Source organism: Schistocerca americana, chromosome X, assembly GCF_021461395.2.
Source record: "Schistocerca americana isolate TAMUIC-IGC-003095 chromosome X, iqSchAmer2.1, whole genome shotgun sequence".
In the NCBI taxonomy this organism is placed as follows: domain Eukaryota; kingdom Metazoa; phylum Arthropoda; class Insecta; order Orthoptera; family Acrididae; genus Schistocerca; species Schistocerca americana.
In genome coordinates, this window is record NC_060130.1 from 804011587 (window position 1) to 804083675 (window position 72089).

Here is a 72089-nt window from a genome sequence, read left to right on the forward strand (position 1 = left end):
GACTTCATTTTTATGAATGACAATGTGCGATCGCATCGAACGACGCATGTGGATGAGTGCTTGAAACGAGACGATATTCGGTGAATGGGCTGCCCACCCCGTTACCCCAATGTAAATCCTGTTGAGCACTTGTGGGGTGCGTTGGGGAGCCGTATTGTAGCAAGTCCACATGAATCAATAACAATCCACCAGCTGTCGATCGCGCAGGTGGAGGGATGGAACGCCCTACCGCAAGAACTCCTTACCAAATTGTGGCCATCATTGGAGCACATTGCGAGTGGAACAGGAAAGGAAATGATTAGTAGTAACACAGGGTACCCTCTGTGGAGGGCTTGCGGAGTACGTATGTAGATGTAGATATAGATATGTATGGTGCAAGTTTCATTGAGCTATCTTAGTCGGCAGTTACACATCATAAGGAAATTACTTTCGTCCTTAAGTTTTGCACAGCGATGTATATAAACTGACGAATTAAGGTGTTAGCAATTCATTTCTGAAGATATTAATGTGCAGTGTGGGCTTTTACGGATGTGAAACATGTGTGATAAAAAGTTCAGACAAGAACAGAATAGAAGCTTTTGGAATTTGGTGCTGCAGAAGAATGCTGAAGATTAGATGGGTCGATCGGACAACAGTTGAGGAAGTACTGAACATAACCAACACGGGTTCAGAAAATAACGTTCTTGTGCAACACAGCTACCTCTTTATTCCCATAAAACAATGAGTGCTGTCGACAAGGGATCTCAGATCGATTCCATATTTCTAGATTTCCAGAAGGCTTTTGATACCGATCCTCAAAAGCGACTATTAATCAAATTGCTTGCGTATGGAGCATCGTCTCAGTTGTGTGACTGGATTCGTGATTTACTCCAAGAGAGGTCACACTTCGTAGTGATAGACGGTAAATCATCGAGTAGAACAGAAGTGATATCTGGCGTTCCGCAAGGTAGCGTCATAGGCCCTCTGCTGTTCCTGATTTACATAAATGATCTAGGTGATAATCTGAGCAGCCCCCTTAGATTGTTTGCAGATGATGCTGTAATTTACCGTCTAGTAAAATCATCAGACGATCAATTCCAATTACAAAATGATCCAGAGAGAATTTCTGTATGGTGCGAGAAGTGGCAATTGGCACTAAACAAAGAAAAGTGCGAGGTCATCCTCATGGGTACTAAAAGAAATCCGATAAATTTTGGGTATACAATAAATCGCACAAATCTAAGGGCTGTCAATTTGACTAAATATCTAGGAATTACAATTACGAGCAACTTAAATTGGAAAGACCACATAGATAATATTGTGGGGAAGGGGAAACAAAGACTGTGCTTTGTTGGCAGAACACTTAAGAAGATGCGACAAAGCCACTAAAGAGACAGCCTACATTACACTTGTCCGTCCTCTGCTGGAATATTGCTGCGCGGTATGGGATCCTTACCAGGTAGGATTGACAGAGGACATCGAAAAAGTGCAAAGAAGGGCAGCCCGTTTCGTGTTATTGATCAGTAGGGGTGAGAATGGCACTGATATGATACGCGAGTTGGGGTGGCAGCCACTGAAACAAAGGCGGTTTACTTTGCGGCGAGAACTATTTACGAAATTTCAATCACCAACTTTCTCTTCCGAATGCCTAAATATTTTGTTGAGACCCACCTAAGTAGGGAGAAATGGTCATCATAATAAAATAAGAGAAATCAGAGCTCGAACGGAAAGATTTAGGTGTTCTTTTTTCCCATGCGCCATTAGAGAGTGAAATGGTAGAAAAGTAGTATGAAAATGTTTCGATGAACCCTCTGCCAGGCACTTAAGTTTGAATTGCAAACTAACCATGTAGATGTAAATGTAGATGTAGAAATGAAGTTCATGGCACAACTTGGCACAACTTGGATCTGATGACAGCATACATCGTGAGGCACCCAGGAATGGTCAGTTGGGTGATGGATTAAGGATGGAGGAGAGAGAGGGATAAAATTATAGACCAAGCAGTTTCAAATGTTTATAGGTTGCAATTGTAACGCAAAGGTGAATAGCCCAGCACAGGATTGTCTAACGTAGTAAAACCAGTTTTCCAGTTGAAGGCCACTACCAGAATAACACCGACAACATTAAATTAAAACTTGAGTCGCGTTATCGCACTACTTGTTCAAAGATAAAAAGTTAAAATTTCGTTGATACGAACTTCGTTTCTGTGCGAAGCCGACCCATTTCCCCATTTGATCTAATAATACCTTGTAGTATGAAATTCACTGACGGAAAAAAATCCCAACACCGAAGAATAATTAATGGAGAATACTGAAATTTCGGGAATACATTTGGCTAGGTAACATATTCAAGCGATTATATTGCAAGATCACAGATTAATGAAACTTCCTGGAAGATTAAAAGTGTGTGCCGGACCGAGACTCGAACTCGAGACCTTTGTCTTTCGCGGGCAAGTGCTCTACCAACTGAGCTACCCAAGCTTGTGCTGTAGAGTGAAAATTTCATTCTAGTGACAGGTTAACGTAAGTGAGAGATAAGCCATTGCATATGTGAAATGCTGACACATTAATAACCGGTGTAATCGCCCGATTGTTGAATGAAAACATGAAAACGTGCCAGCATTGTCCTGTCCAGGTGCCGGATGTTAGTTTGTGGACTGAAATTTCATGCCTGTTGCAATTTGTCGGTCAATATAAGGACGGTTAATGCTGTTTATGGATGACGCTGGAGTTATCGTCCGATGTTGTCCAATATGTGCTCCATTGAAGACTGGTCTGGTGACCGATCAGGCCAAGGCAATATGTCGACACTCTGGACAACATCTTGGGCTACAACAGCGGTATGTGGGCGAGCGTTATCCTATTGGAAAACATCCCCTAGAATGCTGTTCATGAATGGCACCACAACAAATCGAATCACCAGATTTACGTACAAATTTGCAGTCAGGGTGCCTGGGATAACCACGAGAGTGCTCCTGCTGTCATACAAAATCCCACCCCAGACTCCAGGTGTAGGTCCAGTGTGTCTATCACGCAGATAGGTTGATTGCAGGGTCTCTTCTGGGTTCCTCCTAACCAACACACAACCATCACTGGCATAAAGACAGAACGTGCTTTCATCAGAAAAGACACCAGATCTCCACTCTGTCCCCTGCACTCCAATGAGCTCTCACTTGGCACCACTGAAGTCGCAAATGACGGTGGTTTGGCGTCAGTGGAACGCACGCTACAGGGTGTCTGGCTCTGAGCTGTGCTTGAAGTAACCGATTTGTAACAGTTCGCTGTGTCAATTTCGTACCAACTGCTTCTCACGTTGCTGCATTAGATGCAGTACGGTGCACCAGAGCCATACGCCGAATACGATGATCTTCCCTCTCGGTAGTGCCGCGTGGCAGTCTGGAGCCCGGTCTCCTTGGGACCGTAAATTCGCGTCATCACCGCTGCCAGCATTCATGTACAGTGGCTAAATTCTTACCAAATCTTTCTGCAGTATCGCTGAAGAATTGTCCAGCATCTTGTGGCCCTATACACGACCTCGCTCAAACTCACTGAAGTGCTGATAATGACATCTTTGTCGCCTAAAAGGTATTCTTGTCTAATATCAATTCACCACGTCCAATCTCAAAGACAACCAATTCTCACGACCGTTACAGCATGTACTTATAGCAAACCTGATTTGCTTCCTCCGGTTCCACTCTTACGCGACTAAAATGGTTCAAATGGCTCTAAGCACTATGGGACTTAACATGTGAGGTCATCAATCCCCTAGACATAGAACTACTTAAGGGGGGGGGGGGGAGGGGGTAGGACGTCAAACGGGCCAACTTGCAGCAGGAGAGGCACTACAGGACATTTCAATTTCCACTGTCTATACTTTTACAAATAAATTCATAAAACTTTGTCAGCATGACCAGGAAGGATTCAGAATTTACACTCATAGCAGTGGGAGATCTAAAACATAACGAAGTAATTTTTTTTGCGTGTGAAAATTCATCATTTTTTTTCACTTACTAATAGCAGCATTTGTTGCTATAGGTACACATTTCTTGATAAGTAAGAGAGATCCTTCGATGAATTTTACACAGCATACAAACCATACTGAAAGGTGTATTAAACTCTATAATTTTCCAAATCTATTAAAAACTGTGGTAAAAATTGAGGTAATTAACTATAAAATTTGTGTTTTTTTCTAAATATGAAGTTCAAAATATAACAGTTCATTAATTTTTTCATAAATTAAATAAATTCTAGAGTTTCATACACCTGTGAGTATGGTATGTATGCTGTGCAAAATTCATCGAAGAATCTCTCTAACTTATGAAGAAAAGTGTACCTATAGCAACAAATGCAGCCATTAGTAAGTGAAAAAATGATTAAATTTCGCACGTAAAAAAAATTATTTTGTTATGTTTTCGAACTTCCACTCCAATGAGTGTGAATCCTGAATCCTTCACGGTGATGGTGACAATGTTTTATGAATTTATTTGTAAAAGTATAGACACTGGAAATTAAAATGTCCTGAGATGCCTCTCCTGCTCCAAGTCGGCCCGTTTGACGTCCTGCCCCCTTAAACCTAACTAACCTAAGGACATCACACCATGCTCGAGGCAGGATTCGAACCTGCGACCGCACCAGCAGCGCGTTTCCAGACTGAAACGCCTAGAACCGCTCGGCCACAACGACCGGCTTTACGCGACTAGAGAGAAATTTGAATAGACATCACGTTTCAGATGTAGAAACACGCCTACCAACTTCAGTTCATGTCACACAAATCTTTCTTGGTGTTACGATCTTTTTTCCGTCAGTGTATTTATTTCTATTGTACAACGCATAAGTAGTTGCAGATTTTTAAGTGTTTGTGTAGCTTATTATTTTCATTTTAGGATTTATGTCCAGCGTCCAGGACCAATGATTCGGCCCGGATCTACGCTTCCGGAACTACCGTCTGCGACACGTTTGGCTCTAAGCTGTTGACTAGAAACGGAGACGCAGCATGCGTAGGCGAGCTGTCCCGAAAAACCTGTGTGACACTACGCCCCAACGGCCTCGTTTGTAAATAAACAGCGCCCTTGATCGACGGGTTCAACTGGGTGGCATGCGGGAGATGTTTGCGGCGATAAGCGGTGACTACGTGCGTCCGGCCTCGGCGACGGCGCCTCACCGTCTCGATTCCGGCGCCTACGAGCAGAGACGCACATGTGATTTTGCAGTTGCACAATAGTTATCGGAGAATAAAGCACAGGCTTTATCTCTGTGGGGCTCAGTAGACGCGCCTCCAGAGAGCCGACAACATGGATGTTGCCCGCTGCCTGCTGTGGCTCCTCGCCGCCTTGCCGCGTGAGTTCCCGCGGTCGCGCCGCTAGCTGCTAACTTCCAATCGCTTCACCGTGCCTATATCGCACAGCTCGCCCGTCAGCAGCTGACTGTCGGCTATTTGCCGTCATTTCCGAGAGCCTTCGTTATTCAGTATTAAAGACTGCCTCACACGTTAACCGCACTGGGAGGTATATTGTCAAGAAATAAGCAATGACTTAGTGTAAAAACTCATCTCGGTCCGCAACCTGCACCGACAGTAGATGCTATAGGGGCATTGTAGCAAAACTGGTTTCTTTTCTATATTCGGAAACATAAGAAAACAGAACAGATTAACTGAAAAGGTTATCCTTCTCGCTGTAGATGATTCACACAAAATGTAGAATCATACAAATTGTCTCATGATCAGGTATGTGTATTTCATGGGCTAAGACGACGACATCAAAGTAAATTGATTCCAGGTTTGAATCGAAGGAATTTCCTCCCGCTGCCTTCAACATTTTTACATTTATTTTCGGAGTCAAAATGTGGCCTTTACCGAAAGTAATTATATATCTTATCAGACATTCTGCAACATGAGTTATTTCGTGTTTTTAAATTTTATTTTGCAACAAGTGCACTAAAAGTTTGCGGTGTGTTTGAGTACTTTACTGAACACAAGCTGGTCGAGTTCCCGAGTTCGAGTCTCGGTCCGGCAGACAGTTTTAATCTGCCAGGAAGTTTCATATCAGCCCACATTCCACTGCAGAGTGAAAATCTCATTCTGAGGACATGTGGATTGTCTACGTTGACAGTAAAAATTGTGGTCGAGCGGTTCTAGGCGCATCAGTCCGGAACCACACGGCTGCTACGGTTGCAGGTTCGAATCCTGTCTCGGGCATGGATGTGTGTGATGTCCTTAAGTTATTTATGTTTAAGTAGTTCTAAGTCTAGGTGACTGATGACCTCAGATGTTAAGTCCCAGAGTGCTTAGAGCCATCTAAACCATTTGGAAAGTAAAAATTGTATTTGTGATCAGTTCAATGTTTGTAAAGAATTTCCTCACTCATAGCTGTTATAGTCCGTGTTGCAAGAAACCGAGAGGCAAGATAGAAATGTCCTCACCATTCTATAACTTTTCTTATGATATTTGCAAAAGCACTAGTCTACTCAGATAATTTTTTCAATATTCTTTTGTGCACCTAAAAATATACTCTTAAGTATGTGAATCTGTTTCATTATAATGCAACAGAATTTGCAAAATGGTGTGTCTCAAGCAGGACTGCAGATTTTAGTTTCCACCGCGGCTAATAATTAGGCCATTATCTCATTGCAACAATTTCAGTAATCACTCTCTTATTTCCCCGATTTGTAACAGTGACTGTGTTAGTTCGTTGTGAATTTCATAATAATAATAATGCATAAAGTCGTTGACACATAAGAAAATCAGATGACTTGTTTAGTATCACCACTTTCTCATCTACTTTCGCAAATTTACGGTGGGTTAAATATAAAGAAAGTAAAACGCCGTTCCTCTTACCATTTTTTAAAATGTACTCAAAATTATCCTATGATTATTCGTGTCTCAGCTTCTTGACGGCTCTTTTCGTTCTATCAGGCAGGTTCGTGTCGTGGTTGCGAAGGCTTGATCTCATACTTTCTTTCACTCTCCCTGTCCTCGAATCAAAAGAAAACTCGGGACACGCCACATGCAGTAATTATTTTTTTCCTGCTGTGTTGAGCCGCGCTGTGAGCAATTTTGTTTTCTTGATGCTACCGTCATTTAGTTGACCTACAACCCTGAAAGTACCTAAAGAGCTTCCCTCGAATATTAATAACTTGACGCTCAGAGCGTGCTATATTAATCTGATAATTACTGTATCACCGTCGTCTGCCCCAACTAATGAAATTCAGTCATTGAAATATCCATGAATAACACCTATGGTGCATGTTGATGATACCCATAGATGGGCTGAAAGCAACAAATGAGGTCCAGAATGAGATTTTCACTCTGCAGCGGAGTGTGCGCTGATATGAAACTTCCTGGCAGATTAAAACTGTGTGCCGGACCGAGACTCGAACTCGGGACCTTTGCCTTTCGTGCTTGGATAGCTCAGTTGGTAGAGCACTTACACGCGAAACCCAAAGGTCCCGAGTTCGAGTCTCGGCCCGGCACACAGTTTTAATCTGTCAGGAAGTTTCAACAAATGAGGTAATAATTTCTCAAGATTTAGTTGTGTTACAGACTAGTCATGAAATAATATAGAAACCACGTCGACCACTGCACAGTTTCAGATCACCAACACAACGAAGCAGTCAAAAGCATCAGCGACATTCTGAAGAAACCACAGTTCAGTTTAATGTAATTGCTGTCATATGAGAAAATAATAAAAGCTGTGAAAGGGAAATCGAAGACACCTAAAATAACGATTATGCGGCTCGAGTCACAGTACATCTATGGTCGACGGTATATGCGGTTCCACCACTCTTTTCCTATTTGAGTAACATGTATGGACTGTAAGATTCTATATCAGTCCTAATTTCCCTGTTTTATAGCCGTGGCCCTGTGCGAAACATATGTAGCATGAATCAAATGGGACACTGCGTTTCTACAAATTGTAACTGAAGTAACTTGCTGCACTTGAAAAAAATCAGTGATGAAATTACTTCCTTTTGTAATTATTCTCCTAAATTTGTGATGTGAAAACTGAGTGTTATACCTCTGATTTTTCGATCACGTTGAGTACAAGTGATACGCATTAGAATAAATCAAGATTTTCATCGCACCTTGCTACACACTTCCAGAAATCTCATGGGTTATGTTACCAACGGGTAATGCTGAATCGTGTAATTTCGCTGTGAGAGATAGAGGGATAGGAGCCTATAGGACAGGAAGTGGAGTAACAAAAACAGGCAAGAACGGACATCTAATACCACTGGAATCACAGCTTTAGATTGCTAAAACAACGTCATAAAGACAGTAGGAAGCGTTCCTTTCGCGAAGTCTCTCAACTGTTATCGTGATTTGGGAGTACCCGTGATGACGTCCTCAGCATTTCTAGATACTAAGTAGCGCTGATTTCATGAGAGCCATTTGCGTCAAAGTCTGGACGACTTCCAGCTGTGGGGAAGGGCTCGAGCGATGACGGCCGCTCCATCTTGTGCTGCTCATAAGGCTTCCACAGTATGATGAAAGAGCATCGGGAAACGAGAAACACTGCCATTACTTTGCTAGAAAGAAGATCCATGTTTATTGTTCATTATACATCCGGTTACATTTCCTGCTGGAAATGCAGCTGCGTTTGGCACTCGGCAGGCTGAATAAATAACGACCATTCTGTATGCAATCTTTTTTTTTTTTTTTTCTAAATATGTAGACCAGTATATCAAAAACAACAGACATTAGTGAATAGATAACGTATTTCCAGTAACAGTATTGAATACTTAGATTCATTAGTACAAATGACGCGTTTGTTCGATTACAATAAGTGAAAGTGAAGTGATAGTGATCTACGCGTTTCCTCATGTTACAAGATTCCCGCGCTTTCAAAGAAAATTTTTCGTTGAGACAACATCGAAGTTGTGACTGTGCTCGAACTGAACAAGGACAGAAGAGAAATCTCTCGTGCTTAGATAACTACCCTGGTATTAGCGATGTGATGTGCGGAAACGATGAAAAACCAGAGTGGCTGGAATGGAATTTGATCATTGGGGGGGTAATAGTCCACTGAAGCACCTCACACGAAACAAACATTCCATCACTGAGATAAGTAACTTCCTGCAGGATCAAAAATTAGTGGCCGGCCAGTGTGGCCGAGCGGTTCTAGGCGCTTGTCTAGAACCGCACGACCGCTATGGTCGCAGTTTCGAATCCTGCCTCGGGCATGGATGTGTGTGATGTCCTTAGGTTAGTTAGGTTTAAGTAGTTCTGAGTTCTAGGGGACTGATGACCTCAGATGCTAAGTCCCATAGTACTCGGAGCCATTTGAACCATCAAAAATTACTGTGATGTTGGTGAGAATAAAATCTGAATGTCTCGCCAGCGCCTTGCTCTGCGATGAGGAGTTAATTGTAAGACAATAATCATAAGGAACATTTTTTCTTACTACTCCCCCAAAGTAACAAAATAGTTCAAATGGCTCTGAGCACTATGAGACTTAACATCTGAGGTCATCAGTCCCCTAGAACTTAGAACTACTTGAACCTAACTAACCTAAGGACATCACACACATCCATGCCCCAGGCAGGATTCGAACCTGCGACCGTAGCGCTCACGCGGTTCCAGACTGAAGCGCCTAGAACCGCACGGCCACACCGGCCGACCCACAAAGTAAATGCACGCTATGAACGCTATAGGTATTCAACAATGGTTTGTGCTTGTCGGGTATTGTGGGCTAGGGAACTAATAATTGTTTGCTAGGTATGGAAGACGATCTCGTTTTCTTTGCCGATGTCATGTTAGGGCATGTCGAACAGAACCTCATGTATCCGTTACGTAACTAATAAAAGACAGTTAACCATGTCTAGTGTTTTACATGATCCCTCTACAACATAATTCCCGTTTTCGCAAAATCACAACTTTAAGCAAATATAAATACAACACACCAGCTCTGATAGGCCGTTAGGAAGTGAAATATATATTGAAAAAAGATGGAGGGGGGGGGGGGAGGGGGAGGAGGGGAGCTCAGGAAAGATATATAAATTTTATTTTTCCCACAATTCAGTTGTCACACATTACTGATGCTTGGATTTTTTGCCAAACGTACATTGGCACTTATCCTATATCTAATCTGAGGTGGAAAGACTAACGACCAACAGTGGACAATGATTACTCCTGTGTAACAGGCACCTTAATTCTATGCACTTCGAAAACAGCTAATGTTCTTTGCGTAGCTTTGTGTCACTATATTAAAATAAAGTCCTTTAGAATGAATTCAAATAGCTCACATTTAAGTCTGGTAACAAAATTTTTAATTCGTGCTTTCTCTGTTGACAGTTTTTTGCCGAAACGCTGAATGCCGATCGCTGCACAGGCATCGTCGCATAGTTGGCGGACTGCCGGCAAATATTACGGAAGTACCTTATTCCGTAAGTATGATACATAAACTTTTATAGACACCAGCCGTAAGTGGCCAATAGATTTCACATTTGTACTTATGGTCACTTTACTGTAAACTTAGTGAATTTCCTAGACAGTGGACAATTACAATTAGCTGCGCTTGATACGACGTTATTTCTTCATTCAACTGAGTTAAATATTAACCTATGGATGACTGGTCTTACGGTGTTGTTGTTGTGGTCTTCAGTCCTGGGTGGTTGGTTGGTTGGTTGGTTTTGGGGAAGGAGACCAGACAGCGTGGTCATCGGTCTCGTCGGATTAGGGAAGGATGGGGAAGGAAGTCGGCCGTGCCCTTTCAGAGGAACCATCCCGGCATTTACCTGGAGTGATTTAGGGAAATCACGGAAAACCTAAATCAGGATGGCCGGACGCGGGATTGAACCGTCGTTCTCCCGAATGCGAGTCCAGTGTCGAACCACTGCGCCACCTCGCTCGGTCTTCAGTCCTGATGAGACTGGTTTGATGTAGCTCTCCATGCTACTCTATCCTGTGCAAGCTTCTTCATCTCCCATTTACTCTCTCCATTTGTTTCTTCGTGGTAAAACAGGTAGAAAATGCAAACGATTCACTATTTCCCATTGTCATGTAAGAACCAGGACATAGGAAAGCATATGGACGTCTTCACTTCTTCTGTAAAGAAACAAGGCCAAGTAATCCAGACTGGTGCATCACGTTTGAAAGGAAAACACGACTGTGACGTATTTCCTGTCATCCGTTTACTGTCTTCGACTGCCTGCTTGCGATTAAAGTATATGAATTCTTTGTGCGAATGCCCAAAATGTATTAATCCAATCGTAATTTGCTTCCGAACGACTAGCAAACAGAACATTACACAGTTTCAAACTATTGATCACTTCATATGTTCTTGTCAGAGTTTCATCTTGAAGCTTGTTTCATGGCACACGTTTCGTGTCTCTTGTCGAGCTGTTCCTCGTTTACAAATTTCGAACTGTGAACGAGAGATTCTAAGTACCTTTCGCTAAACACGCGACAACGGCTTTTTGTCACTGAACATGTTTGTTCCTTATCAGTCTTCTGTAAGCATCATTTATATTTCAGTCAACTGCTATGACAATCAATTGCTAAAGCTTTTGGGTTATCTTGGATGTAGTCTAATTTTAATGGTTTGCCCAAGAGGACGAAATAAATTTTGTTACGTCTGTAAAAAGAGGAGAATGTGCTATTACCTGAACGACGACGCAACAAGCGAAGAATGGATTGTGTAATGCCTAGCCTCTATCAAGATGTATTAATATGCGGAAAGAGAATGCCGACCACCATGAATCGCCACAACATTTTTAAACTAATCCTAGTCAAGGAATATTCAGTTCAATGTAAGAAATTATATACTTTGATGGAAGATTGTAGGAAACATTGGGTGTGCGGAAAAAAAAATTACATTTTACCAATTCCATCCAGGAAAAGAAGCTAATAACGACTATACAGGTGAAATTACCTTTAGGAGTATAAAAAATGAACAGGAGTATTGAAAAAGAATACCAGTGAAATATTACAGACAACGTATCAGTTGGCCTCGTTGACTACAGATGTTCATACCAGAAGGGTAAAAATGAAGTGCAGTCTGAAGCAAAATAACCAAAAAAGGAAATCACATAGGATGGTAGATGGAGCACAATCCGTTGGGGATATCGTGTTAAGGGAAAATGGAACTGAGTACACCCGAAGAGAAATTGCTGAGAGATGGAGAAAGAAAGAGAAATATTGGTAGAGTTCCGTGTATCCATCTTATATTTCGAATGGAGAGTAGGATAACGGCCTGTTAGTATATGAGAATTAATGGTAATATCTTCAGCCGTGTGTTTGAATCTCTTTTTCGGTGACACACTGCACCGTCATCAGGCACCTCTATTGACAATAATTGGTCCTATAACCAACTTTCCATGCTGGAATAACGGAGGATATAAATCAGACTTAGAGTCAGCAGAGCTACCCATGCATGAAGTGCCCGCTACACACTGAATTTTGTGCCAATAAAGCGGCCTGATGCCAGAGCGGTGTGTCCGAAACCGGTCGCATTGCAATAAAGAGATTCAAACACATCGATGAAGGTGTTACCACGAATTCTCATATATTGGTACAAGGTTCTCAGAAGAAGAAGATTTAAACTGGAACTGAAAATGGTCAGATGACGAAAATTAAATTGGAGTTCCTATAAGGATCTCTCTCCGGACCTATAAGGCCAACTGATAACTAGCGACAGTATGCGGAATATGAAACAACAAAAATTTTAGCAACGACACTCAAAGCCCCAAAGCGAAGAGGTACGTTTGCAGGTAGTCGCTCGTAGCCAGCAGGTGTGAAAGTGTACTGAGGCTAGACATTGCAAGAGTAACACCTTAGGTCTCTATAACTCCACAATAGTTCTTTGGAACAGACCTTAAAAATTAGAATCCCATTGTGAGTGAGATCAGAGCTTGGCTCCAGACTGTTGCTGACTAGTGCATATGGTGTAGAACGCCAGTAGTCCTGATCTTAACTCTCTTTTCTCAGATTAAAATAATACATTGAGCATAATTACATATAACATACAGCGCAGACGGTTCATACATCTCTGGTAGCTTAAATAAAAGTGAAAATTGTATTTTACTACATTTCTTCTTGCTTTTGACTGCAAAACTACAAATTATTTCCTGGGTAAAAAATGTAGTGCAATATACAAAGTAGGCAAAATTGTAAAATTCACACAATTGCAGTGTGCAATGTTAAAAATCTCTGTATGTATCTGTGCGTAATTTTACATTTAGAATGGTTTACTACATATATTTATTGACTGAAGAAAAGGTTTAAGAACTATTATCTCAGTATAAAGACCCTTAACATATTTTATTTGAAGTGTCATGTTACTGTATATTCGAATTCCTTGGTTAAAATTAGAGATATTGAAACTGAAAGCTCCTGATCTTTCAAAGAAAATCTATATTTTACCCTTATACTAAAATGAGGAGAATGCAGGTTTATGCTAACGTTACTCTTGGTTCTCTACAAACGTAAGCTTTTATGAAGAATTAAGAAACGTAAATTTGAGGGACTGAAATTTTTTTTAAGTTAAGAGTATAAGTATAAATTAATTTTTCACCGTGGGTTATTCTAGCAGTTCTTTGTTGGATGATAAAAATATTTTTTCATTCTCCTACGCCAAGTACTAAAGTGATTTTTATTATGTCACTACGTAAAGTAAGTAGTCTGTGATGAATTCTTCCAGAGAAAGCTTATGGCATCGCACACGGATTTGATTTTTTTTGTCTCACTTGTGTGATAATCGAGATTATTTCGAAGCCAAATAAGAGCACCTCCAATGACAGTAAGGCTTTCTTCGTTTCAGGGCTTCCTGTCTCTAAATGAGACCTCAGAATTTGTTTTTATTCGTATTAATAAGCTATTCCTTTAAAAAAAGGTTGAATTAAGTTTGCTTATTTCTCCATACGTAAGTTCTTCAATCAAATGTTACCAATGAAAAGGAAACGCATTTTAGCTACAGAGTTAACGCTTGATAATTCACTTATGGAGAGAAAGGAACTGGCTCGAGTATGAAATCCCGCGTAGCACTTGACCAATGTTCCAATAACTCGAGAAGTGAATTCTAAGGTTCCTAGTCTTGCGCCCATATTTTCCGTATTCAGGCTCTAGGTTACAGAGTAGTGATTTCCAACCTTTCTGAGACCGTTATCCTCGCGTACAATCAGGTGTTAGCTATTAACCCCCCTCGTTCCCTCACCGCCATCGACAATATCGCCTCACTAACCTTTAAAATGAAAAAAAAAATTACTTCGTACACTTTCATTTTTAAAACGACCTAAGATAAATGATTTTTATGTGTTGTAGGTGCTTTATTAAATCACGAACTAATGAATCAATGAAACAATTGGTACTGCTATTTCTATCTTCTTGCTACAGAACTATGAAGCAATTTCCAGTAAATCGTAGTGCTACCTACATCTCCTTCCGAGAAAATGAAGCTAATTATCCACATTGAGAGTAGAAACATGTCGCAAAACATGGTTCCTTTGCACCACTCATCTTCCTTGCGATACCTGCTTCAGCGGCAACCTGCACCCCTATCTAAAACAACCAAATTAAAATGTGGGCACTACACTTAGCCCTACTTTTGCTAAATCACTTGATTGCTGGACTGCTTGATTCTGAACTGGCAGAAATTGGAATACTTCAGGCTGCCAATGCTTTGTATGTGTCGACTGCCTAATAATAATAATAATAATACAGAGTAGGTGGAACAGCAGTATAGTAGCCATTACTTACTGTTGTGTTGGGATGTAAATTAGTTGGTTTGTTGTTGATAAATTAATAACGAATCAATTTCTGATAAAAGTGTAGTTAGTGGCAACTTACGTAATCAGTATTACAGTATTACGAAACAGTGATAATATTAAAGATCCTTTAAAAATAATTTACTTTCGTGACCGAAGCATAATTGAACATCATTTTTCCGGTTCAGAAAATTAAAATTTACCTCTAACGGTGTTATTACCACCAGGTTTGGGACCACTGTGACAGAGTGATTAAATTTAATTAGAATGCCTTTGATGTCACACTACTCAGGATATGCACGCGAAGTTTTGAAATCCATAATCATTTACATACTTCAGGAAAGAGGTCAACTGCTCTGCGAATATGGTAAAATTTATAAAAATAATTTTTAAAATAAAAATAAAATATATTACCTCCTTCATCCGTTTTCTCATTTAAAAATTCATTGATGGCATAAAAAAGATAATTCTTATTTTTTCTGTCAGAGCTTCCTGTTTCATCGTCTTTTTCCAAGTCGATGTTCGATCCTTGCAGTGCAGTTTTATTTCTTGTCGTGAGCAGAAACTTTGTATAAATGCTTACTTTAAGTTTCTATGCCGGCCGGTGTGGCCGTGCGGTTCTAGGCGCTTCAGTCTGGAACCGCGTGACCGCTACGGTCGCAGGTTCTAATCCTGCCTCGGGCATTGATGTGTGTGATGTCCTTAGGTTAGTTAGGTTTAAGTAGTTCTAAGTTATTGGGGACTGATGACCACAGATGTTAAGTCCCATAGTGCTCAGAGCCCTTTGAACCATTTAAGTTTCTATGTCTTCCTTTTGTTTCAGTTGTCGCTACAGTTAGATGGAAAACACATGTGTGGTGCTGTTATTATAAACGAAAACTGGGCAGTTACTACAGGATACTGTTACAACTTGTAAGTAGCAAAAACATCTGCATGAATTTGTTTACCATTCTCAGTTAACTTCATTTCTGTTATGAAGCAGAGCTTCAGCCAGTTTCATGATTGTGATCGATGAAATCTAAACATTCATTATCTCTAGGTTATACCACAGCAACAGTAACACTTTGCAAATGCATGTTTTACGGCGATGTGCGTTAAATGTCACGGTTTCTTGTATTGTTGTGTTTAGGGCTGTGCCAGCACAGAACGCGACCGTAAGGGCGGGCTCCAGTGTTCGGGAGACAGGTGGCAGCGTGCACACTGTTGAAAGATTTGTGCCACATAGTCACTACGTCCCCGCCTATTCGGACTACGACATAGCAGTACTTAAGGTATGAATGTATCACTACTTCTTGTAGAATAAAAATAATAGTAACGACCAATGAAAATGGAGTTACATTCCTTCTTAAACCTGCGCTTCGCTATTTAAGTGCGCTATATTATGGGTTTGAACTGACCTAATGTGGTGCACGGCAAGCGAGAAAAATTTTGGGATTCACCATACCGCGATTCGTTTCCATCAGTTAATAGGCATATTTAATAACAGGAAATCGGTAAATGTTTGTGAAATGAATATGCTTTTCGCACTGATTCATTCTTAGATAACTACGTCTGGGATACACTCTACTAATGATTTTAGAAAAGTTAAGACACCCAAAGAAAAGTTTATAATAATAAGGAGACTCAGGAAAGAAATTAATTTTTGCATTCTTAAGCTTAGGGACGCTGTTTATCTCTGAGCAGTGAAAACTTACAGCGAAAGCAGTTCTCACAGTGATCTGTGTTCACCCATAAGATAAATTAGTGACACACAGGAATCACCGTCCAGTGCAAACGAGGGTGACTGCTAAAACCATAGTGGAGTTGGCTACGGGTTCCAATCAAATCTTAACCAATCTTTCACAGTTCAATATGTTACCTCAAAACCATCCTCGTGAGCAAGTAGTCAATTACATGCAATAAAATAATCACACGCAAAACTAAACAAAAACGTATGGACATAACAGTGAAATAGAATTCGAAAAGTGGTATTTTGGAGAGGCCCCAAAATGCTAGGCAGCTACCCAAGGTCCAAAAGGAAACTAAAAAAATTAAGAACTCAATGAAAGATCGTAGATGTCATGCAAAATTGTTAATGCTGTCCGGAAACTGTGAAGAGAAAATATAAAAACAGTGGGCCAGGATAGGCTGCCAATGACAAAGGACGCGATCGGGAAATACATATAAAATGTTAGGAAGAAAATCACGAGAAAAATGGCTACACACTTGGATGGGACTGTTAACAGAATTAATTGCTAATGTTGACCACGTCCTCTGCCGAAGGCAATGTAATTAATGTTTTATAAAAGTTTTAGTGGCCTACAAACGCACGCAAATGTGAAAATAATGTGGTACTAACAAGATATTCAAATTAAAACATGGTACTGCGTGATTTGAATTTGACAGACAGAGTGTGCAAGGTCTGTCTGTACAGCTCCCCTGGACGGCCATTTTAGATGAATATGTAAATGAATTTTAAGGACTGTTGATGCCGTGTATAACGGTCATGTAAGATGAATGTATAATGTTTATCCAGGTCCGTGGAAGTTGTGAATATCTGTGTGCTTGTGGAAAACATAGCATCAGAAATCGCAAGGTCTTAACGAAGCACGAGACTGAGAAATGAGCAAGTAATAAAGTCTCAACAGGTACTCTATATGGTCGAGCCATAGCAGTTGAGCGGGGTTCTTCGTGAATGTAGCTGATCGTATCGTGAAACTGCAGACCGCAGGGGGTACTATGCCAGTATATTTACATTTGTGTATTTATCAGTACCACGCCAGCCATCATTCGATGTGTGTCAGAGGTTGTTTTTGTTAGCACTACAATTTTCCAACTAACCTGTGACGATCGTCAAAAGTACGCTGGACCAGACACTGTCAGGAAGCCGTCGGCTTAAGGGCCGTGCATTCGAACGTCAACGTTGAGCATGCCGAGTTTCTGACGTCATGGCGTGGAAAAGCACGGTGAGGAGTCTTTCCGAACGTGTAGAGCAATATCAAGAACGGCAAATATTCTGAACGTACGTTCGAATGTAGACCAATAAGGTGGAGAAACGGCACCCTCGTCACATTCACGGCATCTCTTTTCAGTACTGAGTCTGGAGACGCCATATTAGCCTCAGTTGAACTCATATTTGGTGGCTTTTATATTACAACTTACGTTCTATGAATATATGCCGTTTCGAAGCATCAGAAAACTGATCTTTCGAAAACCAGTCGTTTATCGGTACGATCTGTTGTGACAAAACGACAGGAAACGTCGTATTGGTGGTTAAATAATTTTCGAATTGTAATTTGCGTGTTATGAAGGTATGCCATTCATAGGCAAAGGCACATTTAAGATCCATGTAGAATGTGTGAAATCTTATGGGACTTAACTGCTAAGGTGTTCAGTCCCTAAGCTTACACACTACTTAACCTAAATTATCCTAAGGACAAACACACACCCCAATGCTCGAGGGAGGACTCGAACCTCCGCCGGGACCAGCCGCACAGTCTATGACTGCAGCGCCTTAAACCGCTCGGCTAATCCCGCGAGGCCAAGATCCATGAAAAACACATTTTCTTGGTACAGTTCGTTATAATTAAATATCAGTTAATAAGATATAGTAAGATATGTGCGATTATAGCCATCAGAAGATGGTAACCTACAAGGCAAGGTCGCATGATACAAAAGTTCGGTATAGTGTAATCAATAGAGATGCAGAGTTACAAAGTGATGTGTGGTATGTTGCAGGTTTGCGTCTCATCACGCCCTTTTTTCCCCCTTTCCGCGTTTTCTAATAGGTTCTCAGATTTTCGTTCTGTTTTAGTACGACTATATTCTATATATTGGACACTATGTAAATATAATTCTCCTCTCTCTCTCTCTCAGTCTCTCAAGAATGTGAGTATATTCCGTTCGGAGCCGGCATCGGTGGCCGAGCGGTTCTAGGCACTTCAGTCCGGAACCGCGCGGCTGCTACGGTCGCAGGTTCGAATCCTGCCTCGGGCATGGATGTTTGTGATGTCCTTCGGTTAGTTAGGTTTAAGTAGTTCTAAGTCTAGGGGGCTGATGATCTCAGATGTTAAGTCCCATAGTGCTTAGAGCCATTTGAACCATTCCGTTGGATTTATCTACAAGAGAGCTTGCACTCGGTAAGATATTTTGCGTATTATTGCTTAGTCTTCTGTTTCACATGTTGTAAGGTTTCTGCTACTGAATAGAAACAACGATAGAATAAGAATGACCTTAGGCCATTACTAAGAAGTGATAATTATGAAATAATTTTTAACTTATATGGAAGACTATTGTATACATGTATCGCACTATTTGTAAGGGAATTTTTGTAAGCTGATGTTCTTACTGACTGTACACGGAGCTTTCCTTTTTGCCTTATAACATGTTCATGGATACTTAAGTTTTTATTTATGTATACTACCGACAGAACAATATAAGGAACATATGAACAACGGAAGATATGTGCATTTTAATAGTGCTGACATAGGAATTTTACGCCCGTCCATTTCGTAAACAAACTGTGTGACTGCAAGCCATATACAACCGACAACTGCCGCTGGAGTGCTCTGTGATTGCGTGTAGCACGCACAAGCCTCATCGTTTTTTGAGCGTTCAGCAACACGTTGAGCTCGGCACGCTCAAAGTTGACGTTCGAATGTTCGGTAAATGTGCCGTTGGCTTAAGGCTCTTTATGAGCTCGAATGTGCCGGATTTTAACGTCATGATCGGGAGAACTAACATGCTGCGTGACTCTGCCTGGAGCGGATGCTCTCGGAATTTTAACAGAAACCTCTCGGCGATTCATAACGCCTCTTATACGGCTCTTGTAACGTCTGCCATATTCTTCGACAAACATCCCCGTGACGCTCTCGAGCATGCTAAACGAAACCGGGAGGAAACCTGCAACTCTTGCATCAAGTATTTCTATCTCCTGTATTAATCCTACACGGTAAAGGCCCCACACTGATGATTATGTAAGTTACCTCTTTCGTGGGTGGAATATTGATGCATGTATAGAGGACGTGGACCCGAGAAGGTAGAAAAAAGGGGAAACGTCAGGATTTAGAATGTCATAGACGATTAGGTCATTGGAGATGGATCACGAGTTCGAAAGAGAAAATGTCTTCGTTGTGTGACTGTAAGAGGATACGGAATTGCTCAGACAGAACTTTCGTTCCGTATAAAGAATCATAGATCGTTCTAAATGTAGAAAAACTTAAGTTAATGCAGTTGAGTAGGGAAAACGACGTTGTAATGTTCTGATACAGTCGGAGTGATTAAATATCTAGGCATAACGTTGCGAAGCGATGTGAAATGGAACAAGCTCCTAAGGTCGGTAATAGGGAAGACGAATGGTCGAGTTTGGTTTGTTGGAGGAATTTTAGGAAGGTGTAGCTCATCTATAAAGAAGATCGCATACAGTACATTAGTCGACGCAGTCTTGCGAACTGCTCGATTTTTTGGGATCCCCACATGGTAAGATCCAAGAAAATTTTTGTAGCAATTCAGAGACGTGCTGCTATATTTGTTACCAGCAGGTTCGATCAACATGCCAGTGTTATGGAGATGGTTCGTGAACTCAAATGGGAATCCCTGGAGGAACGACGACGTTCTTCTCGCGAAACACTCTTCAGAAAATGTAGGGAACAGGCAGCTGACTGCAGAACGATTTCTCTGCCAGCAACATACATGTTGCCCAAGGACCAGGAGGAAAAGATAAGAGAAATTAGGGTCCTTACGGGGGCATGTAGACGAGTGGAACAGGAAAGGGAATGACTACTAGTGGTACAAGGTACCCTCCGCTATGCTTGCGGAGTATGTAAGTATATGTGTGTGTAGGGGAAGAGAAACGGCCTTGTCCTTTGCTTTTAAGAAACCATTTGCCTTAGTAGATGTGTGAAAACCACATGCCGGCCGCGGTGGTCTAGCGGTTCTAGGCGCTCAGTCCGGAACCGCGGGACTGCTATGGTCGCAGGTTCGAATGCTGCCTCGGGCATGGATGTGTGTGATGTCCTTAGGTTAGTTAGGTTTAAGTAGTTCTAAGTTCTAGGGGACTGATGACCATAGATGTTAAGTCCCATAGTGCTCAGAGCCATTTGAACCTTGAAAACCACAGAAAACATAAATCTGGATGTCCAGACAGGAATTTGAACGCCCACTCTCTTAACCACGTCGTCCTCGGTGTGCGCGAGGAGAACGGATCAAGTCGTATACCTAGCAGTTGACCACAAAATGTGACACAGGCACAAGGTTCCAAGCAATACGTGATTGCACTTACTTTGGAATGTTGTACCAGGTATCTGCTGAAGTAAATATGTGGCTCTGTCACGTGCTGGAGACAGCGATTGCCATTCTGAGTCATTTCATTACTGATTTCTCTAAGTTATCAATGATACCCGATGGCTGTCCACACGATCACGTTTCCAGCTTGTCGAGTATGACGTTACAAAAAGTACGTGGATCCTGGCGACCTTCTGATGCATAAGTATGACTCAAAATATTCAAGATATTCGAAAATATGACCTGTTAGCAGCTTGGACGCCACTTTCAGCCTGAAGCATACGAAATACACACTAATTACCTACAGTACTATTGCCCATCTGCCGTCTACAGCATACAAGATAGGTGTAGTTTCTCGTGGAGTGGATTTTATTAGCGGGTGGTAAGTGGACAGAGAAGTATGGCAACAGCTGTTCACGCAAAAGTCATGCAGTTCCTACAGATTACGAGGAAGTTGTATGTGATCTCAGCACGTGCGCTCAATGATATACCATATGTGTTTCAACAGGATTAATAACTGGCAGATTTGAGTACCAGGACATGAGGTAGAACGACAACTGTAGTCTTCAGAACCACTGCAGGACAGTTCTGGGCTTGTACGCACACAACCGTTCGGTTGAAATGCGACGTATCAGGGCGCGAGAGCCATCCTAACACACGTCAGTTACGCTACAGATTTTCAGTGAAAACGGGTGGTGGTAAGTTCCTATGGAACCAAACTGCTGAGGTCATCGGTCCCTAGGCCTACACACTACTTAATCTAACCTAAACTAACTTACGCTAAGGACAACACACACACCCATGCCCGAGGAAGAACTCGAACCTCCTACTGAGGGAGCCGCGCGACCCGCAACGCGCCTCAGACCGCGCGAGTGAAAACGGGGTTCTTACGCCCACGTTCTTGAACGAAGCGAAACATACATCGTCTTGTCTTCCACTAGTTGTATCAATATCGTCGTTCCGCTGAAGACAGATGGTAATGGCCGCAGCTACCTAAAATACGAAGAACTCGAGCTTTTCCACCACATTCACCTAAATCAGAAGGCCATCACAACCTGCTTATTGACAAAGTGGCTTAAACGAACAACTTTCACTACCGCCTGTACAAAGAGCCGGTGCTCTGATTCCGTTTTGCCGATGTGGCGGAGCGGTTCTAGGCGCTTCAGTCTGGAACCGCGCTGCTGCTACGGTCGAAACTTCGAATACTGCCTCGGGCGTGGATGTGTGTGATGTCCTTAGGTTAGTTAGGTTTAAGTAGTTCTAAGTCTAGGGGACTGATGACCTCAGATGTTAGGTCCCATAGTGCTTAGAGTCATTTGAACCATCCTTTTTGCCTCTATCATCTTTTGTACTTTTACTGTAGCATATCCCTATCCTTCACATTACTCAAACATATTCATTCTTACATTAAAGGAAGGAAGATTAGGGTTCAATGTCACATCGACAACGAACCATTAGAGCCAAACCACAAGCGCGGATTGTGAAAAAGTGGGAAACGAAATTGGCCGTATGCTTTGCAAAGAAACAATCCAAACATTTTCCTCGAGCCATTTAGGAAGACCACAGAAAACCTAAATCTAGAAGTCCGGAAGTCAATTTGAACCGCTGTCCGCTCGAATGCGAGTCAAGTGTCCTGCCGCCACAACGCCTCGCTCGATCCCCATAGTAAAGGGCTAGCCAAAATGTTCTGGTTGGCCAGTGTAATGCCATTTCCAGCTAGCATTTTGAAGTGGTATGCTGGACAAATGGAAGGGGTGACGTTGAGGGACAACATACGCTTACCCAGAAGGTACCTGTAACTAGGACGTGCGGGTACTATCAGTTATCATATCCATTGTCCACGGCTCATGGTCTAGCGGTAGCCGGCAGGGGAGCTCAGCCTGTTCGGTCAGCCGTCCAGCCATCCTCTGTAACAAAAAACCGAGTAAAGTTTTCATTCAGGGAATTTGAGAGATGTAATGCGACAGCCGCACAGAACTGCATAAGAAAAACGACGAAGAAACAAATAGAAAGAAGACAATAAACAGGTCAGCGTTGCTGCCTCTAGATCCTGCGGTCCCAGAATCGATTCCCGGCTGCGATGGAAATTTTCTTCGCTCGGGGTCTGAGTGTTTGTATTGTTCCGATCATTACATCTCATCGTCATCACCTCGCAAGTCGCCCAAGTGGGATCAAATAGAAAAGCTTGCACTAGGCGCCCGAACTACCGCAGGTGGGCCTTCCTGGCCAATAATGCCATAGCATCATTTCATTTTTTTTATCGTCTCCGTCTTAGGAAATCTGTAAAAATCTAAGTTCTAATCTTCCTCTGGAGACTCTACTCTCAAAGAACTCTAAGAATGTGGCTCCAACCCTACACTGCTCCGACGAGGTTCCCTCTGTAGTACAACGAAACTCAGTTCTTTCGTTGTCGACTAAATCGCAAGACATTTTGCTGACTGAACAAGTATGAGCAACAGTCGCTCAGTAATTGGCCTGCTAGTGTCCTTCAACAATTTGGACCAACGACCTGTGATCTAGAGTAGACTTGACAGACAGTGCCATAAGAATATACCCATTTCCTCTTTTATTTTATTTCATGACTAACTGAGCACGCGGCGTTGCATGGGTATGTATGTATTCCAATCTTTTATTAGTCAGTATCCCTCTTTTTCGGATCATCTCCTCCTTCCACCTCTCCGACCACTTCCTCCTCCCCCTCTCTCCGTCTATCTCCTCCCCCCACTAAGTCCATTTCTTCCTCTCCCCTGTCTTTGTGTGTCCCTCTCATCTCCCTCTCTGTCCGTCCATCTGCTCCTCTCCGTTCTCTCTCCATCACCACTTTATCATCCCCATCAAAACAGGAAGTTGGTGGTTCTTACCCCAACAATATTTCTTTCTAGGTAGCAAGTAATAAATGTACCAAGTGTGGTTGCAATCAATGCAGGAGTTTAAGAGGAGCTTTTTTACCTTAGGTTTTGCACGGGTACCCCACATGTCACATACATTTCAAATATATTTCACATATTTAACAGATATTTGTACACATATTTCACCTGTATCTCTAGCGAGTTTCGCCCTACAGTTTCGTTTTCCTGCACCTCCGGGTTAATGACGTCCTATCTCCTGAACTATGCGTCGTACAGTGATACAATTTCGCAAGAAGCTTCAGTGGTATATCTGAATACTGTCTGAAAAACTTGCGGAAAGGGTTAGTAGTAAATAAGTAGTAAATTAAAAATCATGCTTGATGCGGCAGTTTTTCGCGCGTGTCAGTGTTTATGTCGTTATATCTCCTTAGATATGTGTTGCATAATGATATTATTTTGCAGTTCATTCATTTATACATGTAGATAATGTTTGCGAAGTTTGTTGCGAATAGAGACTACGAGGAAAGAAGCAATAAATTAAAACGTCACGCATGATGCGGCAATTTTTCTCGTATCTCATTGTTTATGACGTCATATTTCCTGAAATATGTGCCGTACAATGAGATATTTTTGCAGGTACATTCAGTGATATAAACGAACACTGTCTGCAAAATGTGTTGCAAATAGACCACGTAGTAAAGCAGTAATAAATTAAAACGTCGTGCGTGAGTAAGCAGTTGTACTGCATGAACAGCGAGAATGTATTAACCGATAAACTTCTATTCCTTTCTCTTATCATTTTGTGCGACGTGGGGGGGGGGGGGGAGAGAGAGAGAGAGAGAGAGAGAGAGAGAGAGAGAGAGTTATGTGCATAGTTTGATGCAAGTCTGCAAGTCTCTGAGTGCTCGCATTCTCAAATCCTGGATGAATATACTCTGGCTATTTGCGCGTCTTTACGCTTCTTTTTCGCCTCTACTCCCACCCCTTTGACAGGCAGGTGGTTGTTAGCCCCACAGTGGTGCCTTCCAAACAGTAAGTAATATACACTCCTGGAAATTGAAATAAGAACACCGTGAATTCATTGTCCCAGGAAGGGGAAACTTTATTGACACATTCCTGGGGTCAGATACATCACATGATCACACTGACAGAACCACAGGCACATAGACACAGGCAACAGAGCATGCACAATGTCGGCACTAGTACAGTGTATATCCCCCTTTCGCAGCAATGCAGGCTGCTATTCTCCCATGGAGACGATCGTAGAGATGCTGGATGTAGTCCTGTGAAACGGCTTGCCATGCCATTACCACCTGGAGCCTCAGTTGGACCAGCGTTCGTGCTGGACGTGCAGACCCCGTGAGACGACGCTTCATCCAGTCCCAAACATGCTCAATGGGGGACAGATCCGGAGATCTTGCTGGCTAGGGTAGTTGACTTACACCTTCTAGAGCACGTTGGGTGGCACGGGATACATGCGGACGTGCATTGTCCTGTTGGAACAGCAAGTTCCCTTGCCGGTCTAGGAATGGTAGAACGAGGGCTTCGATGACGGTTTGGATATACCGTGCACTATTCAGTGTCCCCTCGACGATCACCAGTGGTGTACGGCCAGTGTAGGAGATCGCTCCCCACACCATGATGCCGGGTGTTGGCCCTGTGTGCCTCGGTCGTATGCAGTCCTGATTGTGGCGCTCACCTGGACGGCGCCAAACACGCATACGACCATCATTGGTACCAAGGCAGAAGCGACTCTCATCGCTGAAGACGAAACGTCTCCATTCGTCCCTCCATTCACGCCTGTCGCGACACCACTGGAGGCGGGCTGCACGATGTTGGGGCGTGAGCGGAAGACGGCCTAACGGTGTGCGGGACCGTAGCCCAGCTTCATGGAGACGGTTGCGAATGGTCCTCGCCGATACCCCAGGAGCAACAGTGTCCCTAATTTGCTGGGAAGTGGCGGTGCGGTCCCCTACGGCACTGCGTAGGATCCTACGGTCTTGGCGTGCATCCATGCGTCGCTGCGGCCCGGTCCCAGGTCGACGGGCACGTGCACCTTCCGCCGACCACTGGTGACAACATCGATGTACTGTGGAGACCTCACGCCCCACGTGTTGAGCAATTCGGCGGTACGTCCACCCGGCCTCCCGCATGCCCACTATACGCCCTCGCTCAAAGTCCGTCAACTGCACATACGGTTCACGTCCACGCTGTCGCGGCATGCTACCAGTGTTAAAGACTGCGATGGAGCTCCGTATGCCACGGCAAACTGGCTGACACTGACGGCGGCGGTGCACAAATGCTGCGCAGCTAGCGCCATTCGACGGCCAACACCGCGGTTCCTGGTGTGTCCGCTGTGCCGTGCGTGTGATCATTGCTTGTACAGCCCTCTCACAGTGTCCGGAGCAAGTATGGTGGGTCTGACACACCGGTGTCAATGTGTTCTTTTTTCCATTTCCAGGAGTGTATATGTACCAAGTTTGGTTGAAATCAGTACAGCGGTTTAGGAGGAGATACATACATACATTTTTACAATATGCTTATGGATAACATAATGGCACTGATTTGAAATTCTAATCTTTTGGTAGAATCACTGACAGTCAGTTATAAATTATATTACTTTGTAAGTTTTTCAATGAACTGTTTATAGTCTCTTGATTAAATTTTCTTTATATCCAGACGAGTGTATCTATCAGAATTCCTTCAGCATTGAGAGCAAAATTCACTAAATTGCCACTGACATTAATCATACCAAACTTCAGCACTGTGACAATGTAAATAATCTACGCGGTTGGTCTCTGTTCATCATCAGAAAAGCTAATCAGATGGAAGAGGCCTGTCTGTTATGAAATCTTGACTAGCATTCGTATAAACTTACCACTGTCGAATCTGTACAGCTCTGCAATACCATAAAACGTGATTGGCAAATGCTCATTTTTCTTTTAATGAGTCACAGTGCCATTATAACCAAAAAATCGAGACATTGTTCTCTCAAAAAAAAGTTGTGAGGACACATTCATTGTTCATACACATATCAGAAGCTATGATTTACTGCAAAAAGGTTGATCCGTTAATTCTGTTGCACGAACTGCATATCGCACTCCTGCTTTCCCTCTGTTCAGTGACTCTTTTGCAACTGATGAGGATATTCGGCTTCGATTGTTCTACGAGTTCATGTACGCTGATGAATGCAGACACGATTCAGGCGTCAAATCGAAATACTTGCACCTAGCGCACACACGGCAAAATGACCACTTTAGGCTGCCAAAATTCAAATATGTTATATAATATGTGCATTTATACTTAGAAATTCTTCTGACCTTAGGCTTGATGTGTATTCAGACTTGACAAGATTCTGAAAGTACCTACCAACCCAAAAGGTGATTTATATGTAGCTAAAAATGAAAAAGTAGAATGAAAATCAAATTAGTATATTTTACTTAAAGTTTACAGACAGTAAGACAGTTAGTATCTCTCATCATAATTATCCATTATTCCGTCGTCGTCGTTGTCGTCGTCGTCGTCGTCATCATCATCATCATCATCATCATCATCATCATCATCCATTGTTTCTTCGTCACCATTATCTTCAAGCATTTTCACAACAGGTTCTTCTAACATTAACAGTACCTCCTTAGGAAAGGGTTTTCTTTTTTTAATGTGCCTCCTCCTCTTTGGCGCAATGATAGGATCTGAAGCTATCAGCATCCAGAGGACAATATCCGTATTGGTACGTATTCTTGAAGTTTTCCTTGCATGGAAAAGTCTTAAACCCTTATATTCTTTCTGACTAGATTCCAAGACATCTTCTGAAAAAAGCCCCACAGGCAAAGGTAGTTCCTTTATTATGTCTGCGCCCTGTATTAGCAGCTTGTGCACAGACGCACTCATTTTACCGAGCGAGGTGGCGCAGTGGTTAGCACACTGGACTCGCATTCGGGAGGACGACGGTTCAATCCCGCGTCCGGCCATCCTGATTTAGGTTTTCCGTGATTTCCCTAAATCGTTCCAGGCAAATGGCGAGATGGTTCCTTTGAAAGGGCACGGCCGAATTCCTTCCCCGTCCTTCCCTAATCCGATGAGACCGATGACCTCGTAGTTTGGTCTCTTCCCCCAAAATAACAACAGCACTCATTTTGTACCACTTGTACGTTTCTAAACTGATTTTTGCTGTTTCGACGCAATAACTTTTAAAATTACTGTAATTAACATTAAATCAGCAAGACAAAACGCTTAGGATGTTTGCAAATCTTTTTATAATTTCGGGCTCTAGACCTGTTACAGTCGTAGATTTCGTGGGCTGTGAAAAAATTTTCTTGCAGTATTCCCGTCATTGGAGTTACCTCCTCCTTGCATGGGCTGGTCTACCACTAATCCCATTTCACGATAGATTTTAGTGGTTATTTCTTCCTTTCTTCTTTTTATATTTTCTTTGACTTCTTTACCTCTTGCTTGCCACTGCTTCAGTTCCAGTTTATATTATATATGTAACGAGTACTCGTAACATCTAAGGTATGAGTGTAAGACAGATATCCCAAACTTAAATGAACTAGTCGTAGAATATTGTTTTTGCAAAAGTTGAGAGCTCTCTTCAAAAGATTTTTCAGGCCTTCCTCTGGGTTTTTTTCACGTGTAAATCTTCGTTTGTGGTTGTAGTGCTTAGAGCTGGCAAGACCATGTCGTTTTTTAACCATTCTGAATTGGGTTTGGTAAATCTTTCCATATTCCAATTGGATTTTTTCCAATTTGGTAGCAATTTTGAGACAAACACTTTTAAAATTGACTTAATTTTACATACACTGTCTTTTGACTGTTTATATTCACTAAATTTATCCAATATGTGAGTCGTTAATCGTCCTATACACTTAGACTGTGATTGTTTGTAAAAGTTCTCCTTTTTTAACACTAAAACTAGATTCATTTTCCTCATATTTAATTCCGAGTAACTTGGTCCACTCCGACTACCCGTATAGAAAAGAGTCTGCTGTCACAATGCGTTGGTTTGAGTTCCTAGAATTTACAATACTAATAGTCAACAAATGCACAAGTGTAAATATTTAGGACAGAAAGCGGTATTAAGCGGAACTTTTTTTGAAAGTCTAAGGAAAAATATTTTTAATAAAATCGTCATTTACTATTAACAAGGTTTAAAAAATTGAATTGTAACGTTGTCTATTTAATGAACACACCTGTGGCTTCCACCATGATAAATATTGAGATTTTCGCATGAGATGATCAAACAATTCACGTTATAATACTTTTGAGTTTCGAATGCACCTTGCCTGTCAGACCCTTACACGCCTTTATTGTCAACGTAACTAAGGATATTTTACGGCAGTGCGATGGACCAGTTACCTGAGGTGAAGAATACAAGGACGTTTAGACCTAATCTATAAGTGTGAAAATCGATTTTTGGCCGCCTAAAGTGGTCATTTTGCCGTGTGTGCGGCGAACGGTCTACCCGAATGGAGGCCCTAGTCACACGACATTTATTTTTATTTATCAGGAAAAAAAAGCTGCAGGACGGGTGGCTCACAGCAGTATCTGTACTGATCCGCCAATGAGTTATCATTACTTTATAAGTTTGTAGTTTGTGCACAGTCCTAGAGCAGATGGCACTGACTAAGGGGCCCCCTGACGGGGCAATATCCTCACCCTCCCACCTGTGAAATCTGGAGTACAGAGATTTTATTCATTAGAGAATTCTCACACACTTTTAGAAGAGAGTTAATAACTGCAAATTCTCTGGGATATACTAAGTTCGAGCTATGCCGGTGTGAGTTAATGAATCCACGAAATCTAAATGCAATAGCTAACAGAATAATTTACCAGCAGATTAGTTGCACAACTTCAAATGATCGCGATGAATAAACATAAGGTGACAGTCCGTCCCGCACTTTTTGGGACAGTCACGATGTTTTCACCTCTGTCCCGAATTTTTCCATTATCCTTCATTAGATTATTTCACCTATACCTGTATGTATCGGTTGTTGTTGTTGTTGTGGTCTTCAGTCCTGAGACTGGTTTGATGCAGTTCTCCATGCTACTCTATCCTGTGCAAGCTTCTTCATCTCCCAGTACCTACTGCAGCCTACATCCTTCTGAATCTGTTAAGTGTATTTATCTCTTGGTCTCCCTCTACGATTTTTACCCTCCACGCTGCCCTCCAATACTAAATTGGTGATCCCTCGATGCCTCAGAACATGTCCTACCAACCGATCCCTTCTTCTAGTCAAGTTGTGCCACAAACTTCTCTTCTCCCCAATCCTATTCAATACCTCCTCATTAGTTATATGATCTACCCATCTAATCTTCAGCATTCTTCTGTAGCACCACATTTCGAAAGCTTCTATTCTCTTCTTGTCCAAACTAGTTATCGTCCATGTTTCACTTCCATACATGGCTACGCTCTATACAAATACTTTCAGAAACGACTTCCTGACATATAAATCAATACTCGATGTTAACAAATTTCTCTTCTTCAGATACGCTTTCCTTTCCATTGCCAGTCTACATTTTATATCCTCTCTACTTCGACCATCATCAGTTATTTTGGTCCCCAAATAGGAAAACTCCTTTACTACTTTAAGTATCTCATTTCCTAATCTAATTCCATCAGCATCACCCGACTTAATTCGACTACTTTCCATTATCCTCGTTTTGCTTTTGTTGATGTTCATCTTATACCCTCCTTTCATGACACTGTCCATTCCGTTCAACTACTCTTCCAAGTCCTTTGCTGTCTCTGACAGAATTACAATGTCATCGGCGAACCTCAAAGTTTTTAATTCTTATCCATGGATTTTAATACCTACTCCGAATTTTTCTTTTGTTTCCTTCACTGCTTGTTCAATATACAGATTGAATAACATCGTGGAGAGGCTACAACCCTGTCTCACTCCCTTCCCAACCACTGCTTCCCTTTCGTGCCCCTCGACTCTTATAACTGCCATCTGGTTTCTGTACAAATTGTAAATAGCCTTTCGCTCCCTGTATTTTACCTCTGTCACCTTCAGAATTTAAAAGAGAGTATTCCACTCAACATTGTCAAAAGCTTTCTCTAAGTCTACAAATGCTAGAAACGTAGGTTTGCCTTTCCTTAATCTAGCTTCCAAGATAAGTCGTAGGGTCAGCATTGCCTCACATGTTCCAACATTTCTACGGAATCCAAACTGATGTTCCCCGAGGTCGGCTTCTACTAGTTTTTCCATTCGTCTGTAAAGAATTCGCGTTACTATTTTGCAGCTGTGACTTATTAAACTGATTGTTCGGTAATTTTCACATCTGTCGGCACCTGCTTTCTTTGGGATCGGAATTATTATATTCTTCTTGAAGTCTGAGGGTATTCCGCCTGTCTCATACATCTTGCTCACCATATGGTAGAGTTTTGTCAGGACTGGCTCTCCCAAGGCCGTCAGTAGTTCTAATGGAATGTTGTCTACTCCTGGGGCCTTGTTTCGACTTAGATCTTTCAGTGCTCTGTCAAACTCTTCACCCAGTATCGTATCTCCCATTTCATCTTCATCTACATCCTCTTCCCTTTCCATAATATTGTCCTCAAGTACATTGCCCTTGTATAGGCCCTCTATATACTCCCTCCACCTTTCTGCTTTCCCTTCTTTGCTTAGAATTGGGTTTCCATCTGAGCTCTTGATATTTATACAAGTGGTTCTCTTTTCTCCAAAGGTCTCTTTAATTTTCCTATAGGCAGTATCTATCTTACCCGTAGTGAGATAACCCTCTACATCCTTACATTTGTCCTCTAGCCATCCCTGCTTAGCCATTTTGCACTTCCTGTCGATCTCGTTTTTGAGACGTTTGTATTCCTTTTTGCCTGCTTCATTTACTGCATTTTTATATGTTCTCCTTTCATCAATTAAATTCAGTATTTCTTCTGTTACCCAAGGGTTTCTACTAGCCCTCGTCTTTTTACCTACTAGGTCCTCTGCTGCCTTCACTACTTCATCTTAAAGCTACCCATTCTTCTTCTACTGTATTTCTTTCCCCCATTCCTGTCAATTGTTCCCTTATGCTCTCCCTGAAACTCTGTACAACCTCTGGTTCTTTCAGTTTATCCAGGTCCCATCTCCTTAAATTCCCACCTTTTTGCAGTTTCTTCAGTTTTAACCTACAGTTCATAACAAATCGATTGTGATCAGAGTGCACATCTGCCCCTGGAAATGTCTTACAATTTAAAACCTGGTTCCTAAATCTCTGTCTTACCATTATGTAATCTATCTGAAACCTGTCAGTATCTCCAGGTTTCTTCCATGTATACAACCTTCTTTTATGATTCTTGAACCAAGTGTTAGCTATGATTAAGTTGTGCTCTGTGCAAAATTCTATCAGGCGCCTTCCTCTTTTTGTTCCTAAATCTCTGTCTTACCATTATGTAATCTCTCTGAAACCTGTCAGTATATCCAGGCTTCTTCCATGTATACAACCTTCTTTTATGATTCTTGAACCAAGTGTTAGCTATGATTAAGTTGTGCTCTGTGCAAAATTCTATCAGGCGGCTTCCTCTTTCATTTCTTAGCCCCAGTCCATATTCACCTACTATGTTTCCTTCTCTCCCTTTTCCTACTACCGAATTCCAGTCACTCATGACTATTAAATTTTCGTCTCCCTTCACTATCTGAATAATTTCTTTTATTTCATCATACATTTCTTCAATTTCTTCGTCATTTGCAGAGCTAGTTGGCATATAAACTTGTACTACTGTAGTAGGCGTGGGCTTCGTGTCTATCTTGGCCACAATAATGCTTTCACTATGCTGTTTGTAGTAGCTTGTCCGCACTCTTATTTTTTTATTCATTATTAAACCGACTCCTGCATTACCCCTATTTGATTTTGTATTTATAACCCTGTATTCACCTGACCAGAAGTCTTAATATACATGAATATGCTTTTTCTAACGAATTAAAGTGATATCTTGCATTTATTACGTTTCATTAAGATTTTTTTGCAATATTAACAATTTTTAATGTGTCCCAAATTTAGGTCTCGAAAATATGGTTATGTAAGAGTATCTTACATTTCTTCCGAACAACTTCTCAGATTCAAAAAGTAAATAATATACCCTGAAAACTTCGTCTCGAGTGGCAATGCTACTTGTAAATCAATTGAGTTTACCGGTGAGTAGTGCTGAAACCTATTGCGGTGCTAGTGGCTGGCTACGATCTCACCGTAATATCATTTGTTTGCTGGTCGAGTGCACTGTTTGCTACAACATGCTGCACCGGGCAACGAACAAGGAAACAATTTCTTTGCCCAGCATACCGAGGTGAAACAAGCCGAATTCTGCCACCTAGCATTCTCATTTGCCAGACCATGTCAGAGCCCTCCCCTCGCGCCAAGACAGGATTGTACTTTCTCGTTTTGGTGAAAATACGTAGTTTTAGCAGGAAGAGGCGACGCCTGGCTGAATGTATGTGATCAGACAAGTGACTTTCACCGAATATTGAGCAATTCCGCAGTGCATGGAAGGCGCCCGTTCCAAAACGGTCGTCATTCAAAGGGTAATTTTCTGAAGATTATAAAACCAAGATCGTCCATGTGAACCCACCACCACAAACGAGCATTATCGCTTGCACACAGACTGTCGGCAGAGATGTCACAGCATATGGATTTCGGCGGGCCCAGTAGATGGAAACAGAATGCAAAATATTAACCTAAATTGGTCGCAGTCGCCTTCGAACTCTATGCAAGCAAGGTGATAGGGTGCATTCCATGAACAACATGATACTGCAGTGCTCGAAGACATTGGGTCAATAGTTCCGTGGATGAAGGAACACGAAATAAACACACTATGGCACCCACATTGTACCAGATCACTCGATAATGGCAATGTTACCCGAAACGGATTTGTAGTGAAAATGAAAGAAATAAAAGTCAGTATCACACAGCAGCGAGTCTGGACATTCTTCATAAATAGCTGTCAAGAAGTAATCAGTAATCTTGCTAAATCCATATTTTACCAGTGAGAGGTGCTGTTGGTCTTCTGCGGTGAGCGCCTAACGCATTAGGAGACACAAATGATGACTCCCATCACCTTTTTTTTAAGTTGTTCCATAGATGTAAAACTTTTCTGTCATTTATTGTATTATGTGGATTGCAAGTACAGACTACCTACATCAATGAATCAGGGTAACATACTTGATCTGAAAGTAAATCCTTTTATCAGTGTGAATTAAAATCATATTTATGTTGTGTCATCCGTTAACGGTTTTTATGAAATTTGACATCTCCCTGATCTCTGGATGAAATCACAGAGTGACAGACGATAATTTCCAACATACTAAACAAACGAGTGGGTTATAAAAAAAATCTTCATCATACGAACACCAATTGTATCTTTGTTTTGCTGTGCACTCTTTCGCGCGATGATCAGAGAATAAAGTTGGGTAGTGCTGCGGGCTGCCTCAATCCTCAGTAAATGACAGCAAGAGTTTCAGCCGCACAAAAGGACGAAGTGAAACGTTCTCTGCACGGCACAGAGATGGCGTTGGTATCAAAGCAATTCTATTTTCTAACATTTTAAAGTAACCATGCTACATGTGTTCTGTTCAAATAGATGAGCTAGGTAACTTTGCTGCAATAAAGCTCACTGTTGGAAGTTCATCCAAGTAAGTGAAGACTTGATGCTTCAAGTCTAGCAATAAAAAATCGAGTGGCTAAATTCAATGTCTTGACGATGACCCGCAGGGACGATATCCCAAAAATTCAACAACTTGAGAAACCATCGAGAAAGTGCACAACGAATCATTTTAAATCTTATCCAAAAGCATGTTCTATGGCGAAATTGTCAGTAATATTTGCAATATTTCATAAAGAATCCAACTGATTTTGTGTGCCAATTTGTTGCTCAGAATAAGGCGTGGGTTCGTCACTACGCGCCACAAACAAAATAGCAGCTGGTGGAAGCCAGTGTCCCTGCAGCAAAAACAAGTGAAGTCGATTTCATCCGCCAGAAACACACTGATTAGTGTTTTCTGGAACAAAAAAATGGATTATTTTTACCGATACTAATTTCCCTGCAAGGGCAAAACAAAGCTAGCAAAAAAAACTGCTCAAATCTACCGGCCTGACTGAATGAAAAACTACATGAGAAGGGGCCTCAGCTGCAAATGGAAAATAGTCACATTTGATCAGGACAATCCAGCAGTCAAAAATGGTGACTTGGAAGTGGGGAAACAGGGACATCAATACTAGCTTTCTGAAGAAAATATCAGTCTGTCAGGAAGTTTTCGCCTTGTGTTTGTATACGTAGATCTCTACTACCAACAGTAAAGCATTTGCTGTATTTTAAACGATATCGACAACTAAATGAGAGTAGTCTCTTAAAACTGCACTTTCTCTGTTTAAGATGCAACGTGAAATGGCAGACAATTTCTTTCGTCGTGTTTTAACCAAGTGTCGATGTTCTAGAGTTGCAACATCTTTGCAGCAGAAACTTAGCGCCAGAGATGTGGGTTGCCCGTCCGAGTTAAACGAACAGTATATTTTAAATTCTCTTGTGTAATGCTCCTTTGTGCGTGTGCGTGTGTGTGTGTGTGTGTGTGTGTGTGTGTGTGTGTGTAAGAAGACAGTTCTTTCAGTTTCTGAATTACAATTGGTGTATTTGATTACAGGTGAAGCCCGCATTCAGGTTTAGTAAGAAGGTGAAACCAGTGAAGTTACCAAAGCAGGATGAAGAGTTCTCTGCTGGCACCGTCGGAGTGGTTGCAGGATGGGGGACTAAAAACGTATGTGTTGATTTGTTACAGAAAGGCCACTGACTTCACATGCTCTGGTTCAGAGTACTCATGTTCAGAAATTTAAAAAAATACGTGTAAATCTTATTTCAGTTTGGTGTTCCCAAGTACACTCGAACGCTGTACAAAGTGGAAGTGCCAATAATCGACTTCGCAGAATGTGATAAATCCTACATGTATTTCGGAGGTGTCAACAAAAGAATGATATGTGCTGCATACCCGTCAGGTGGAAAAGACAGCTGCCAGGTAATGTTCCAAACGAAGACAAAGGGTTGGACAAAAATATGGAAAAACCACGAGAAATGCATATCTGAACATGAATGCAGATGTTAGCCACTCCTGCTGTTGTATTTGATCATGAGCGGCACGTCAGTACGTTGCAAGTGTAAGCTGCGGTCAGAATAGTGTTCTGAGTAGTTTTGAGTGCATTCCGTCGAGGCTAATTCTATTCGAGCGTGGGAAAATTGTTGGTGCTCGTATGATGAGTATCCAAGATATCCGATGTGTTTAGTGTTTCAAGAGGTGCCGTACCGAACATTTGTACCGCATACAGGTAAAGCGGAAAAACATAACACGCTGTCAGGACACCGACCAAAGTATATTGAGTGACAGTAACACTTGGTCACTGAGAATATAGTGACGAAACATAAGAAGTCGACAGCTGTAGTAGTCACTGCATAACTGAAGGCCGCACTCGCGAACCCTGTCAGCACCAAAGCGGCACGAAAAGAGCTCCATAAGTGCGAAACTGCAGAGAGAGCTGGAATTCCAAAAGCACCCATCAGTGTTGTAAATGCCGTAACAGAAAACCGTGGTGCTGAAGCCGAAAACGTGGGCTATCGAACAATGTAAAAAAATAATTTGTCGGATGAGTATTTTTTCACTCTATTTAAAACTTCTGACCGAGATTACGTTCAGTAGTGAAACGTAGTGAGGGTTCGTTGATGATTCGGGCAGCCGTATCGTGTTATTCCCCCCACGGTTAATCTGTAAGGTCACGTTAGTGCAAAGGAATATGTGACCATTTTAGCTTTCGGGTCCATCCCATAGTACAATGTTTGTTCCCCTATGGTGCTACTGTGTTCCAAGACGACAGTGTCCCTGTTTCAACAACTCGCGCAATGACTGGTTTAGTGATTATGAGGATGAGTTGTTGCATCTCCCCTGGAAACAGCTTTGGAGAGAAGGGTGCGTGATCACTTATCCACTTCCATGATCGATTCCTGAACTTGTCACTATTTTGCAGAAAGATTGGTAAAACATTCCCTTGCAAACCATACAGGACCTGTATATATCTATTCCAAGATGACTGGAAGCTGGTTTGAATGCCAAAGAGTTTCTATGCCGTAGTAGGCATGGTATTGTGTTGTAATAATAATAATAATAATAATAATGTGTGTGAAATCTTATGGGACTTAACTGCTAAGGTCATCAGTCCCTAAGCTTACACACTACTTGACCTAAATTATCCTAAGGACAAACACACACACACCCATGCCCGAGGGAGGACTCGAACCTCCGCCGGGATCAGCCGCACAGTCTATGACTGCAGCGCCTCAGACAGCTCGGCTAATCCCGCGCGGCTATTGTGTTGTGCTTTTGGTGTTTCCATATTTTTGTCCACCCCTATATATAGTCATTAACAGTAACTATTAGTGAGACAAAATATTTTTAATGAAAAAATTTGTTTCTCACGGTTGAGCTCCAAGTTCTTTAAATACGATTACACGATTTAACGTCTAAGCACATATTAGTGATTTGCATAGTTCTGTGTTCTTTGAAGTTAATGGTGGTGAAGGCTGGTGTTAACTGTAGGTAAGAGATGGGTGCAGATGGGAGTGGAGTGGAGATGATATGAAATAAGAGGCAGGATGTGGTACAGTGAAAGGAACTGTTTAGTGGGATGTAGTAGTTGTATGTTTGTAACTAGGTATGAAAAAGATGAGAAAAGCCTTCATGTAGTATAGGATGAGTAGCATATGTCGTAACTAGCAGAATGAGTAGGCAAGAACGTGGCAGAAAATTAAACCTAATCATTCTGAATGATCATTTACACATTTGTCTGAGTGATATAGTGTAAACGTGAAAGACCTATAATGGGATGGTCGGAGGTTTTTTGAGCCCAGATCCTTCTGAATGTGAGTCAACTATAGTAAAACGGTCTAGAAAAACGTGATAAAAAATCATGGAAGCAAAACACAGATGTCGAATACTGATGGTCGTCGGTTTAGCTCACTTGATAAGATGTGACAAAAATTCAGTAGCATGTTTTGATGTTCGACATCCAGTGACTGAACGGTCCCAATTTTTGAAAGTGCTTTAATGGTGCCAATCTTATAGGGTTTGTGCTCGTGAGATGTTAAATTTGGTGGCAAAACTTCAGATAACAGTAGCTTGGCACTGTTCACACGCTGATCCTACCTGCACGTATTTGTTCTGAAAAGCACTGTGGCGCAACAGCAGTCTCTGCGGACCCTTGTTCCGATTTTTTTGTAGTGCTTTTATAGTACTTCATATGGAGACGAACGTTGAAGTAGTTCGTCTCTGGCAATGCAATTACTTAAAAGTTTCTCTCTGTAATCCACTATCAGCTCTGATTGGATGAAGCCTTTAAATATAGTCCTATGTTGCCTTTTATTCGTTAGCTGCTCGCTAAAAAATTCAAAACGCAGTTGTTTGTTGATCTAGATACCATACCGCTGTTACCTGCCAGAGCGAACTGAAGACTTTTCAGGATGGAAACCAAAGAAACAAATACCGCAGAAAGACAACACAATAAAAGTTTCATCGAGACAGTTTACTTATATAATCCTGATACACTTTAATAAAAACCTGAACGTAAGGTAAATCCATTGTCGACCCAAAAGTTGGTTTGCACACAGCAGTGCTTTATTAAGCACCGTACTACTAGAAGTAGAATGCCCTTTCCTCCCTCCAAATTCTGAACTGATCTGCCACGCCAGTGATACTGTAATCTACAGTTTAACATGGGCTCTAAATCATTGTGTAACTTGGCGTTTTTCACATATAAATGTCTTTTCCACTGGTTTTTGATGTGATAAGTGACTGACAAAAATCATACTGTCTTCTTAAGGTAGTCCACCAGACTTTTGGACTTATAGTCCAACACCTCACCCTCAGAGCCCCAAGCCAAACAGACCTTTCTATAAGAGCATAACATCAGCAACAGAAAATGTATCTTACTTCAGAGTAATAGTTATTAAATTACTATACTTAACTAAGATGTATTTTGTAACACTCTGTATAAGAGAATATAGACTAAATTGTTTCTAACATCTATTCATATCTTCCATAGGGTGACAATGGCGGTGGTTTGGTAGCAAAACGGAAGCTGGTTGGACTCGTGTCATGGGCAATTGGTTGTGCGAGGAGTGAATATCCACATGTGTACACTCGAGTTTCTGCTTTCAGTAACTGGATACTCAATAACACAAATGTCTGAATGACTAATAAGGCTGACTCAGTGACTGTTCTATGCACATACAACTAAAATAAATATGTTGTTACTTAAGATAAACTATATTTCACTGAAACCAAATGTGTAAATAAAACTAAATATCACATCTCATCAAATGGTGCGTGGAAGTGGAGCAGAATGACTTTGTCAACTGCAACGAGTTTGTAAAAAAGAATCATTATTGCCAGAATTGTCATTCCAATGAACACATAGTCTTCATTTTTCATTCTGTGATGTTGATGAGCTGTTTTTATACTTCATCTGTGACTGTTACAATGGTTTCTTTTTTAAAGTATATTTTTTATAAAGTACAATGTGTTTGAATGTGGACTGATTTTTGTATTATTTATCAGTGTGTTGTATGTCATTAGTGTCATTTTTAACTGTATAAGTGATATTTGCTAACAACTATTTAATTCTTCTGCAATATTGTCTTCTTATGTATCACAGTGAAAATGATAGTATTATTTAAATGTTAATCTGAAAGAATGTATTGTGATTTTTTAAATCAGAATATTGTTCCATTAAAGACAACGTTCCAAATTTCCAGAGTACTTAAAGTTAGAGTTCCATAGTATATACATCTATTACATTCGTTACACATTTTTCCTATGCAAAGGAAATCTGAAAGGTCAGAGTAAGGAGTGATTACTGAAAGTCTTTACTTTACATACAAAAATCAAAAACACAACTGAATTGTTATTGTCCAAAAAAGATTTTAAAAAAATTAAATGGAATATAAATTGCATTTTCAAAGGGTGGTGAACTAAGAAAAACTTTTTGCACTATTTCTACTACTAAAAATTTATCTGTGGTGTTAAATAATTTCCACAGGAATAAATTTCTGTTAAGTGTACACTAAATTCATTGGTATACTATGAAACTTGTCCATTAGAACCTATTATTTTCTTACAAAATAGCTTCCACATACTTCTCAGAGCCTGTTATTTTTGTAACAGTTACATGTTACAAATGTACCCGCAGCAGCGTTTGAGATTATCTATCGCCTTTCCTTCAGGAACTTTTTCATATTATTAATAGAACTATTACAATAAGGAAAGCAAATTACTTATATTTTCATATTCTGACAATAATTAATGTTGTTGAGAGCAAAGATTAAAAAAAACCTTCAGCGTATTAGCCTTTATTCCATTCTGTTATCACTGGCCATCTCTCAGATTTTTTTCCATACTTGAATTTTTCTCAGAAACTGATGTTAAACTAGGTGGAATCTGGTCAGGTATTTACAGTCATGTGTGACACTGGACTCAGCAACAGCTGTGGGAATAATGGTCCACAATTAAATAAGAACAAGATTAACACTAGGTACTTTATTAACCTAGTAATGAAAAGCATGTAACACGCGAAATATACACATTAGACAAATGAATTACTCGAAGACAAGGTGGGAAATGGAAAGTGCTGCACACTCTGTACGTAAGTCAAAGTAAAGGCGTTGCACGTTTAGTCTTAATAGTCGACTATTTGCATCACCACACAGGCATCCCTGCCCTCTGTAGAACAGACCTCCCATGATGAATGAATATGTGTGCCAGATGATTCTTCATCCCTGATGAGTACTGATAGTAGAGTTGGAGACACAGAGTGATTGCCCTGGGAGTGTTCTTTCTGTGGCTGTGTAGCATTGGTAGAAGCTATGTCCACTGGCATAGGTAGGAGAGGTTGGGCTCCTCCTGGCCCCAGTGTATATTGGTCAGTTGCAGTAGACCGAGCGAGTATAGTGACACAGTGGTTAGCACACTGGACTAGCATTCGGTAGGATGACGGTTCCTACCCGCTCTCTCTCATCCTGATTTAGGTTTTCCATGATTTCCCTAAATCGCTTCAGGCAATTGCTGGGATGGTTCCTTTGAATGGAAATGGCCGATTTCCTTCCCATTCCTTCCTTCATCCAATGGGACCGATGACCCCACTGTTTAGTCCCCTTCCCCAACCAGCAAACCAATCAGCTGCAGTGCACTGCAGTGTAGGCATCAGACGATATTAGAGCAGGAGGCCTGCAGCATTGCCCATCTGGACCAGTTAGGCCAGCTTTATGCACTCAGTAAAACCTTGGTCAGTTTGTTGTTGATTGATATCGTCAGTGTCTGGCTACTAAGGTCCAAAACTGGGTACAGATCCATGTAAGGTGACTGTGATGGGGGCTTGATGAGGTCTGTGCATAGCATCACATGTGTGACCGTAGACAAGTCTTTCCGGATAAAAATTGGTCTGCCTGGTGGGATGCTGAAGATGAATGGAAATTACAAATGCAGTTTTTAATGTGATGGATTAAGAAGGGTGGGTCTCAAGGGAGGTTGCCTCGTTGTTGACTGAAAAATTTCTACATAAGTCTGATTGTCTCGCCATTTCCAAAATTGTGCTGCTGCACTAAGATCGGTTTGAATACAGTACATAAACAAAATGACACGATGGGCAGGACCTTCAACCAAGAAAAGTAGTGACACATAGGGGTTGACTTGAAGGTCTGGTGCCAACATTCCACCATGCCATTACTGGTTGGGTGGTAGCTCATGGCACGATGATGCATAAAACCACATAAATCTGCCACTTCATGAAACAAAGTTGACTCAGATTGACGGCCCTGGTCAGTCCTCATGTTCATAGAGCAGACAAATTGCGCCATCCAGGAAGTTAGAAATGTTTGTGCGGAAGCCTCTGTCGAGATGTCTGTGGTGGGTACAGCTTCTACTCATTAGGTGGATGCATCAGTAGCAATGAACACATATTTGAAACCTTGCACGTTGGTGAGCGGCCGATCGAGGTCGATATGGATATGAGAAAAACGCTATGTAGGCTCTTGGAGCATCCAGTTGGTTTGTGGACATGATGTCCCACTTTAGCTGACAGACAAGACAAACCACTTTAGCTGACAGACAAGACAAACGAGTTTTAATCCATAGCCGACACACCTGGCCATACAAATATGCCCATCACCATTCGTGTAGTGGCGTTGGCTCCTGCATGCACAAGCCTGTAGATGCCATTAGACACCTGTTTCCAGAAACATAATGGAATGAACAGTCGTGGCCTGTTTTGGGAAAAGTCACACAACACAAGAGAGTTGATCGTTGGTAATGTCTGCAGACACAGTCCTATGTTCGATTGATTGATAAACTCCTGTTTCTCTGCATCATTTTCTTGTCTACCATAGCCAGTTGCGTGAAATCGATGCCCACGGAAACTGCATTTATTTGGGAGAAGTCATCAGTCACAATATCATCAGTTTCCTGCAAGTCACGAATTTGGTAGTAAACTGACCTACATAGTGGAATTTCTGTGGTGAGAAGGGGTCGTGGGGCTTCTGAAAGCCGAGGGAAGGGTTTGCGATCACTAAGAGCTATGAAATGTCGTGGCTAGACATCTGGTCTAAAATGCTTAATGGCTCACAGATCATCAAAAGTTTCCTATCATCGGCACTCCATTTTGTCTGTACTTCTGTCAATTTATTTGAAAAGAACCATAATGACTGCCACATACCATTCACTTCCTGTTATAGGGCAGCTGCAAACACAATCTGCCTGGCTTCAGCGACAATAGCTAGTTGTGCAGAAAAGAGAGTGTGTACTAGGGTCACAGTATTTCTTAAGCTGGGTTTGACAGCGCCGAATACAGACAACATTGCCGAGTACCATGTTACTGAGCACTGACCTTGTGAAGTCAAACCAGTGACAGCAACAATGAGTGGTGCTTGTATGGCCGCGGTATGGTGCTGGAGGTGTCTGTAAACGTTTGCCTTATCCAAAAAGGCATAACTGCTGGAACTTCTGTTGGTGGGGAACCAACTGAATAAAGTTCAAAAATGGTTCAAATGGCTCTGAGCACTATGGGACTCAACTGCTGAGGTCATTAGTCCCCTAGAACTTAGAACTAGTTAAACCTAACTAACCTAAGGACATCACACACATCCATGCCCGAGGCAGGATTCGAACCTGCGACCGTAGCGGTCTCGCGGTTCCAGACTGCAGCGCCAGCACCGCGCGGCCACTTCGGCCGGCCTGAATAAAGTCAACATTAGTTTCTAAATACGATACTGCAGTGCCTGTGTCATTCCGAATTACGATGCAAAGTTCCTTTGGACTTCAATATCGTATTTATCCGCCGACACTGGGCAAGTGGCTTTCAAGAAACATGTCTCACCAGTACAGGAATATATATAATGGATGCACGAGTACAGGTTATAGACACATGGTTGACGACACATGGAAGCTTGGGTGTCGCTGTGAGTCATGCTCAGATAACCTAATGGTAAGGTGAACACTTTTGTTAAGCGGGAAATCCGGGTTCTAATCCTGGACTGACACAAATTTTCGTTGTCGTCATTCCAATAAATAGTGGATGGTTGTCCATACTGGTAACTGTGAATACATTCATGCATCAGTTTCTAAATGTCAGATGCCTGAGGGGGGACCCAATGTCCCAAATATTCCACCTCTTGTTGTCCAAGCGCATCTTTGTCGGTTTGCAGTCCATAAGGAGAAACTCTGTCAAAAATAATTTGCAGATGTTTGTCATATTCAGCAGCAGAGACGGAGAAAACCAACACATCGTCGAGATATGAGAACCATAACGTAGACCAGTGTTCTGTAGGCCAAACGGCATTTTGGTACATTCACAGAGGCTGGCAGACGTAATTATTGCTGTCTTTTGTGTGACCACTGATGCCACCTGAATCTGGAGATCTCTTTTTTTGAAAATTATCATGTGAAACAGCTGTAAAATGTGGCTGTAAAATCCTGAAGATGTGCAGTGGGGTAGCAGTCACGTATAGTTTGCATGTTTAAGGCGCAATAGTTCCCACAAGTACGGTAGGACCCTTCTTTCTTCTTAGTGAGCGTGGGTGTAGCATCGATGTGGTGGGTAGTGTTATGCTGTATTCTGGGGAGTGACGCGGACTGCTGTCTCACGTGGTCCAAGGTTGCTGGAGGAGTGATGTCTAACTTACTTATGTGCACATGGGCTATTTAGAGTTCAGCGGTGCGGCCGTTAATGAAAGTGCACAAAACATCGTTGACCACAATAAAACGTGTTTTCTCTTCTTCCACTGTTGTCACTACCCCGGTAAGCTCAATAACTGTGTTCAATATGATAAGAAGATAATTTAATAATTGTGATTTCACATGGTCAGAGGAGTACATTGGAGCAACGTCCGTCCATTTTTCCACATCATGTGAACGTGCAGAATTTTTATAAACAGTCTTATCGTGCAGGCCTAGTAGCGCCGCTCATACAGACACAGCAGTGTGAAAATGAAATAGAAAGTCTGTCCCAAGGAGAGGCTCAGCGACGCCCGCATTCAGGAGGTTTCACCAGAACTTTTGTGTGAAGCCCCTCAGAACCTCACTGCGTCAAAAAGCAGGTATTCGAATGTTGTCTGCAGCCGTGAGCCCAGATTCAAATGAAGAGCAGTCTTCGAATGTTGCCGCTAGGACACTAACATCCATTCTTTTCGTGCATTGCAGGTGTCCCGAACATACAAACGGTGTGAAGTAGGAAATCTGTGAATAGCAGAGTATTGCCAGACGTGTCACAGACAGACACATACAGGGATGAGATGCGCTTTTTCACGATGCAGGGTTCACTGCAGGCGTCGGGCTGTATGATAGGGAACTGTTTGTAGCGGTGTGCAGCGGTCAGTCATGTTTTATTCCGATTGCTGTCTGCGTTTGGGATTACACAGAGCGGCGTATTTCTGAGCCAGTCGTCCAAAGCGGTAATGATACCAACACTGTCTGGGGCACTGGCTGATGCCACAGAGAAGGCTGCATCGTTTTGCAAGCTGGGAGCCGCTGGAGATTGTCGGAGTTTTCGCTGGAGCGCGTTGACGTCGCCCTGTAATAAACTAATTTTTTCTGCTAGTGGAAGCTGTTCCCCTCTAGCGGCATCCGCCGTAACTACACTCGGAATGCCATATTCATTTTGCGGGATCCCACTAGCGTTTTCATGTAACATAATGTTACATACACTGTGTGACAAAAAGTATCCGGGCACCCACAAAACATACGTGTTTCGTATTAGGAGCGTTGTGCTGCCACCTACTGCCAGGTGACCTCAGTAATCATTAGACATCGTGAGAGAGCAGAATGGGGCGCTCCGTGGAAGTCACGGACTTTGAACATGGTCAGGTGACTGGGTGTCTCTTATGTCATACGCCTGTACGCGAGATTTCCACACTCCTAAACATCCCTTGGTCCGCTGTTTCCAGTGTGATAGTGAAGTGGAAAGGTGAAGGGGCACGTACAGCACAAAAGCGTACAGGCTGACCTCGTCCATTGACTGACAGAGACCGCCGACATTTGAAGAGGGTCGTAATGTGTAATAGGCCGTCACACAGAAATTCCAAACTGCATCAGGATCCACTGCAACTACGATGACAGTTAGGCGGGAGGAGAGAAAACTTGGATCTGATGGTCGAGCAGCTGCTCATAAGCCACACATCACGCCGATAAATGTCAAACGACGTCTGGCATGGCGTAGGGAGCGTAAACACTGGACAATTGAGCAGTGGAGAAACGTTGTGTGGAGTGACAAATCACGGTACACAATGTGGCGATCCGATAGCAGGGTGTCAGTGTGGCGAATGCCCGGTGAACGTCATCTGCCAACGTGTGTAGCGCCAACAGTAAAATTCGGAGGCGGTGGTGTTATGGTGTGGTCATGTTTTTCATGGAGGGGGCTTGCACCCCTTGTTATTTTTCGTGGCACTATCACAGCAAAGGCCTACATTGATGTTTTAAGCACATTCTTACTTCCCACTCTTGAAGAGCAATTCGGAGATGGCGTTTGCATTTTTCAACACGATCGTGCACCTGATCATCATGCACGGCCTGTGGCGGAGTGGTTACACGACAATAACATCCCTGTAATGGACTGGCCTGCACAGAGTCCTTACCTGAATTCCATAGAACACCTTTGGGATGTTTTGGAACGTCGACGTCGTGCCAGGACTCACCGACCGACATCGGTTCTTCTCCTCGGTGCAGCACTGTGTGAAAAATGGGCTGCCATTCCCCAAGAAACCTTCCAGTTCCTGATTGAACGAATGCCTGCGAGAGTGGAAGCTGTCATCAAGGCTATGGGTGGGCCAACAACATACTGAATTCCAGCATTACCGATGGAGGACGCCACGAACTTGTAAGTCATTTTCAGCCAGGTGTCCGGATACTTTTGATCACATAGTGTACTTGGTAAGCAATAAGGAATTGCAAGTCCAAATTCGAGGTGTTACGTGAAGCTGCAGCACTTTTTACTGCTAAAGGCAAACATTTAAATGCACTTGGTGATGTACACTGTCCTTCAAGTGCATATATTTGTTCACTTGGGGTGTGCTGTGCATAATGTCAGATAGTAATAATGAGTCTAATGCTCTGACTGTCAATATGAGTTGGTGGTTGTAATTCGTCTTACTGTAGGCTTCAAAAGAAAGTTCTTGGAACCAGAACCGTAGATCTGGTTGTTGAGACGTGTACGGGTAGGCAACGAATTTTCCATATGGCATGAAAGAGGCGATCCAGCTTGTTAGCAAATTCTCTGCAAGCTACATACTACTCGAAGTGCCCGGCAGTTGCCTGAAATTAAACACCAACTGCACAACAGTAGTAGTTTTCCTTAATTCACAAAACAACTGTCCTGAAGAGGCAGCATCCTCAGTAGCCAGAAAAGTACCCTCACTTTTTATGAGTTTGTCATCTGCCGTTGCGCTTGTTGGGGTCACCACTTGTGGAAACAATGATCCACAATTAAATAAGAACACTATTGACACTAAGAACTTTATTAAACTGTTGATAACACGTATCTGAAACACAAAGCTACACACATTACACAAGTGAATTACACAAAGACAATGTGGGAAACGAAAGTACTCCAAAGTCGGTATACAGGGTGTAAATTTTAAGTTGACAAGCCAGAATAACTCGAAAAATACGCTTCACACGAAAAAACGTGTAGAATCCAAAGTTGATTATTTTCGAGGGGAATATCCGCTGGTGCTAAAATTAGCCCGCCACCCCAGCCCCCTGGGGATAGGGCGGGAAGTAACTTTAAAATTTCAAATGGTAACCCCCATTTTTTATTGCATAATCAGATTCTATATATAAAAGTACGTACTTTTTGTCTTAAACATTTGTTTTGATTCTTGTTAGTTGGCGCTGTAATTCAAGAAAATCCATGTTCTCATTTTTGTGTGGAAAATGGTTACAGATAAATAAAAAATACTTATTTACTTTGTAAATTTTAATTCGCTAAAAATAAAACTCTCCCTCTCGCCCCATAGGGTGGGATTGGAGAGAGAGGAATTAGAGTTTTACAAATGTTGACCCAAATACTTGGAAATCTGCGTAAAAAATTAACCAAGATCTGTGTGGCCATGTTGCTCTACAGAGACGGAAGGTCACCGCGTTTGGCGTATGGCTCTGGCGCATCGTACTGCATCTGCAACAGCAATATGGGCAGCAGTGGCACAGCGAACTGTTACAAATTGGTTACTTCACGCACAGCTCTGAGTCAGACGCCCTGTAGCGTGCTTTCCGTTGATCCCGATTTGCGACTTCGGTGGCGTCAAGCGAGAGCTCGTTGGAGGGCAGGGTGGGAGTCTGTTGTGTTTTCTAATGAAAGTTGGTTCGGGCTCGGTGCCGGTGATGTATGTGTGTTGGTTATAAGCCGGCCATTTCAGGGGCTGCAACCAACCTGTCTACGTGCTAGACACACTGGACCTACACAAGTGTATGGTCTGAGACAGCAGGAGCGCTCTCGTGGTTATCCCATGCACCCTGACTGCAAAATTGTACGTCAGTCTGGTAATTCGACTTGTCATGTTGCCATTCATGAGCAGGTTTCCACGAGGTGTTTTCCAATAGGACATCGCTCACCCACATACCGCTGTTGTAAAGCAACATGCTGTATATCCTGTCGACATACTTCCTTGGCCAGCACAATCACAAGATCTGTATCAAATCGAGCACAAATGGGACATAATTGGAAGATAACTCCAGCATCGTCCACAAACAACATTAACCAGCCCTGCACTGACTGACGAAATGCAACACTCGTGGAACTCGGTTCAACAAACTGACATCTGGCTCCTGTACAACACAATGTATGTTTGCGTTCAACAGTCTATTGGTTACACTGGTCACTGATATAGCAGCATTTCACATTTGCAATGGCTTATTTCGCACTTCCAATAAATATTCTGTGATCTTGTGATGTTTATCACTTAAATATGTTACGTAGACAAATGTATCCCCGAAATGTCATTACTCTAATTATTTTTTGTTGCTACAATTTTTTTCCATCAGTGTAGATTCTTGAATAAGTCTTTTGGAAGGTGCTACAAAAATTTGCTTCTTTGTATTTAATTTTCGTTGCTACCAGACTTCCTTCATCCTTTGAGAGTGTCATTCATTTCCTTCCTGGGTCCACTTTCTTCCTTTGGAGACCACTTCTTTCCTGAAATCTTGCCTTTTTTGTTGCTTCTCTAAAAAGTATTCTCTTAACTATTATTTCCGTTCTGATTCCTGTGTTTTTCATACCTTTCTCAATTTCAGTAAACCATGTGGATTTGGATTTCTAGTTGTTTAGTAAATTGAAGATCTGCTTGGTTAGTCTGTTGTTATTCATTTGGTATATGTGGCCATAAAACTGTAGTCTTCTTTTCCTCATTAAATGAGTTAGCTTTTCCATTTTCAAAGAGTGCTTTGTATTTGATCTTAATTGGTGTTCAGAGTTAGTATTAATTCCAGGTCCCAGTATTTTCCTTAGAATTCTCCTTTCAACTTTTTCCAGTTTCTCAAGATCCTCAAATCTTGTCAGTTTAAGCGTTTCTGCTGCATACAGTGTTTCAGACCTTACCATTGATTAATGAGCTCTCACTTTTGTGTTCTAGGACAAATTTTTTTGTCATATATGTTTCTTGCCATTTGGGATGTCCTTTTCATTTTATGTACTCTATTTTCTATGGCTATCTTTTCTGTTTGTTGCTTGTTATCTGTTCTCCTAGGTATTTCAGACAGTTCATTTTAGATGTTCTGTTGTTATGACTTTTAAGGTTCGGAGGGTATCACTGATACTGGTGGTAAAATGTGTTTTTTCAAATAATATTTTTAGTCCTCTTTTGTCTACTTCTTTCTGTATTTCTGTGATTTGTTCTTCAGCATATCCAGTGAGTAAGTAATTAATGTCATATCATCTGCAAAAGCTAGACAATCTATGGTGACTTTATTTGGGTTTCTTCCTAGTTAAACACCCCTAGTATTGATGAATTTTCTCTATTCTCTCACTACCTTCTCTAATGCGCAGTTAAAAAGTAGGAGGGATAAACCACATCCCTGTTTTACTTCTGATTTTATTTCAAAAGGTTATGACAGTACCCCCATAAATGTTATTTTTGATATTTTGTTTGTAAAAGTCCCTTTCATTGTTTCTGTTGTTCAGTCTAAATTCCTTTAAAATATCAATCAGTGCATTTCTATCAATTGAGTCATGTTGTTGTTGTTGTTGTTGTGGTCTTCAGTCCTGAGACTGGTTTGATGCAGCTCTCCATGCTACTCTATCCTGTGCAAGCTTCTTCATCTCCCAGTACCTACTGCAACCTACATCCTTCTGAATCTGCTTAGTGCATTCATCTCTTGGCCTCTCTCTACGATTTTTACCCTCCACGCTGCCCTCTAATACTAAATTGGTGATCCCTTGATGCCTCAGAACATGTCCTACCAACCGATCCCTTCTTCTGGTCAAGTTGTGCCACAAACTTCTCTTCTCCCCAATCCTATTCAATACTTCCTCATTAGTTATGTGATCTACCCATCTAATCTTCAGCATTCTTCTGTAGCACCACATTTCGAAAACTTCTATTCTCTTCTTGTCCAAACTATTTATCGTCCATGCTTCACTTCCATACATGGCTACACTCCATACAAATACTTTCAGAAAAGACTTCCTGACACTTAAATCTATACTCGATGTTAACAAATTTCTCTTCTTCAGAAACGCTTTCCTTGCCATTGCCAGTCTACATTTTATATCCTCTCTACTTCGATCATCATCAGTTATTTTGCTCCCCAAATAGCAAAACTCCTTTACTACTTTAAGTGTCTCATTTCCTAATCTAATTCCCTCAGCATCACCCGACTTAATTCTACTACATTCCATTATCCTCGTTTTGCTTTTGTTGATGTTCATCTTATATACTCCTCTCAAGACACTTTCCATGCCATTCAACTGCTCTTCCAAGTCCTTTGCTGTCTCTGACAGAATTACAATGTCATCGGCGAACCTCAAAGTTTTTATTTCTTCTCCATGGATTTTAATACCTACTCCGAATTTTTCTTTTGTTTCCTTTACTGCTTGCTCAATATACAGATTGAATAACATCGTGGAGAGGCTACAACCCTGTCTTACTCGCCGGCCGGTGTGGCCGTGCGGTTAAAGGCGCTTCAGTCTGGAACCGCGTAACCGCTACGGTCGCAGGTTCGAATCCTGCCTCGGGCATGGATGTGTGTGATGTCCTTAGGTTAGTTAGGTTTAATTAGTTCTATGTTCTAGGCGACTGATGACCTCAGCAGTTGAGTTGCATAGTGCTCAGAGCCATTTGAACCATTTGAACCTGTCTTACTCCCTTCCCAACCACTGCTTCCCTTTCACGCCCCTCGACTCTTATAACTGCTATCTGGTTTCTGTACAAATTGTAAATAGCCTTTCGCTCCCTGTATTTTACCCCTGCCACCTTTAGAATTTGAAAGAGGGAATACAGTAAAGCTGCATGCCCTCGGGAAAAATTACGGCCGTAGTTTCCCCTTGCTTTCAGCCGTTCGCAGTACCACAACAGCAAGGCCGTTTTGATTAGTGTTACAATGCCAGATGAGTCAATCATCCAGACTGTTGCCCTTGCAACTACTGAAATGGCTGCTGCCCCTCTTCAGGAACCATACGTTTGTCTGGCCTCTCAACAGATACCCCTCCGTTGTGGTTGTACCTACGGTACGGCTATCTGTATCGCTGAGGCACGCCAGCCTCCCCACCAACGGCAAGGTCCATGGTTCATGGGGGGGGGGGGGGGGGGGGGGGGAAATTGAGTCATATGCTTTTCTAAAATCTACAGATGTTGTCACACATTTTATGTTTCTGATTTTCCCCATTTCTGTTGTGTTCTTTAGATTTAGTACTTTCTTTGCACCAGACCTTCCTTTCCTCAATTCTGCTTCATACTCTCCTAGTTGTGGGTTGAGTATTCCTTCGGAGCACATATATTGCTTGTCAGTCTGTACCCCGTGGATAAGAGCTGATTGCAAGAACAAAGGTGAAGATTGTGCGTAACTGGCGGCAATGCAGTTGATTCAATCAGGACAACACAACTCGGGTTCCAGAAAGGATACACTAGGTTTCATGAAGAAGTGGAAGTGTTGCCAACTGTGGGACAAGGTGTTGCTGTGATACTTGGTTTATACTTTCTGGTTAGGCATCGTCCTCGAATCGACCTCTGGCAAAGGATGGTTGAACTGAATGTTAAATTATTTCCGATGGGGACAAGTATTGCAAATATTCCTATATCACAAGCAGCACCCATTGCAAATGTGGCATCGAATAAACTGTGTACAGGTGCATTAAAAGTTGTTTTGGATGACTGAATACCAGCAGGTATAGGAAAACTCTTCTTGGTACTACTAAATATTAACATTCCACTGGATATAGTGAGTTTTGTAGAAACAATAGCAAAAAATTACATGTTGGTTGAGCAACATTGTTTTGTACGTAGGTGTATAACTCACACAAGGGATATTAAGGATCAGATTATGGTACCAATAAGCCTGGATAATTTTGGGTTGAAAAATGCAACAGCTGCGGTTCAACATTTATTAGCTGGAGTTCCCAGAGGTTTAAGACCAAACATGTGCATAGTCTATTTAAATCATATCATTGTATTCTCCAAAAGTCTAGAAGAGCATGTTCAACACTAGGAGATGGTATTTGACTGGTTGGAAAAAGCTCGACTTACACTTAGTATTGGTAAGTGTCACGTTTCACAATCACAAGTAAACTGTCTGGGACACATGATTAGCCAAGTTAGGGTAAGAACAGATTCACACCTTGCGTTAGCAGTACGTAGCATTCCAGTCTCTCAAACAATTAAACAATTACAGCCGTTCCTTTGATTAACAAATTACAATAGAAAATCCGTGCAGGAGTTTTCTGAAGTGGCACAACCACTAAAAAAATTATTGCAAAAAGGTATTACATTTAGCTGGATGCCTGAGCGTAAAACAGCCTTTCAGAATTAAAAAATTGTGTTAACTTTGAATCCAGTTTTGATTCTTCCAGATTTCACAAAAGAATTCATATGGTTCTGTGATGCAAGTGATACAGCTTTAGAAGCAGTTTTGGGGTAAATCACTCATGAGAAAGAACACACAATTGTGAACCCATTTCAGAAGCTTAACAAGCATGAGCAAAATCATTCTACCACCGAAAAGGATGTGTTGGCATTAATATATGGCATTTCTTATTTTAGATGTTTTCTATACGTAAGTTCACAGCCATTACCGATCATGCAGCTTTAAAATGACTGCTAAGGCTAAAAGATCCTTCAATGCACTCCACAAATCAGATGTTAAACACACAAATGTTGGCACACGTATTAGGAAGATTGAGACGTTGAAAGTGTCCGCATGTGATCTCAACGATCTGAAGAAATCACAAGCAAGTGGTCAAGAGTGTCAGGTGTATTGCAAACAGCCACACTTTGTCATACAAGATGGGATATTTTGTACATCAACCAAGTGTTGACCATGTATTGTAGCTCCAGCAGCTTTGCAGACAGAAGTATTATGGCAAGCACATGATTATATGTTGTCGGGTTATCGGGAAGAGAGAACAGTGGCTACGACAGTAGCAGAAATATTCTGGTGGAGAACAAGACAGGCTGATGTTCAGTAATACGTCAAGAACTGTATTCTGTGTGCGCAACATGTTGATTTACGCCATCAAAGTATAAAAATACAAAGACTACTAGAGTCCAACTACCAACTTCAAATGATAGGAGCTGATATTTTAGGGTCATACTACAACAGTCAGTCGGGTAACATGTATTTATTAATAATTATCGACCACTTCTGATGGTATTTAGTAATGGCAGCAGTACCAGATCAGAAAGTGAGCGCAGTACCTCACGCTATGGTAAATCATTGGATATTTAAATTTGGAGTACCACAAACGATTATTACACAAGAAAGGACAAATTTCATGTCCGATCTCATTAAGTAGCTGTGTCGCTTACTCAAAGCTAAGAAATTACGTACGAATCCACTCCAACCACAGGCAAATAATCACATGAAAAGAGTTAATAGGACTATATCAAATATGTCAAGCCATTATGTGAATTCACGACACTTAGACTGGGGTGTATATGTAGATTTTGTAGATAGTGTCTACAATTCAAAAACTCAGACAGGAACAGTGTCATCACCTTATGAGGTTTTATGTGGACGCAGAATGTCATTTCCGTTTGATATGTCTTAACTAAAGTTGGGAAAAGAAGTTGAACACGTTAAGATACCTGCAAAAACTCTAAGAGAAAATTTACCACAGTATCACATAGGTGAGTGGACATTACATACGAACCCTTACACTCCAAAGGGTAAGACAAGAAAATTTTTGACGAAGTTTCAGGGTTCTTACCAGATGATCGAGATAAAGTCTCCGTAAGGGTACAGTTACCAGGAGGAACTTCACTAGTGCATGTCAGCGGAATTAAACCTTTTCAGGAAGCCATAGATTCCTTTCTTCAACTACAAGCTGAATTTACATGTACTAGACCGAAGAAGCAAAAGAGTAAAGAAATACCACAGAATAGACCATATGGGTTGAGACCAAGGGATACATTGTTAGAAGTATAGAATTTTTTCTTTATTTTCATCGATTCATATAGCGTACTTAGGAATATAGCTTTTTTGTGCTTTTCCCCAATTTTTTCTAAGGAGGGAGGGACAACATGTAAATTATTTGTTCTAGGTGATGATAAGGATGATGCTGAGATGGAGCTTAGCGAGTGTTATAATCTTGCTCATCTTCAGAGCAGAAGCAATTGTCAATCAGCTTTTGTGGAAAGGGGTTTTGTTTGCGCAGTAGCCGGGTGTAGTCCTCATAATTCACAAATGATGGTTGAGACTACCTTCGACATCTGGTGAGTAAGGAACGAAGTGAGAAGGTTGCAAGATATGTTCTTAGAAGTGCTAATGGAAGCAAAATAGGGTAATACGACAGGAGATATACGAAATGAATATTATGAACTATGATAAACTGAGAGAGCAATCGTAGCAAAGAACAGGTACAACCCCATATCCTCTAGTACGGAGATAGAAAGGGTGGCTGAATGCAAGCGGTAAACTACTAAAAACCGTGTTTGGCACAGCAGATAATGATGATATTTCAACTTTGAATAGTATAACAGGCTAAGTGCAAGAAGTTGTAAGACATACACCGTTGGGTGGCTTGCGGAGTATAAATGTAGATGTAGATGTAGATATCAGTTGTATCGGGACCGCATGCGATAGCGGCAGCGTCGAGTGAAAATGTCTGTCGGACTGGGATCCAAACCCGAGATCTCCTGCTTACCAGGCAGTTGCATTAATGGGGACTGCGGATAGGTGGCGCTAGGTGAAAATGTGGTCTACAGCTCTGTATAGGGAAAGACGGCCAACTTGCCAGTGGCCGCCATTTTGGGCCCGAACGCCGCTGGTGATACATGCATCACCAGCGGCGCAGTGGGTCCAAAATGGCTGCCATTGGCAGGCTGGCCGTACTTTCCCTATCCAGATCTTTAATGTGTCAGCTAGAGAGAGTGCCGATATAGTCCATGCATTTGCCGTAAACACTGTGTCCAGATGTCGCAATGCTTAACGCAACTGCCTAGTAAGCAGGATATCCTTGGTTCGGGTTCCAGACCGGTAGATATTCCCACTCGTGGCCACCTACTCCGCATAAAGTCCTGATACAGATGATATCATCAGTTCCTTCCATTCCTTTCTCACCCTTCCATCTTCAGTTTACAAAAATTATTAATACTTGTCCTGCGCGACTAGTTGAAACGGATAAGCGGCCGTGTGAAAAACAACTATTTTTCGGGAATAAGAATGCACCAGAGTATAAGAAGATAATTATGAAGCCACGATCACGTTTTCAGCGGATCACAGTAGCAGCTTAGCGGTATATTAATCAATGGAACAAAATATGATATAGTGGGTGTAGACTTTCATCTACCAGCAACCATCACAGTTACTACAGCAATTATTAGTATGCAACCAACATTTTATTGGCCAGAAAATCCGTTCAACATTTCATCTACTGAGAATATCTCCTTTCCAAATCATACTTTGGATGCTACTGTACTACAGGGCGTAGGTAAATTAACTGATGCAGAAAATGGGCAAAGTGTTGTCTAACAAATTTTAAGATGTGTTCCAGAACATCACCGTGAATGAAAGCAGGACATGATTCCAGTTAGTGTAATCGCCGTACTAGCAGTCATTAGTGCAGTTTATCTTTTCCTAAGCCTTAAAATAACGCAAGCAAAGTTAACATATGGTTCATATGGCTCTGAGCACTATGGGACTCAACATCTTAGGTCATAAGTCCCCTAGAACTTAGAACTACTTAAACCTAACTAACCTAAAGACATCACACACACCCATGCCCGAGGCAGGATTCGAACCTGCGACCGTAGCAGTCCCGCGGTTCCGGACTGCAGCGCCAGAACCGCTAGACCACCGCGGCCGGCCAAAGTTAACAACCACACACGAGATCCCTCTGGAATGCGTTTACCACAAAAAACGAAAGTAGTAAAATAGGTTAAGTTGCTAAAAAGTTTCGTAAATAGAGTAAGATTTTTATATGAGAGATAAGATTTTTTTGTTTTTCCTAAAATCATGGACGATTTTTGTAGAGGAGAGGAGAGGGGTATGTTGCACGCCAGCCTTGCACAGGACAGGAAACAGATAAATTTTTCTAAGTTCCAGGGTGAAGCTATCTCGCTTACATTACGGTGGTGTCGACACGAGATGGGCGTGAAGAATAACGTCTCACCACCGAGACTGGATCAGCGTAAACACAACATCGGTGAATCTGGCGAGCCAGACAGTGGATCTCAGTAGGAATGTACTGTTACAGAGCAGCTGGACAGCATCATGTCACCTTCATTGCATGACGAAAGAAATGCCTTTGCTAATGCAACAATGCCTACCAAGAGCTTTTAAGAACCAGTTCTATACTATAATAAACTCGTTAAGCAAGCTCGAGTGAGTGAGAAGCCCCAGTACCTCCGTAATAGCAAGACCTATGCCGTCATGAGAAGTGGCATAGGATAAACATTAGCCATTACTTTGCTCCATAAATACCTCAGGATTTTATCTCATAAGGCAGTCGATCAAATGGATCGACGACGTGCATAATGTTCGCACTCCATTCCCTGATTACAGCAAAGTGACATCTGGCACAAGTATGGTGTAGAATTCCTGCTCGCTACCAAGCAACGACAGCCGCTACTAGGAGAGAGGTCATAATCGCCAGTCGCAGAGTTCAATACCACAGCCCGTTGCTGTCGGAGATGGGTGGACCTGTGGTCTTCCCTATCGTCCTGGGTCAGGACACCAGCTCTCCCTGTACTTCAGCGGACTAACAAGCGCCTACTTGAAAAGCAGGCCAGTTGTATTACACGGCAACCATCATTGCGGTTCAACACATATGGAAACAAATTATAATTATATTAATACTTTCAGCTGTTGACGGGCGTTGATATATATCAACGGGGTCAGGTGAAAATGTGTGCCCCGACCGGGACTCGAACCCGTAATCTCCTGCTTACATGGCAGACGCTCCATCCATCTGAGCCACCGAGGACACAGAGGACGGCGCAGTGCAGGGACTATTTCGCGCACGCCTCCCGCGAGACCCACATTCTCACCTTGTATGTCCACACACTACATTCGTAGTGTCCCACCGGACATGTCCGAAAGAACAGACACCATGTCCATACAATTATATGGTTCTGGCAATACCGGCCACGACCTTCTTCTTCTGTGCGGATACACACATATTCCCCGAACTCTTACGGGACTTGGTAAGAATGTCTTCCACGAGTAATAAGTGTGTTGGGGTGGGACACTACGAATGTAGTGTGTGGACATACAAGGTGAGAATGTGGGTCTCGCGGGAGGCGTGCGCGAAATAGTCCCTGAAGTCACGCTGTCCTCTGTGTCCTCGGTGGCTCAGATGGATGGAGCGTCTGCCATTGTAAGCAGGATATCCAGGGTTGGAGTCCCGGTCGGAGCACACATTTTCACCTGTCCCCGTTGATATATATCAACGCCCGTCAACAGCTGAAGGTATTAATATAATTCTAATTTCGTTCTAGACAGCTGCAGATCATCAATGGTGTCTGTTCTTTCGGACCATATCCATATAACTACATGAAGAAACACGTCGGTGAGCGAAGGATGACAGAGGACCTCCTAAACCGGCGTATGTATGTCCAACACACTCGCCGACTTTACTCACTGCCACCGCTCAGGGTAGCCGCGCGGTTGAAGGCGCCTTGTTACGGTCCGTGCGGCTCCTCCTGTCGGAGGTTCGAGTCCTCCCTCTGGCATGGATGTGTGTGTGTTGTCCTTAGCGTAAGTTCGTTTAAGTTAGATTAAGTAGTGCGTAAGCTTAGGGACCGATGACTTCAGCAGTTTGGTCCCATAAGACCTTACCACAAATTTCCAATTTCTGCTCACTGCCGCGGCATCGTGGTACGGCCAGCGCCGGCCCACCGTGGGCGGCGAACCGCCATAGCAGCAGCCAGACAGAAATGGAGAGCTGATGTCAACAGCGAATCAAGACACTGACTGTAACTTATGGAAAAAAGTCACTAATTCTTAATCTTCTTTCACTGCACCTACGGGTGACAACAGGTCAGCATCATCCTTCCGAGAAAAACTGGTAAGAAGTGAACTGAGAGAGTGCCTCCTGATACAGAACCATCTCTACTTCCACCGTTCCAACAGTCGCCTACGCCGGCCGCGGTGGCCGAGCGGTTCTAGGCGCTTCAGTCCGGAACCGCGTGACTGCTACGGTCGCAGGTTCGAATGCTGCCTCGGGCATGGATGTGTGTGATGTCCTTAGGTTAGTTAGGTTTAAGTGGTTCTAAGTTCTAGGGGACTGATGACCTCAGATGTTAAGTCCCATGGTGCTCAGAGCCATTTGAACCATTTTTTTGAACAGTCGCCTATTCCAGTAGGAATCAATTTCCCTATCGCATTGTAGAAAGGTGTGTAAAAGATTTGCGTAGATTCTGTTCATATGCGTTTCTTGCGTTAGTGTTATTAGTAATTCATATCTGAATTCCCTATAGCGTTAAGCACTCTGTGGAAATTGAACACTCCCAGTCAGTCTGCAAACTGTATCGCCATTGAGTCACAAGCCGAGCTGTGGAAAGGTCGGTGTATCTTTGTGAAACACCCTGTAGTTGCTTCTTGTGGCATTGTGCGGTAGAGAGAATGGGGGATTGCCTGCTCGCTTTTCAATTTGCAGACGTATGGAGCAGAGACATCCATTAACACAACCGGCGGCCTACCTTCCCTCGCACCTCCACCACAGCTATTCCAACCTCTTACATCACAGAACACAATTTATCCATTAACACGGTTCTACAAGCATTTAATACTTGTCCTTAATGCACATTATTATCAATATACATCAATTTTATACCCTTAAAACGCTATTTTAATAATCTGCGATTTTTCCATCCCCTGCTATGCAGAAACTAATAGTCCTAGAGAAATAATGAATAGGACCTTTCTCGTAGGAAAGTAAATGTAGTTTAATTTTGTAATGGCAAACTTTTTTGCCAGAAGCCGCGGTTTTTGTGGTACTCAAGAAAAACCTGACCCGTAAACACTCTACCCACCACCATGCTCACACCCCATTCATAAGGATTCTTAGTGTGTTATTCATCGCACTCCCCTCTACAACTGTATAAAACTTTGAGACTACACAAATTTTTCCCCTAATTTTCCTTCATTGAGTGGATTATGTCTCAACTCTTTCAGCAGGACAGGTGGCTGTGGTAAAAGGACTGAATCATGTTAGATTGCTTAGAGGACGTATATACACGAAAGAATCACAGAAACTGGTACATCTGCCAAATATCGTATAGGAACCCCGCGAGCACGCGGAAGTGCCGCAACACGATGTGGCATGAACTCGACTAATGTCTGTAATAATGCTGGTGGGAACTGACACCATGAATCCTGCAGGGATGTCCATAAAGTCGTAAGAATACGCAGAATATGACGGCGTGGAGCACGTTGCAAGGCATGCCAGATATGCGCAATAATGTTCATGTCTAGGGAGTTTGGTGGCCAGCAGAAGTGTCTGAACTCAGAAGAGTGTTCCTGGAGCTACTCTGTAGCAATTCTGGGCGTGTGGGGTGTCACATTGTCCTGCTGGAATTGAACAAGTCCGTCAGAATGCACAATGGACATGAATGGATGTAGGTGATCAGACAGAATGCTTATTACGCGTCACCTACCACAATTGTAGCTAGACGTATCAAGGGTACCGTATCACTCCAACTCCACGCGCCCCACATCATTACAGAGCTTCCACCAGCTTGAACAGTCCCCTGCTGACATGCAGGGTCCATAGATACATGAGGTTGTCTTCATACCCAAACACGGCTGTCCGCTCGATACAATCTGAAAAGAGACTCGTCCAATCAGGTAACATGCTTCCAGTCATCAACAGTCCAATATTGGTGTTGACGGACCCAGGCGAGGCGTAAAGCATTGTGGCGTGCAATCATCAAGGGTACACAAGTGGTTCTTCGGCTCCGAAACCCAATATCAATGATGTTTCGTTGAATTGTTCACAAGCTGACACTTGTTGATGACCCAGCATTGAAACCTGCAGCAATTTTCGGAAGGGTTGCACTTTTGTCACTTTGAACGATTCTCTTCAGTTGTCGTTGGTACCGTTCTTGCAGGATCTTTTTCCGACCACAGCGATGCCGGAGATTTCTTGTTTTACTGGATTCCTGATATTCACGGTACACTCACGGACTGGTCATACGGGAAAATCCCCAGTTCATCGCTACCTCGGAGATGCTGTGTCCCATCGCTCGTGCACCGGCTATAACACCACGTTCAAAGTCATTTAACTTCTAATAACCTACCTTTCTAGCAGAAGTAACCGACCTAACAACTGCGCCAAAAATTTATTGTCTTATATGGGCGTTGCCGACCACAGCGCCATATTCTGCCTGTTTACATAACTCTGTTTTTTAACACGCATGCCTATACCCGTTCGTTTGGCGCTTCAATGTAGTTCACTGTTGTGGCAGTCTCATATAGTCCTGCCACTTGTGTTACCCGCCACGTTAATTGTGTACTATTGAGCGTATGGTATTGCAGTTACGTATAGATGAATTACAGGGAACGTCCTACTGTGAAATTCTGTATCAATCTTCTAGCAGAATCTTCTCTGTCACATCAAGTACGCTTGTAGGCGGTTTGGATATACACAGAATAATTCTATTTTCATTGCTGTAGCAATTATGAGCTACCGGTATGATTCTGCAATCACTATGCGTACATTTCTGTGACTCACTGCTTGACAGTTTTATTGTGAGAGATACATCGAGATGAGCTAGTGTTCTGTTCTGTTCATGATGTTAGGACAATATCAGCAGCATACCGTTAAGTTCAAATCACAAACGCTGCTGTCCTGTACACGTCTGTTTCAGTCAAATAGTTAGCTCCCACTGCATTGGCCAGTGAGATATGTATTGATTATTATTGTCGTTTTTTCTTTGAGTACAGCCGATCAACTACTGTGACAAATGACAAGATAACAGCTGACCGTAGGCATTGGTTGAAACGAAAAGCATGTTTGAAATACGTGAACACTGAGTACAGTTCATTCTCGAGACTTCCAGAGTTTTGAAAGGTACAGGGTGGTTCCGTGATAAACGTTACAAACCTTCAGGCATAATGGAGAAGGGTAAATGCATCAATCTGAGACACAGGATGCTGGTGGAGAAGTGACCGAGTCGAAAGTTATAAGCGAAAATTATTCCTCTGATAGTGGAATACATGTGCCAGTACTGTTGTTGGTAAAATAGTAGGGTAGGTGGCTTTCAGAGATAATATTATGGACCAAAAGAAGAAAAAATGTCCAGTAAACATGGGCTTTAAAATTCATACTTCAAGAGCTACGAGCACTTGTTCGTCTTAGATACTGTGAAACACATTTGTTCTACTTAAAACGTGCCCATAGCTCTTCGGGTATGCAGTTTAGACCCCATATTTATACGACATTTTTTAGTTTGGTTCCTACTACCTCCCCAAAAAAATATGAAAACCAAAGAGCTTGCAGTACAATATGAGCAGCTGCAAAAGACATTTGAATTTCTCTGCAAAATGTGTGTATGGGCTATAGGTCAAGTTTAGGTGTATTTCCAGATCCCACCCGCCATTTAAACTAGTGCTACGTGTGTCATCGCTTCGTAACAGCATACTAGTGGTGGAAGCTGGAACTTTTATCCTCCCCTCATGTTAGGCTATCGAATAGGCAATATGTGTGTTGCGGTCCTGGGAGCTCAGTTCCAGTCACATGCAGTGGATCGGATGTTTTTGTTTCTGTCCTATTCCTGCTACACACTACATACTTTTAAACATAGGCCACATAAACTGTAACGTTATAGGAGTGGGGAAAACCAGAGATTTTTTAATTTCCTGCCCTTTTAAACTGAGGATAAGATTCTGTACTTAGCACAAATTATGTGGCAACCATTCAGGTTGTACACATGTCCCTGAGTTTGCCAGCTTGGATTCTGAAATCACAGGGCTGCATTCATATTCCCAGTTCAAGATCTTGGATTCTGACATCACAAGGCTGCACTCATATACCACAGGTAAACCATATTGAATTTTTAACCACCAGGACAATACCTCAACTTGAATTTTTTAATTTGACTTTATTTTAAACTTCCTATTTCCACAGTGAAGTCATAGGAGTAGGGCAAAAATCTTCAGCATAATTAGGCTATGTTGAATTTCCCACAATTTTTTTCAAAATTTCCCTGAATTTTTTGAATTCCCTCCATTTTATACATTGGGCAATTGACCCATATCACAGGGATTGCGGAGATGGAGGAGAGAGGAGGGAAGGGGCAGGGGGATGGAGAAGAGGGTGGGGAATGGTGGGAGGAGGGGGAGGGAGAAGGAACAGAGAGGGAGAAGGGAGGGGGATAGGAAAGGGAGGAGATGGGGGAGGCAGCGAGGTGAGAGTGAGTAGGAGGAACTGACCTTGGGAGAAAATACCCTTTCTCACAGAACTGTGAAACCTATGGGGAAGGGGTAGCAGTGTCCTTTGTTCCAGAAGTGGGAATCCCAATGGGAAAGAGGGTGACAGTGTCAGTGTTCTTTTGTCTCATCACTGGGAAAACCAAGGGGCGAGGGGAGGGGCTCACTGTGAGAACAATACTCTTTGTTCTGGAACAATATAAGGGAAGGTGATAACATTGAGAACTATGTCTTTTGTTCCAGAAGAATGGAGGGGGAGGGGGATAGAGGTGGTGACATTCTTTGTTCCAGAACCCACACAGCGATATTTATTATGCTCAGTAGTACAGAATATTGAAACATTTCCCATGAAAGAAAATTTAAAGGCAGTTGAATGACAGCATCTAACATATTTAAAAGCTATAAGTGCTCCTCATCAGTTACAGAGATTGGGACATTTTCCATATTAATTTATCAAGCCCAATCTTCTCCTCTTAAGGGTCTTTTGTTCCTTGGATGTACTCATTACAATCTGTTCCACTTTGTACCACAATGAGTTCTTGCTTTAAACTGATGAGAGTATGTTTCATACCTTCTTAATAACTCCTTAGCATCTCTAGAGGTATCACTAAACCACCTGCATTTATCCATCGATGTTTCTTCTTCCATAAGCCGAACTGCATTTTCTAAGCCATTCAAGTCTGATTTATATTGATCCAGAGCTTCTAAAAAAAATTTAAATGATATCATCTTGCTTTCAACTGTTAGTGTTTTATTTTAGGAATTCAGTTTCGGCGTTATGACATTTTCACGCAAAATATTTTGATGTATGGCTTTACATAAACCTATATGTCAAAATCTTATGCTCGAAGACAGTATACGTATGGCTTATGGAAACCTACAGTCAAAATCCTATGCTTGAAAGTGGTATAATGCCGAAATTTGCAATCGCAAAATAAAACACTAAGAGCTAAAAGCGAGATGACATCATTTAAAAAATGTGTTTTTAAGATTAATGGGATCCCTACGTCCATGTGCAATCACTGTTAATCCCATCAGTTCGTATCTTATTTCTTCAAACTGGAATGTGAATTCATTACATATAAGATGGGATGTTGTTGTGGTGGCTCTACCGGCGTTTTCGCAAATTTTTAATTCAAATAGAGAAAACTGTAGCTTGGAGTTTTTAAAGGATCCTAATACTGAATCACAATCCTAGCCTCGTCATTTTTATCAAGTGTTGGAGACACGAAAGGTTTCTCTGAGAAGTATTTATAATGTATAATTCATTCATCATACACTCCTGGAAATGGAAAAAAGAACACATTGACACCGGTGTGTCAGACCCACCATACTTGCTCCGGACACTGCGAGAGGGCTGTACTAGCAATGATCACACGCACGGCACAGCGGACACACCAGGAACCGCGGTGTTGGCCGTCGAATGGCGCTAGCTGCGCAGCATTTGTGCACCGCCGCCGTCAGTGTCAGCCAGTTTGCCGTGGCATACGGAGCTCCATCGCAGTCTTTAACACTGGTAGCATGCCGCGACAGCGTGGACGTGAACCGTATGTGCAGTTGACGGACTTTGAGCGAGGGCGTATAGTGGGCATGCGGGAGGCCGGGTGGACGTACCGCCGAATTGCTCAACACGTGGGGCGTGAGGTCTCCACAGTACATCGATGTTGTCGCCAGTGGTCGGCGGAAGGTGCATGTGCCCGTCGACCTGGGATCGGACCGCAGCGACGCACGGATGCACGCCAAGACCGTAGGATCCTACGCAGTGCTGTAGGGGACCGCACCGCCACTTCCCAGCAAATTAGGGACACTGTTGCTCCTGGGGTATCGGCGAGGACCATTCGCAACCGTCTCCATGAAGCTGGGCTACGGTCCCGCGCACCGTTAGGCCGTCTTCCGCTCACGCCCCAACATCGTGCAGCCCGCCTCCAGTGGTGTCGCGACAGGCGTGAATGGAGGGACGAATGGAGACGTGTCGTCTTCAGCGATGAGAGTCGCTTCTGCCTTGGTGCCAATGATGGTCGTATGCGTGTTTGGCGCCGTGCAGGTGAGCGCCACAATCAGGACTGCATACGACCGAGGCACACAGGGCCAACAGCCGGCATCATGGTGTGGGGAGCGATCTCCTGCACTGGCCGTACACCACGGGTGATCGTCGAGGGGACACTGAATAGTGCACGGTACATCCAAACCGTCATCGAACCCATCGTTCTACCATTCCTAGACCGGCAAGGGAACTTGCTGTTCCAACAGGACAATGCACGTCCGCATGTATCCCGTGTCACCCAACGTGCTCTAGAAGGTGTAAGTCAACTACCCTGGCCAGCAAGATCTCCGGATCTGTCCCCCATTGAGCATGTTTGGGACTGGATGAAGCGTCGTCTCACGCGGCCTGCACGTCCAGCACGAACGCTGGTCCAACTGAGGCGCCAGGTGGAAATGGCATGGCAAGCCGTTCCACAGGACTACATCCAGCATCTCTACGATCGTCTCCATGGGAGAATAGCTGCCTGCATTGCTGCGAAAGGTGGATATACACTGTACTAGTGCCGACATTGTGCATGCTCTGTTGCCTGTGTCTATGTGCCTGTGGTTCTGTCAGTGTGATAATGTGATGTATCCGACCCCAGGAATGTGTCAATAAAGTTCCCCCTTCCAGGGACAATGAATTCACGGTGTTCTTATTTCAATTTCCAGGAGTGTATTTGACTAGGCCAGTTATGTCGAGTGACATTATTGTACAGCTTCTAGCCTAGTTCTGTTATTGCATTGTGTTTTCACTGTGAAGTGGTACACTGCTGGTTGTGCACATTGATTTCACACCGTATGTCCATCCTGTTTTCAGTGTGAATATATTACGATTTCTTCAAAATGAAACTCCATGAGATGTTAATCTTCGTCTATAATATTCAACTCGAGATGGTATAATGCCCGAGTCTTTGGGAGATCAATGATATTGGTTAGTGTACAAACAATTCTATATCCTGGGCCAACTATAGGGAAGAATGTAAAGATTGTGCACATCACAATTTATTCTTGAGAAACGCATTCATTGCAATATTGCACTAGGCGTGACTTGCGTTAATCGACAGAAGCTGTACTGACTGAACTGACAAATCAAATTTATTAGGGTTTGGCTGCAAAATTTGTTCATTTGAGAAGTCTAATTGCAACTGTACTGAATATTGTTATTTAAAGTCTACTACCTCCTTTGTTGTTCTTATTTCCGTTTTAAGCATATTGATGATCACAGATAATTTCAATCTTGGTACAGACTGTGTTAAATATATCTTCAAATCATCAATATCCAATGCACCATTGAGTATTTGTACGACTCTACCACTTGCTAGATATATTTTGCAGTTAGATGCTGTTATACTAGGATATCTGTTGCATGTTTTCAATTCAGGCAATGCAGTACTCCACTCCCCTTTTCTTAAATCGATTGGTGGAAAGTAATTCACACCCAGAACTGACGGTAACTCTTTTAAAGTCAGTGTGTATGACATCACTCCTGAACTCAGCTGAGAAACTGATATGTGATGATTGGTTTTATCCATAATTCTTCTTCTTTGCTGCCCTCGGGAAAAACATGAGACATAAATGTCGACACAGGTGCTTACCGAAGTTTTGATAGCATTGAATAGCAAAACACATTGTTGTTAGTAAAATGGTGGTGTAATTCTTCAAGTGGATGTAGGTCCTCAAATGAATAAAAGTAGTAGATCCCATTTCGATTTTTTTAGCATTTGCCACACAGTGTGTTATGGTTCTCCCATATCTAAATTTACAAGTCCACATTCTTCAGACTTCCACATAGTTCTAGGCGGTGTATTTTGCAGAAACTCTCCCAAAAATCATAGAATGCAAAACTTTTTGACAAATTTAAGCAGATCGATATTTGTAAGCAGTCTGCTGGGCAGTACAGTGAGAAGTTTTCTTTACAGTCCCTTGCCATTGCAGTTTTAGATATACGCTGACGGAAAAAAATCGCAACACCAAAAAATAGCTTGTGCTGGCATACGTTGGCCCCAGCACACCATGCGGCATAGAGGTTACGAGAGTATCGATAGAGGCCAACGACAACACTCGCTGGAAACAGGCCGCCAACGCCCTCTCAGCCGTCAGTATCTAGAATCGCCACCGCGGATTGGAGGGCTGATTTAGACAGTCAGTTTAGCCAGTTAGTTCCAGTGTGTCATTGAGACGGAGCCGCAGACTTAGTCTCTAGCACAGAGACAGGCAGCACATAGCAGCTTTATAGTGAACACAGTGGACTTCTACTCAACAACATTGAGGCTACGTGGACTGTACAGAAGAGAGCTTCTACCACAGCACATGCTAACTAAAGTTAAGTAGCTCTTTGTTTATGAATAAAGAACCTAGTTATTAATTGCGTGCAGTTTGTGTTATACAACGAGGATAAGAGCCACCAACCAACATCCTCTCCTTGCTTCCCATGGTACAGCTCTACAGAGACACTGAGACAACATAAATGAGCCTAAAGAGAATACAACATGGCTAATGTAGAGTAATGAAATTCCTGAAATACATTTGTCCAGGTAACATATTTACATGATTCATATTGCAAGATCACAGGTTAATGTAAGTGCGAGATAAGCCATTGCAAACGTGAAATACTGAGACATTAATAATCGGTGTATCCTCCAGAATGTTGAATGCAAATATACAGGCGAGCATGCATTTTGTTGTGCAGGGGCCGGATTTCAGTTTGTGAGATGCAGTTCCATGCTTGTTGCACTTCGTCAGTCAATAAAGAGGCTCTGGAGTTGTCGTCCGACAATGTCCTGTATGTGCTCGATAGGAGACAGATCTGGTGGCCAAGCAGGCCAAGGCAGCATGTCGACGTTCTGTGGAACATGTGTTACAACAGCGGAATGTGGTCGAGCGTTATCCTATTGGAAAACACCCCCTGAAATGCTGTTCATGAATGGCAGTAGAATAGGTCGAATCACCAGACTAATGTACAGTTTTGCAGTCAAGGTGCATGGGACAACCACGAGAGTGCTCTTGCTGTTATACACAATCGCAATCCAGTCATAGCTTCAGGTGTAGGTCCAGTGTGTCTAGCATGCAGATAGGTTTGTTGCAGGCCCTCAACTTGCTTCCTTCTGACCAACACACGTCCAATACTGACACCGAGGCAGAATCAGCTTTCATCTGAAAATACAACAGACTTCCATCCTGCCCCAGTGAGCTCTCGCTTGATACCGCTGAAGTCGGAAACGGCGGTGGTTTATGAAATGCACAACACAGGGGGTTTGTCTCGGAGCTGCACTTGAAGTAGCAGTTCGTTGGCTCACTGTGGTGCCAACTCTTGCTCAAATTGCTGTTGTAGGTTCAGTACGATGCACCAGAGCCATACGCCGAACGCGATGGTCTTCCCTCTCGGTAGCCCCACGCGGCCGTCCAGCGCCCAGTCTTCCTGCGACCGTACGTTCTCGTGACCACCGGTGCCAGTAATCATGTACAGTGGCTACGTTCCTACCAAGTCTTTCTGCAGTACCACAGAAGGAATACCCAGCTTGTCGGTGCCCTATTACACGACCTCGTTCAAACTCAGTGGGGTATCGATAATGGCGTCTTTGTCGTCTTAAAGGCATTCTTGATTAACACAACTCACCACGTCCAGTCTCAAAAGTAACTCTCAAGGCGGTTTCAGAGTATATTAGAAGCAAACCTGATTTGCTTACTCATAGCGGCGTTACTAGAGCCGCTCTCATGCGACTGGTACGAAATTTGAATAGACTTCAACTTTCTGATGTAGAAACACTCCTGCAAGCTTTCGTTTATGTCGCACAACTCCTTATCGTTGCTGCGATTCCACCGATGTAGTCCTTTTTGAATATCCACAGATTCCATCATTCTACTGCGTTTTTTCGCCTCGTCAAATTGTTCTTCAGCACTTTTTTTCATTTTTCACTGTTCTTGCAACAGCTGCCATCCCACATGCTAAGGACCTTGAAAGACGGCTGTGAATTGGCTCTTTCATTTTCTAGTCACACGTTTTACTTATTTTGTATCTTTTAATATTTATTTTATTACTTTCTTTTAGACCTTGCAACAACCAGTTCAAAGATATCGATATAGTTAATAAGAGACGGAACTGATCCACCATGGTACACAAAACACGTCAAAACACTGTTGCAGAAGCAACGAAAAAAGAATGCCAAATTCAGACAACGAAAATCCCCAAGACTGGCTAAGTTTCACGGAAGCTCGAAATTTAGTGTGGACGTCAATGCGAGATGCTTTTAATAGTTTCCACAAGGAAACATTGTCTCAAAATATGGTAGAAAACCCAAAGAGGTTCTGGTCGTATGTAAAGTACACCAGTGGCAAAAAACAGTCAATACCGTCACTGCGCGATAGCGAAGGAAATGTTACCGATGATGGTGCCACTAAAGCGGGGATACTAAATACAGTTTTCCGTAATTCCTTCATGAAAGAAGACGAAGTAAATATTCCAGAATTAGAAACCAGAAGAGCTGTTCGCATGAGTGACATAAAAGTAGATATCTTAGATGTTGCGAAACAACTCATATCACTTAAGAAAGGCAAGTCTTCCGGTCCAAGTGGTATACCAGCCAGGTTCCTTTCAGAGTATGCAGACACAGTAGCGCCTTTCTTAGCAATCATGTACAACCCCTCACTTGACGAAAGGTCTGTCCCTAAAGACTAGAAAGTAGCACAGGCCACACCAACATTCAAGAAAGGAAGTGGGAGTAACCCATTCAATTACAGACCCATATCACTGACCTCAATTTGCAGTAGGATTTTGGAGCATATTCTGTACTCGAACATTATGAACCACCTTGAAGAAAATGACTTACTGATACATAACCAACACGGATTCAGAAAATATCGTTCTTGTGCAACGCAGCTAGCTGTTTATTCCCATGAAGTAATGAGTGATATCGACAAGGGATCTCAGATCGATTCCATATTCCTGGATTTCCAGAAGGCTTTTGATACTGTTCCTCACAAGTGACTATTAATCAAATTGCGTGCATATGGAGTATCGTCCCAGTTATGTGACTGTAAATCATCGAGTAGAACAGAAGTGATATCTGGCGTTCCGCAAGGTAGCGTCATAGGCCCTCTGCTGTTCCTGATTTACATAGATGATCTAGGTGATAATCTGAGCAGCCCCCTTAGATTGTTTGCAGATGATGCTGTAATTTACCGTCTAGTAAAATTATCAGACGATCAATTCCAATAACACAATGATCTAGAGAGAATTTCTGTATGGTGCGAAAAGTGGCAATTGGCACTAAACAAAGAAAAGTGCGAGGTCATCCACATGGATACTAAAAGAAATCCAATAAATTTTGGGTATACGATAAATCGCACAAATCTAAGGGCTGTCATTTTGACTAAATACCTAGGAATTACAATTACGAGCAACTTAAATTGGAAAGACCACATAGATAATATTGTGGGGAAGGGGAAATAAAGACTGCGCTTTGTTGGCAAAACACTTAGAAGATGTGACAAACCCACTAAAGAGACAGCCTACATAACACTTGCCGTCCTCTGATGGAATATCGCTGCGCGGTGTGGGATCTTTACCAGGCAGGATTGACAGAGGACATCGAAAAAGTGCAAAGAAGGCCAGCTTGTTTCGTGTTATCGCGCAATAGGGGTGAGAGTGTCACTGATATGATACGCGAGTTGGGGTGGCAGTCACTGAAACAAAGGCGGTTTTCTATGCGGCGAGATCTATTTACGAAATTTCAATCACCAACTTTCTCTTCCGAATGCGAAAATATTTTGTTGACATCCATCTACATAGGGAGAAATGATCATCATAATAAAATAAGAGAAATTAGAGTTCGAACGGACAGATTTAGGTGTTCCTTTTTCCCACGCACCATTCGAGAGTGGAATGGTAGAGAAGTAGTATGAAAATGGTTCGATGAACCCTCTGCCAGGCACTTAAGTGTGAATTACAGAGTAACCATGTAGATGTAGGTAGACACTTTTGCAAGCTCTTTACTAAGTCACTGCATTAGTATTAGGACTTTGGTGAGTCGGTTGCATTTTAGCCAGCAGTGGTCGTTCATTGGCAGTCAGTGAGCCATGTGGGTCTCTCGTGCAAAGGAAGTCAGTCATTTCATTGCAGTACAGTACTTTGGGGTGGGTTGAGATTGGTTGGACAGCTATATTCGAGGTCACATGCTCTCCTGATGAATTTATCTCTGTTTGATAAAGAGCCATTTCGTTGAATAGTCTTAACCATGTACAAGATGGTGTGGTACGATCAACCCAATTTATATCCAGTGCTACACTACATTTTTCGTGTGAGGTTAGCTAAGTCCGTTTAGTGGTATTGGTCCATGCACTAATATTCGGTCGCGAATAGTTTCGAACGTGTTGCGAACTTATAATTACTTTGAGGCTGGTTACTGCACCATTTATAACTTAATTTGATTCTGTACTAACTGAAATTCTTCAATGATAACTGTTCTAGGTGTGTGAGCTGATTTTGGTGCTGGCGGTTTAGGATACTGTGCCCAAGAAAATTCTCTTGGTTTTGTAACAAGAAAGAGAGGTAAATTACAACAAGATTGTAATTGTATCAGTCGCTCTTAAAAGTTAATATATCATTTACTGAAACTAAGTATTTCGAACGTATTTACCACAAACATATTCTTCTGTGTACAAAATATACTTAAATGTACCATTTTGCTGAGGTGAGTCTTGTGTTACTGTGAAATTCGAGGACGCTGTACTGACAGTTTCATAAATCAAGATTCTGATAAAGAAGGGGCACTGATTATTATTATTATTACTAACAAATACTAAAAGCTCTCTGCATTCAAATTAGTTTTCAGGAACTGAATAAAGTAAGACTACATATGATACTGCATCGCTGGATGCTCATATGAAATATGTGGTACTACTATGTCACTGAACTGTCATAATTCGTTAGATAGGAATTTAAGCTTCTCTTAAATGTTCTTCCAACTGTTTATTGTATACTGAATTTAGGTGCACACAAGTGGGAACTGTATAATTGCACAGCTGAATGCTATAAGCAGAAAGCTTACACACATTTTGCTAAATTATTCATTCATGTACGACTAACTATTTTAAGATATGCAAGCCCTTTCTCTCTCTCCGTTATGATGGATTTACAAAAATGCGAGCTGTTTGATTGCTTCATCGATGTTTTCGAGATAGATAGCGTAGTAAACTTATTTCTTGGGACATTATTTCATTTTTCATATCATTAAAAATATCAGGAATATGTGTCACTACCTATGATAGTAGTTGATACTTCTTTACAAACGCATGCGCGCAACTTTCAGCCTGATAGTTCAGAAATTACGAGTGTAAGTGTTCTGCCTGGCGTCTGAGGTAATGGCAGAACCTGTGGTGTTTTAATCAATCTTCTTCTCTTCTGCGTCAAGACATTTTTAGGTGCTGACAACGATAACTGAGTGCATTTTCAAATACCCTCAGGTTTTCTTCTTTTCTAGCAGACGACGAGTGCCATTTGTAATTTGTTGGAAATAATACCTGCAACCATATTAAGTTTGGCACGCATCACGCACAACTTTATCAACAAGTATTGCAATAAGCTGCCCTACACCAGTATCTCTTCTTGTAAGTATCTGATTAGCTTTATCATCTAAATTTCTATCTGCAGCATTACATTCTGTGATATCTTTATTTGCTGCATAAGCGATATCGGG

At 42.2% G+C, this 72089-nt stretch overlaps 1 protein-coding gene across 1 annotated transcript; it reads left to right on the plus strand.

Moving 5' to 3' along the window:
- The first annotated feature begins 5180 nt into the window (after positions 1-5180).
- On the plus strand, positions 5181-39076 carry LOC124556485 (trypsin-1-like). Its single transcript, XM_047130440.1, has 7 exons — positions 5181-5315; positions 10267-10358; positions 15499-15587; positions 15805-15946; positions 35416-35529; positions 35632-35784; positions 38855-39076. Exons 1-7 carry the CDS (start codon positions 5270-5272, stop codon positions 38999-39001), a joined length of 783 nt encoding a protein of 260 aa, XP_046986396.1. The 5' UTR covers positions 5181-5269; the 3' UTR covers positions 39002-39076.
- The last annotated feature ends 33013 nt before the right edge of the window (positions 39077-72089 follow it).

Coding starts and splice junctions, on each gene's coding strand:
- LOC124556485 (XM_047130440.1), top strand. CDS start 5,270: ATGGATGTTGCCCGCTGCCTGCTGTGGCTCCTCGCCGCCTTGCCGC. Junction 15,588..15,804: donor ACAGGATACTGTTACAACTT/GTAAGTAGCAAA, acceptor TGTTGTGTTTAG/GGCTGTGCCAGCACAGAACG. Junction 35,785..38,854: donor GTGGAAAAGACAGCTGCCAG/GTAATGTTCCAA, acceptor TATCTTCCATAG/GGTGACAATGGCGGTGGTTT.